The following is a 70,877-nucleotide window of genomic DNA, read 5'->3' on the forward strand; positions in this document are numbered from 1 at the left end:
ATGTAGAAGGCTGAGTAACAGACCTAGAATCAGAAGACGCGTAAGCCCAAACACCCTTTTCGATGCAACCTTTTCTAGTTTAAATTTTACCAACCTTGCGCTACGTGCTGCCGCCATTTTTCCGAATATTTCCCGCCGAGCGCGCGCTAAACTTTTTACAAGGATACTGCCGCGTTCATGCCTCCTACTTCGTCTCCCTTTCTAAGTCTCTATCATCCTTGGTTTCGGTATCGAATTGATTAGACGATTGTTTAAAGACTATTTCAGCGACATCGTGACGGACCGAATATTCAGCGTTCAGGTGTGGGAGAAATAGTCACTTCGCAAGTAGACTATTTTTACTTGTTGTGGATATATTCCCAACTGTCCGTCTTATTGAGTTATTAAAGACAGATTATATTTATGGTTTTTTCGACCTGTTGCTAAAATAGCCACTTATAAGAATTTTTAGAAGTTTTCTAAACTTTTCATCTTTAAGGTTTCATCCATTGAGGTTAGAATATATAGAGGTACAACTAAATCTAGCTGGCGCGGGACCAATTTCTTTCAATAAGGAAACTTTATCAACTTTATCGTTCTACCGTGGCGGCATCTGTCTCTGGTGGTGGCCACTATATGGCAATTGAATTTTTGCGCGAATCTGACGCGAAATTAAAATGTATGATTTATCGTAACAAACAAACCTTTGAAGTTGTTTAAAAATAATTTTATTCTGTCAACACGATCCTTTTTAACACAAGTTACGATGAGTTAGTAAATAATTATTTATTTTTAGCCATATAACTTTACAAAATATAGATGGCATTATAAAGATGAATTTCGTACAGTCTTCTCAGAACAGGTCCTGCGTAACCATGGCAACCGAAATCGTAATTGTAATTCTAGCAGTATTATTCCCAATTCAATGGTTTCATCCGTCTACTTTAAGGCATGCACGATTTTAGTAAGCTAGGCTCTAAGGAGTAAGAATTATATTAGTTGGGCGAGTTTCGTTATTCATTTAATCGAAATATAAAAATACTCCTGGTGTTTTTATTTTGTGTAATATTTTGCTAAATCTAACTAAAAAGGCTTAGTCTAATTAATTAATATAATACGTTTTTATAGGTTCATACCAGAATTATACGTCTAGAGACATCTTAATATTCCAAAGAGTTAATGTTGGGTATGATTCCGTAACGGGGTCGGGTATGAATCCGAAACGGGGTCGGGTATGTATCCGAAACGGGGTCGGGTGGGTATCCGAAACGGGGTCGGGTATGTATCCGAAACGGGGTCGGGTGGGTATCCGAAACGGGGTCGGGTGAGTATCCGAAACGGTGTCGGGTATGTATCCGAAACGGGGTCGGGTATGTATCCGAAACGGGGTCGGGTGGGTATCCGAAACGGGGTCTGGCATGAATCCGAAACGTGGTTGGGAGGGTATCCGAAACGGGGTCGGGTATGAATCCGAAACGGGGTTGGGAGGGTATCCGAAACGGGGTCGGGTATGAATCCGAAACAGGGTCGGGTATGTATCCGAAACGGGGTCGGGTATGAATCCGAAACGGGGTCGGGCATGTATCCGAAACGGGGTCAGGCTTGTATCCGAAACAGGGTTGGATAAGGATCCGAAATAGGGTCGGGTATTAATAAGTTATGGGGTCGGGTGTGTATCCAAAACGGGGTCGGTTATGAATCCGAAATGGAGTCGGATATCATTGCAATATTGAGTTGTAATACCTACCCATTGTTAGTCGGAAAGTAATTTCTTTGCGGTAAAAATAGTTTCCCCGACTGTAATTCGGGCGGACATAGTACCAGTCAAAAGAGTAGTTTCCCGACTGTATTTTGGCCGTCAGACAGTCGGCCCAACCGAAAATCGGCACCGTCGGGCAGGCGACAATTGCCACTGGGGGAGTTTGCAAGTTATATCCCTGTCTGTTAAAGGAGTCTTTAGAATACTTCGGTTTCCTCTTTACATAAAAACCTGCGATGGTTTTAAGGCAATAGTTAGTGTAGGGACGCTAGTGGTTAGCTAGCAGTGGCAGGGCTAACAACAACCCTCCCACGCGGTTTCAATTTCCTGTATCGCTTTTAAAAGAGCCTCAGGCCTGTTGCAATGAAAGTTATAAACATAGATATCTTCAAAAAAACTCGCCGGACATAACCAAGTTTACCTAGCTCCGGCGTAGAGCCCCGTTTTGGCGTTGTGAAGATGGTCTTCAGTACTTTAATGACACCAACAATTTTATGGATGAATTTCCCTGTGTTAAGTCGTAGCTTCCCGTAGCCCAGGGTGCCCTCGATATTCACCACGTGTCAAAACTCGCTCTTCTTGTTTTGTTGTTGTTGCAGTCCAGACTTCATATCTATCTCTGGCGACCAGATTTATCATCTTCGGATTACCGGTGGTATCAAAGACGGGAACTAGGGGCTTCCCGCCGCGGGGTCTGCGGGGCGCTATTTACGCCACTGGGCTAGCCAAAGAAGACATCTACAATCAAGTCAAACCAAGTCAACTAGATTGTACATTCACTTTAAAAAGGTCATTTTTCCTCAATTTTAATTTTTTTCATATGCAAACGACACAATTTGCGAGCATTGATGCAAAAACCTCGGTTAGGCCCTAAGATTTTTTTTCTCCTTGACGCCAAAATATTCCGTTAGGCTTAAGACGAGTTGTTCCCATCAACGCTCACCATCAATTCTACAATTAATTGCTAAATTCGTTTCATTAAAACGTCTATTCGCAACCGAAAACTATCGCTACGCCTCGTTTTGTTGAAACCTAGATAGGTAGCGGGTAAAGCAGACGCTAGTATAGCTTTCTTCATCGTTATTGGTAAATTTGACTTTATAAATAACTAGCTGCGGTACCCGGTATTTCCAGGGGAAATATATGGCTATTTGTATAACAAAGGAAAAAGCGCCAGTGACGGAACTCCGAATTAAGGAACTCGGTTTTTGAGTTAAGATTAAAGTGTAGTATCTTGTATATAGCAGGTATACCTAATTATTATATATATTATGTTATATATATAGAATATATTATATTATATATATATATTATATATTATGTTATATATATACTATATATTATATATATATTATATATTATGTTATATATATATTATATATTATATTATATATATTTGTATACGTATATATATATATATATATATATATATATATATTTGTCAGTGACGAAACTCCGACACATTCAACACGAAAATAGAACACTGCAATTAACTGTTTCCACGCATGGCACCGTACCCAATATAACCAACTGGTTAATGACAATATTAACCAATTATACGACATAGTGTCTATCGGCTTTTAAAAATAAATGCAATAATTTAAGCTTTTTTCGTGTGTATTCCTAAATAATTAAAAATCTCTGTCTTTTGGCTAAGACCAAAGTGTAGTATCTTGTATATAGCAGATATACCTAATTATTAAATTAATTCAATTAATTAAAGTTGTTTTGGCGACCGTAACCGTTGAAAACCACAATCAGGGTACCATGAGACAGGATACCAAATGTGGTCGACCTAAGTTGAAAACTGTGGATTCCTATAGCGGACAAACATATATATATTAGATGATACTTGCATTTTAATATCATTTTTACATTGATTGGTTATATTTTGATTAGTTCATTTAAGAAAAAAGACGGTCTTATGACTGTAGCAGATGCTAGATCGTAGGCGCTACCTCGGAGAAGCTAGCGCAGTTACACCACCTAGCTTCGTTTCGGTGGCAAATTTTTATGTTTATTTTCACATATGATTCGTATTCTAGTGATCATTTTGTACTCTATTTAACACCCCAAGCGTTGAGTATTCTACGACCTAATAGTCAAATCCTTTTCATTTGGTCCTTCTTCAAAAGCTCAAAAGTTCAGTACACTAGTACAGATTAGAGACATCATTTTAATTTTGTACTTTATTTAACAACCCAAGCGTTCAGTATTCTACGACATAATAGTCAAATCCTTTTAATTTGGTCCTTCTTCAAAAGTTCAAACGTTCAATACACTATTACAGAATAAAGACATCATTTTCATTTTTACTTAATTTAAAACCGCAAGCGATCAGTACTTAGACAGAATAGACACATTATTTTCATTTTGTACTTTTTTTTAAAAAACCCAAGTATTAATAACATAATAATATTTATTTCGCAAAGAAACAAACTTTGCAGGCAACCACAGAGGCAAAGCCTATACGTGGTGGTTACTTAGTATATACTTAGACCGAATGAACATTTAATTTAAAAGATTGAGAGGAGCCCTAGAAGATATAAAAGGTGTGAAAGTCGTACTAAATAAAAGCCCGGTTTTCACTGGCCCATATTTCGACGACTTCGTTTTTCAAAGACGCAAAACTAAGTCTGCATCATAGACACAACACAAACCATAAAGATTTCTATCTTACCTTCAAAATAGGTTATTTTAGTAGGCTTGAAAGTTATAAACGTATTTTGAAAGTATAAAACAGGTGGTACGCTAAATTTTTTTATATTAAATTTATAGCTCTTATTAGAATGAAAGTCAAGCTTATAGACGGTCCTCCATTATATTAAAATTGACTGTTATAGTGTATGCTTAATCCCTATAGAGAAACGGACATAATAACCTCAGTGGCGCCTCTACCGGTAACCTGGTAACTCTATACCTTCAATGGGAGAAAAAAATTCAATGTCAATGCCAGGACGCCGTTGGAAGCTTTATCCCCGCAATACGATCTAAAGGGGTAATTTGGGAAATGACTGCCAGGCGTGACGGATATTCCATTTTTCTCTGTATCATTTAAAAGTATTGGCTACTTTATTCGTGGCAGATATATTAGCTTGCTCAGGCCTCACCAGCGGTAGTGAGGGCTCTGTGGTTGTTCGGAGGCTTAACAATAGAGGAAGGGGTTTAAGATTTAAAGTATTTGAAGAGGGCTTGGACAGTTAGGGGACGCGACTCTATTCGGGGCACTATTTTTTATTAGGGACGAAGTACATTAAAGAGGCCCGTACGCGATTTATAGGTCTTGTTTTTTACCAAGTAACTTTTTCATATTAACGACCAAAATTATCCTATTTCTGTTTTCATATTTCATGGTTTATTTTTTTAAAGTATGTCTTACGTAAACACTTAGATAATAGTTTATATTTGAGGTCAAACAATTTTAAAACGTTTATTTGAGCATCTGGTGTAATTGGGGAATTAAAAGTAGTTAACAAAGTTGTAATTTATCTCCTTAGATAACGAGGTAAAATATAGAATCAGTATTGAAACTGCAATTCTATTGTTCGAGGCAACTCTTCAAACAACAGGATACGTTACATTATTTTCGGGAAAACAATCGTGTTTTCGTTTGATTCTTGGTAAGTTACGATATCACTTTTAATGGTTGAATAATGGTAACAATTGCTCCAGAATTAATTCACTGCTTGTATCTTCAGGAATAACTTCGTAAATATAATGTTTAGCGGCTTGAATTGGTCGGAGAAGAAGGTTTGTAAGGGCTTTATTAGCTCCAAGCTTTCCGCTTTGGCAATATAACTAGGCTTACAGATCACATAAATACAATATATTAACAGAATTTATAATACATTAACTTGAATTTAAATTAAAAAACAATTAAATTAATTTATTTGAGACACCTTTACCGTAAAATTTTTGCTTTTTCGTACAGACGACTGATGAAATATTTTTTGGGTATTTCGTTAATTAAATATTTAAGCTTAATGATAAAACATGGGAAAAGATAGAAATGTCCATAATGTAAGGGGTCAAAAAAAGCTAAACATTTAAAGAAATTACAAAAGTTACGAGTTACTCAGACCAATAGACCTACGAGGAATAAATAGAAAAACTCTGACATAATAGTTCTTCGAGTGAAAAATCAATTAAAAAGTATAGAACTGCCAACGATAGGCCAGTTTTGCCCTATTTGGGGCTTATCAGTGCGGTCTAGGGCAGCGGTTCCCAAAAGGTGTTCCGAGAATTTGCAGCGCGGCCATCTTTGTTTGTGTCAAGAGTCTTTTAAGATAAGTAAAAAAAATAGTTGGGGTTCCGCCAGAATTAGGTGGATAATTTAGGGTTCCATAGCAAAAAAAAATGAAACCGCTGGTCTAGGGAATCAAGCAACTAACAAATTAAGCGTAATGTTTAGTTTTCCAAAGATTTTATATTAAAATATTTTGGGGATTTTTCAATGATTTACAAAACTAATCAAAAGAACTTAAATAAGATGCAAATAGATCAATGACGAAAGTTAGTAGGTGAAAATTTAATTTCCCTTACTTTGTAAAGAGTCACTTCCCCACTGTGGCGTCTAGGGGGGCAAACTATGTAATCGACCTATTGTAAGGTGCAAAATAAATTAGGGCGTCGCGAGACTTGATAATTCCATACTGACTACTTTTAGGGCCCGGTGATGACCATATTGGGAAGGCGAATATATATTAGGCTCTCTGAATTTTAAAATGGGACTAAATTCCAGTCCTTTTTGTAAAAGTCTTTATTCGCTACTGCTGAATTTTTAAATTTGTGTAACCTTTCAATTTAAGGACTGACAACGGAAGCTCGCACGGAATAGTATCCATATTTATTAACCTAGAAGCGTTTTAGGCCTAATTTAGAGTAAGTTAGTAGCCTTAAGATTGTGCATCAACGTTGTTCAGGAAAAATGTTTTGTACTTATTAAACCCGTTATACATATTTTTAAGCCGTTCTTTTTACAATTCTTTACAATCTTTATCAAAGATAACTTTAGACAACAAACGTTTTCTCGCCGAACTAGATGGTGATTGGTTTTCCAATTTTAGTTCTGGAAGAGTCTACATTCTAATTCGTTTTCATTTTTCATGACATTTGTACGGTTTTGGAAATTCTAATATCCTACTCGCTTTGAATCAGTTCAGAGATAGCCTTTTTGATTTTGGTTAAAACGTTAAAAGAAAACGCGCAATTGAAACTTCCAAGAATATTCAAATATTTCAAAAATTAATGACTGTACCACAAATTCAGGGTCAATATTTAACAAAATATTTCGAACGGGTTGCCGTTCCTGCACTTGATTTTTTGGAGTTAAAAATGTAGAATACAAAACAGACGTAACTACAGATTCTCTGTCTGGAGACTGTTTCAGACAATGAACTTTGTAATACAACTAATTTAGGTACCTAAGAACATGGAAATGCAGATATTCTAAACCTAATCCTAGCATACTTTGTAGAAAAAGTTCGTCTGATTTCGCTTTCTTCGTGACACTCTTTCTCACAGATGATGGCCACCTATACATTGTGTTTCAAAAGGTTATGCAAAACTTTAAAGGAGCTGTAGGGCTTGAGTTGAGAGCAGCAGGAAAATGCGAACATTAGGGTTTGGGTTCGTGTGATAGGTGAAAAAGGACTTTGTAAACAAATCGAGGTAACCAGCCTAAACTTAAACAGTATTTAAAATCCCTGCTGCTTGGTTTTGCGCTTGTTGCAAACTACTTCCAGGGGCTAGTAGTCCACACTTTGAAGCTCTCTGGCGCTCTTTTAACTCATCGTAGGAAAATGGGTAAAAACAGGCATACTTCTCAACTCAACCCCTACAACTCCATAAATTTTTTGCATAACCTTTTGAAACACCCTGCCATGCTACAAAAACCTTACCAGACGCTGTAGCCTATTTGTCCATATTCGTAGCTGTACCGGTATTCATTCTTACCTTCATTCTAGTTCAATCTTGGAGTAGATAAACATGGAGGGGAAAATTCCGTATCTCTAACGTTGAGTGTCTTCCCCCATCATTACTACCAAAGGACTACCATAATTCCTAGCAGTTTTGGTAGGGTCCTACGTTTCGGCGACACCTATATTCGAAAAAACGTATACTTATCGTCTGCTCGTATTCAAACTTGACAACAATAAAAGTTTGCTGCTTGAATTAAATTTTATGAATTATTATAGTTTTAATTAATTGCTGCTATTATAACAAAAGTTAGTTGTCTTTGCAATGAAAAAATACTGTGGTTTTCAAAACTGTAAAAGTGATTCAAGCTATTTTTCTCAGGTAATCCATATTTTCACGAAAAAAAGTACCCTTTGAAGGCTTTAATGCTCCTTTTATTTGTTTAGATAAAATACTATACGTATGATCTCCAAAGTTAAATCTTTTAAACGACATTTTAAAAAACAATCGCGAAAAAAATTCTATTATCACAGGCTTAACAGCTGATACTCATCCGAGCTACTCCAAGGCGACACGTACGCGCCCCTACCAAAACCGCAAGGGCTTCTGGGTACCGTACAGCCGTATAGATGACGCGCTCTAATTTCCTCTCCATGTTTAGCTACTCCAAGGTTCAATGTTATTGCGAACGTTAACGAGACAACGCCAAAACCTGCCAATAGGCGCAATCGCGTCAGACATTTCAAGCATGACACATAAATGTAAACCAACTGTTCTTTTATTTACATCAACAAAATCCATAAATAAAGTTACGCAAGACTACCGGCTCTCACGCCTTTCTGCTCAAAATAGGCGACACTGAAGAATTAAGAGGGGGGGGGGGTCGTATCCCGTACCCCCCCCCCCCCTTAACCCTGGAAAATTAGGCGAACTCGAGTATCCCATTAGCTTATGAAGGCTGGAAGCGCTTCGTCAAATTCATTAGTGCCGCATCAGTTGGGCCCGCTATTATTAAAAGCGAATCTAAGCGGGCTATAGAGGGCCCTGGTCCCCGGCTTTCTTCTTACACCGATATATTATTTAGAGTGGACGTGAGGCCATAATTTTAGACCCTTGTCGAATCGAACCTCACCTGACGATTGTAACGGAGTTATTTAATAGCGCGTATCTGCCTTACCAGCAACTATCCGGTGGTCGCGGAACTTAACGTAAGTGGGCTCATCCTGACAACAGCAATCGAGTTACTTATACTCACTAATAAAAGAAGAGGGGTTCCTTTTTTCTAGGCACTCCTGTTATAACAAGAGTGTAAGAGCGGATTAATGATAAATTAAGGATTGATTGCTGGCTATTTCCGCAGTGTCGTAAGGGACCTCGAGGCCTTATTATTCAGGGAGCAATTTAGGTAATTGCTCCGCTGCAAAGTTCATTATAATAATTTTGAACGGAACATTAAACCTTCGCGGGCTGAGGCCGAGGGTCCCTCCGAGGTTGAGAGGAACCCTGATTTCATGTTGAAGTATTAATTGTCCGACGGAAATTATGCGGTAAAAGTGTTCTTTTTTCATCGCTGATTTATCGAAGGTGCACGAGCGATCCACCGAAGTTGCTCGTGCGCGCTCAAGAACGTCCTCATTAATAGAAAAACAGCCTGGAACCCCTCTAATCGTTTCTGACAGATATTTTTAAGTTCAACGCGGTTTCTTTAATAGTTTTCGCGCGCTGTTACAATGTTGTAAGTTAATTGACCAAATTAGACGTTTTCGGGTTAATTTGGAAGTACGGAAATGGCTAATTTTACGCGTCTAATGAAGTGGACTGTCATTTTCGGTTTCAAAGTATATTAAGAAATGGGGTAGCCCGAATTGATCGAAAATGAAATGATCGACACAATTTTTCGATCAGACTTTGAATTTTTGTAGAATGGATCGAACGTATATTTGATCGAATACTGCTTTGGTCGATATTTTAGTAGCAATTTTGTACTACGAAATGTTGTTTAATCAGATTGAATGATCAAATGATCGAATCTTCATTAGGTTTGGTTAGGTTAGTTTTCGGTTTCCCTGTTTTTAATTTCGGTTTGACAGTATTGGTTTTTTAAGATTATAGGTGCCATTTATCCATTTTTTTTTCCGAATTTAGTATTTTCCGTAGTTTTCGTTATAATAGTAGTTTCGATCAATTGCACCAAAGGCACCATACGTCATCAAGCGACCTTTAAAGCCATTAATTCAGGTGGCCGGGTTACAATGCGTAGGAGGGTGGTGTCAAGCCCTTCATGCCACGCGAACCAACAGCTCTCCACACTCAAACCAAGAAAAATAATCAAATATCTTATTTATGTTGAAATTTGTAGCTAGAGTTTATTATTATTATTAACAATTTTATGATGCATCTTCGAATAATATAATTTAGGTCCTACTATAACACTACTACCAATAATGGCTGATTCTATATATATATTATACATCTCACTATCGAATAGATTTACATAATAATCCAAATACTGTGATATTAAGCGTTCTTTCTTCACGTTTTGATGTACGTGCTTAGTTTCCCTAATACTAATATTTAGTTGAATCTATGATAGAACTATTAAACTGAGAGAGAATCCAATTTTATTTGTGAACTAACGCGAAAAATTGCTACACTTTTATCTTAACCAAACGATGAAAAAGCTCATTAATTTAAAAAAAAAATTCAATTTTGTACAAAAAAATATTTTATAGGTGTGTATGTTTTATATTCCTTTTAAAAAATGTATGATATATAATTATACCAAAAAACTGCAGAGTAAAAAAAATGTACATTAATTAACGTGTCTGAAATTTCAAACTTTTTTGGATAAATCTAGCCTTAGCTATTGCGTCAGGACAAAACAGCCAAACAGACTAAAAGATTTTTAGTCTTCAAGTAGTCGTGTGTGTGCGAATTATACAAATTTTCTAGATAATAGTAAAACTCTGTAGCATTAGTCATGATCTCCATATTGAGGAAAAAAAAGTTTACACGTAGGGAAAATCATACTTATTATTTCTAAATTTAATTTTTTAATTACACTTAAAAATACGTGTATCGATGAGCAATTGAATTTATTAAGAAATCTCTATTTCACTTTTAAAAACATAATTTACCAATTTGCGTATTTTGACTATAAATAAAAATTAAATCATTTTTAACAAAAGTGTGCTAAATATCACTTCGAAAATTTAGTCTCAAATAATTAGTCAATTTTTATACCTTTTTTAAAATATGGAATGGGCTGGCGTTGTACGCGTGTCCTTAAGTACGTGATGTTTTTTTTTATTTGTAAATGAATCCAGGTGAGCTAATTGGTTCTGCAATCTTCCGTAGAAACTCCGCCATTCCCTTGTCGCCCCGTAAATAATTATTGTCGCTAATTGTGACCAATTAATCACGAAGGTGTAGCTCCCCTGTTGTCAGAATCTCCAATCACGTAACTGGCCCGGGCAGGTCCGCTCGGGGACAACCCTTTGTTACGAACTGAGGATTGCGAGAACCCCGTGATATGCTTCGAATGATATTTCAAACAATCGTCGAAGTACGGGCCATTCGCGCTCGTCCCCTCGCCGATGCGTCGCGTCTTTGACCACGTAGACTTGACCACCACTCTCACCTTTGATAGAACTATCCGTTTGGTCGCCGATCCTTTTGGAGTAATTCCAGCTTTGGACTAATTACTTAATATTACGCGAAAATTCTTTTTTCTTTAATTCTAGTTGGCGAAAAAACCTTTTGTTGGCGACTAGGCACTCTCGTCTATTAGGCTTGATATTTTTTGCGGGGTGTGGAATGTTAAATGTTTTTAGGGCGCTGTGTAATTTAATGGATGATGCGTAGGCCTAATATGATTTTGACTGATTTTTAACAACTAATTTTTTTTCGTTGCGTTTACGCCTGAGGATAAATGGGGCGTATTTGTCAGAGCGTGATTTAGACCTTGTCACTAATTGTGACAGGTGAAATGTGAATTTGTGGGATGTCTATTATTCAATTTTTCACAAGCGATTAGTTAACACATTCGCGGCAGATTTACTGACTTTCAAAATCACGGTAGACTTAATTGTTCTTTAATTCTTTAGTTCTTTTATTGCTCAACAAGAGGTCTAAGACCCATCACGTTAAGACAGTGGACAATACAAATTATACATATACAGAGGAGATATTATATACAGTTTGTATGTACAGGAAAACAGTACAATGTGAGGGAGATACAAGGGAAATAAAACAAAATAAAGGAGTTACATTATTACATGTAAACGTGTTAAATATAAAGTCCTAGGAACTCAGTTAGCTCCTTGCGAAACTGTTTGGGGTTGGGAATGGCTTTCAGGAAGTCCGGGAGAGAGTTCCAGTCACGGATCGAAGAGGGGAGGAAGGAGTGCCTGCTTACGAAGTGTGTCACTATGCGTATGATAATCTGTATGTTTTCGTGATTATTTTTTGTAATTATTTGAACTGTTTCTTAAAATTATGAAGGTAACGAAATCATAAGAAACAAAGAAACCTAATCCAAGACTGGTTTCCCATAAGCCGTGCACTAGGAATGCAAAATACAAGTTTTATATTGACAAACTTTTTAAGAACTCTAAATCTAGTGTCCGCATTAAAGGCGCCTCCCCATGGAACAATTTGCTTATTACTTATAAATCTATCCCAAACCTCCACAGTTTTAACAAAGAAATTATACATTATTATGAAAATAACCTAAATTTGTAGTCTGTTCTCCCAACGTTGCTTCATTTGTTTTCCTTGGTATTTAAATTATTAAATCAATTTGTATATGTCGGACTCTTTTGTAAACAAGTATTTATACTTAAAAGATGCTCCAATTAAAGCTTTATTTATTTATTAATTTATTATTTATTTATTGAGTATTGCCCTAATGTAAAATTTAATATATATATTTGCTCCACATAATCTGACTTTGCGATGTAGTGACTCAATAGCCTTTACTAACTAATAATATAAGTAAAATAAAATTTATAATAAGTAAAATAAAATTTATAATAAGTAAAATAAAATTTATAATAAGTAAAATAAAATTTATAATAAGTAAAATAAAATTTATAATAAGTAAAATAAAATTTATAATAAGTAAAATAAAATTTATAATAAGTAAAATAAAATTTATAATAAGTAAAATAAAATTTATAATAAGTAAAATAAAATTTATAATAAGTAAAATAAAATTTATAATAAGTAAAATAAAATTTATAATAAGTAAAATAAAATTTATAATAAGTAAAATAAAATTTATAATAAGTAAAATAAAATTTATAATAAGTAAAATAAAATTTATAATAAGTAAAATAAAATTTATAATAAGTAAAATAAAATTTATAATAAGTAAAATAAAATTTATAATAAGTAAAATAAAATTTATAATAAGTAAAATAAAATTTATAATAAGTAAAATAAAATTTATAATAAGTAAAATAAAATTTATAATAAGTAAAATAAAATTTATAATAAGTAAAATAAAATTTATAATAAGTAAAATAAAATTTATAATAAGTAAAATAAAATTTATAATAAGTAAAATAAAATTTATAATAAGTAAAATAAAATTTATAATAAGTAAAATAAAATTTATAATAAGTAAAATAAAATTTATAATAAGTAAAATAAAATTTATAATAAGTAAAATAAAATTTATAATGAGTAAAATAAAATTTATAATGAGTAAAATAAAATTTATAATAAGTAAAATAAAATTTATAATAAGTAAAATAAAATTTATAATAAGTAAAATAAAATTTATAATAAGTAAAATAAAATTTATAATAAGTAAAATAAAATTTATAATAAGTAAAATAAAATTTATAATAAGTAAAATAAAATTTATAATTTTGACTTAAAAAGATTAAAAAACATTAAACGTCTCTCCTAACTTTCTACGTTATATAATTCATATTCATGATTTCATCAACTAGCGGATGTATTTTTATTCCTTCTAAAATTATACGGTACGAACGTGGTTGAACTCTTTACAAGCCTCAAATCATTTTTAATATTGACACAAAATTTCATATAATGAAGTATAAATCAACGCTACGTCACGAGGTAAGCTCCTCCCCGGCCTTTTTTATTTGATTATAGCCACGTGTCGGTATAAATCTCTCCCCCCACTGACTATCTTCCCCGCCATACCGTGGTAATTCGCCCCCCTGCGAAGGGGGCCATTCAATGGAGAGGGTCCGAGTCGTTCATCAAACGCAACTTTACACAATCCTGGTCCCACCTTTAACAATCGCTGGGACCCTCAAACCTCCACCTCCAGGCGCTGCCCCCTTCTGCCCCGATGAAGAATCACCATAAGCGCGCACACCTCAAAGACTCAATAGATATATTATGGCCCGGCGTAGATGGTCGCCCAAAATAAATTCTTCTATCCTTTCACATCGGCTTCCGAGTTCGCTTCACCTGGGCGGTATTGTCACGATCGTCACGAAGGAGCTGGACGCGAAAACAATCGTTACTGCTTTTGCGATATGAAATTACGTTGTATAATTAATAAAATACTTTTTTAACGGTTATTAATTTCGTATCGATTGAACGGGCGACAATGTCGCGCTCTTTTTACGTGGATTCGCTTTTGAAAACTTCGTCACCGGGCAACGGGTCCAGTTTTTCCGATGAGAAAGACGCGAAGGAACCGTGGCTTCAACCCGTTCTCGATTTCGCGCATTTGTCCCGACTTCACGAAATTCATCACTGGAACGGTCACCAGTTTCACGCCAATAAGAACAACTTTCCGTTTTTGTCCAACATATCTTTGAGAACTTTGATCGGCGATAAGACGTACGCGTCCTCAGTGGCCAACAATCTTCTCACTTCGAACAGCCATCACCACACGTCCAAATCGGAATGCCCTAAAAGAGAAGACACTGAAACCAACAGGGTTTCGACTAGTAAAGGTACGTTTAATTGACCTTATTTTTTATAGTACATAGAATGGGGGAAAATAGCTCTAAAGATTGTCCATTATAGTACATAAATTGGGGGAAATAGCTCTAAAGTTTGTCCATTAAAGTTATTACGTAGTTAGCGTTGAAGGCTTAATTATATTATATTTAATTTAATATTTTCAATTCGTATTTTAAGCGATTGAAATAGCTTTGTGGTTTCGCGATTAACAGTTTAGATATTTGCCGTATCTTTAGTTTGAAGAGGATTGGTGGTCAGTGAAAATTATTGGATAAAGGGTTTCTAGTATTACAACAACGTATATAGTGTCTTTGAAATATGGAAATTAGTTTTTTCACTTGAAGAAAAATGCTCAAACGCTTCAATCTTTTAGAACTTGACTTGTCCTTCGATCACTTTAGAATCTCTTTAATGGAATCACTGTCGGTTGTCTCGGAAATGGTTCTCATTAATTTTAACTTCGACGCGAGCTTTCTGATAAGGCTACTCTGGGTTATTTAAATTAATTAAATCGTTTTTGTGCGTAAATAACGTATATTTATATTATTGGACGTAAATATTTGTTCTAGTATTAAAAACCCCGACAAGTATATCTACGTATTATTTTTTTCTTAGCGTTAATCTTTTTTAATATATACTACAAGATCTTTTTTATATTGAAGTATTTTTCTGTTTTCCAGATCCAAAGAAATCAGTCGAACAAGCCAGTGCGGGGCAGAATTTCAATAAGAGAGCTCGAACTGCGTTCACCAGCACTCAGTTGCTGGAATTGGAACGGGAGTTTAACTCGAATATGTACTTGTCGCGCCTTCGTCGAATTGAAATAGCGACGTACCTCAAACTTTCGGAGAAACAAGTTAAAATTTGGTTCCAAAATAGACGTGTCAAGCACAAGAAGGAAAGCAGCACCCAAATGAAGTGCCGTTGCCTTAGAAACTGCCTCAAGAAAACCGTCTACCGCAGTCACGGTGCCAAAATCGACAACGAACGTTTGGCCGACCAGGAAGAAGGGCAATCATGTCACGACAGTCCGTCCTACTTCTCAGCTCCAAATTCTGACGAATCAGATTGAATTTTATGTCAATATTAATTCGGTTTGGACTAAATTTAATATAAGACGTAAAGCAAGCGAGTGGCGGCTCCAAATAACACCTTGGATGTGTTCCCGTATTGCACCAAACATTCCTGGACCACTATCGTAGCGGCAGCGCCAAATATTTTAAATTTACCACAAGACAATGAAGTCCGGCAAATAATATTACTTCAAAAACTTTTTAAAAAAACATAATTTACAACGATATATGTTTATAAATATAATGAATGTTCGTAAGTATTGTTCAATAGGAAATATGCTTATATCAAATTACTAAATAAATAAGAAATATAACTTTAAAGCAACACCTCTTGCCCTGTTTAAAATATACTGCAGTTATTCAGTCCCCTTAGCAGGCTTTGGAAATCACAACCAATCGGACGATATACAGTAGGTCAGACTCACGGCTGACAACGACATCTATTGAACCATCGAAGTACCACATTAGAGCCGCCACTTGCTTTAAGATTGTGTTTTGTTTTATTGGAATGAAAAAAAAGCACAAGCAATTCTAGAGATTTCTTGCATATATGTACAGATAACTGATAAATTAATAGTAAATGTTGAAATCCGATATGTTTCTTTATAACTTATCAATTTTATAATTATATTTTTCCATCAACACTGGCTACAATTTTCCCCTGAACTGAAAATGAATTAACCAGTGCTAGACAGTGTTTCAAATGCTAGAAATTTAGGCTCAAAATAATTCCAACTATATACGTTGCTTACATTAAAATGTTCCTAAAGCTCCTTTAGATGCGTTTGACGTTTCGAATTAAGCGCAGTTCACACTATACAAATAATTGGGCGACTTAATTGTATCCAATTAATTGTAAGCAAGAAAATTGCATAGTGTGAACAGAAATATTGTAACAATGGTACCAACTATTTCTGTTCACACTACGCAATTTTCTTGATTACAATTAGTTGGATACATTTAACTGGCCCAATTAATTGTATAGTGTGAACTGGGCTTTAATGTGCCCGTAGAATTTAGATTTTAACTTTCTTAATTACGAATGGATCTGGATTTCGTTGGGAATTTAACCAATATATAATTATCAGTAAAACAGAACCAACGACGTAATATGTAAGGGATAAATGAATATTTATTCCTAATTTAATTAAAGACATACATCGGGGGCACCAAATACAAATTTTGAACCGGGCGCCACAACCACTCGGTACGCCACTGGCTACAAGTTGCAAAGAATATTTATAACAAGAAAGCAATGAAGAGTGACGTAGCACAAAGGTACGTATTCAATTTGTAACCCCCAACGGAAATGTTAGATTCCCCTGGAGGAATACAGGGTTTTCTTTGGTGGCATTCGATAGCACTTATCTTGTTAAGCACGTGGAAAAAATTCACAGTACTTTATTAGTTTTTTCAAACACCATTTACAATTAGTTAAATTGGGTAATTTTGACATGAAACAAAGCATTCATATTTCCAACGTTTATTCGTAAATATTCCCATAATTGCATTACATACATTTTCCCTTGAAGAAAGTTGAGTTTTGAGTTTATTAGTACAATAAACCCATTCCATGGAAAACGTTGAGTTTTAAAATTTGGAAATGTTAGGGCTATAATATATGTATATGTAAAAATATATTTAACTAAAGTTTTATTAATTTATGGTTTTTTGAACAATATTATTTTTTTTTCATCGTAAACAGCTTCAGCGTGGCTCAGAGTGTACATCTTTTAAAGGCCATTCTGTTTGGCCATCAAGTTAATCCAACTAAATAGGAATGAAATAGGCAATGTGAATGGAAAACGTTGATTCACTTTTTGGGGACTAACACGCAGCTGTTTTAGGCTAGGTAACCGATTTTCTGTGATGTTTTTGAGATCTATTTCAAATATAACAAAAGAAAATAAACACCTGAGAACGTGAACCCGTCTATTGAGTTATTCAATGACATCACTGACCCATCGCCTGCTTAGCTTATTGAAATAGCGGTTTGTTTTAATGTTATACATAATTTTCTCCGATAAGATTGCAGTCTGAATGTTATTTTACTTCGACAATACTTTTAAAATTTCTGACATTTCTTCAGGAAATATAATGCAATTTTACTATACTACAAAAATAAACTTGACTTACGTCGATAGTAACTTAAAAACCTAGGGAAAAGCTAAAATAGTAGCTTTTAATATTACACAACACACTTTTAGCGTCTTTCTCTGTCGCAGGGCCCCCATTCAAACCTATAACGTTTTTGGAGTAAAAATAGGATTATATTTCTTAAAATATAGGACTTTTTAGGACTATTTTTTCAAAATTATAGGATTTTAAACAACTATATATACGCTTTTTCATTTACTAACTTTAGGCATTTAAAAACTCAATCAGAATCTATATTGAGTGAAATAAATCTTTGATGGTCACTTTAAAAATATAAACTATTTAACCATTTGATCACAAAAATAAACTAGTAGCTAACAATGTTAACAATAACAAAAGTATTGAATAGAATTAATTGGTATAAGAATTTATCCTATAGCTAAATCGAGCAATTTAACTGAAAAGGAGACATCCCGAAGTGTAACGCACCGATTTTGTTCAAACTCGGGGGATTGATAGACCTTCATGCAGTGTTGGGCATTTTCGTCAAAAAGCCGCTTAGCTCAATCACCGCTCGCACTCGCTAGCATAATATCCGCTCAGGCTCACGCATTTTTCAGCGATAAGATAAGCGCTCCTCTCTTTCCGCTCTTTTTTGAGCGTTGAAATTAGCGCTCCTCTCATTTAAAAAAAAACACACATTTTGCCGCTCAATTTCGCTCATAACAAAAACGCTCACAATGAAAGGAGCGGTGCCCATCACTGCCTTCGTGTAACTTGAAAAATCCTAAAGGGAATTTATTCAATGGGCAACCGTTTTGCCATGGCAACGAAAAATGTTTTTGACAACAAAAAATAAAATTTTCCCATTGAAAATAAGGGGCTGTTCACAAATTACATAACGTGGTAGGGGGGAGGGGGTTTTTTTGCAAGCGTTACGAATTGTTACGTGGGGGGGGGGGAGGGGGGGTTCACTAAAATGTTACGTAACACATCTTATTTTTAATATCGTAGAATAAAATTTTCATCACTTTCAGAAACAGCCGCAATTATTAAAAACATTAGAATTTTCATTGGTTTACTCACGTTTAAAAGAATTTCATACCCATGGGTATAAAGTGTTGCGTAAAAATACAGTTGTAATTTCAAATGTAAATTACAAACAATAAAATTTAGTACCTGATCTTATAGTACTTTATTACCAGCATATTAGTTGTTACGTACTATAATAATTTAAGGGGGGGCGATATTTGTTACGTAATTTAAGAATAGGGGTCTTTCCATTTGTTACTCTTTGTTACGAAGGGGAGGGGGGGGGGTCCAAAAAGTGGTTTTTCTGCGTTACGTAATTTGTGAACAGCCCCTAACATGGGATTCTGAACGATTCCTAACCCCACCCCCCCATGTGAAAAATTTGAAAAAAAATTTAAAATGCCAAAAATAGGAAAATAGATAAAAAAAAGTCAAAATTTATCAACTTTTGGTCAATTTGGACAAAATGGGTGAAAATGAAGCCAAATGGGAGAGACAATTGAAAGAAGTATAAACATTGAAAAATATTTCGAAATTGTTTAAAATAAATTATTTTTTTAAAAATTGAACAAATTTATAAATTTTATTTTTTTTTATCAAAAGCAGTAACTTTGATCAAAAATGATTGTAATTGATAGGAATTAATTGAAATAGATTAGTTGTGAAATATTGGAATAATATATAGATAAATTGGTTTATTTAAAAAAAAATATTTTTGTCAATTTGGCCAAGAATGATCCAAATTCTAATTCAAAATGGCAAAAAAATTATTTTAAAAATAGATAAAATTTTACAAAATTTTACAAAAAATCACAAAATAGGTTTTTCAAAATTGATAAAATTGAATAAATTTGTACCAGTTTGATCAAAAGCAGTAGTTTCGATCAAAATTGAAAGAAATTAATTGAAATTTATAAGTTTTGTGAAATTGGATTAATATACAGATCAATTTTGTTTTTTGAAAAAAATTATTTATTTTGATCAAACTTGACCAAAATTGGGGGAGTGGGGGAATTAGCAAAATTAAAAAAAAATTGCCATTTTGATCTATAATTTCGAATTTTGATCATTGTTGACCAAATTGACAAAAATTATTTTCTATTTCGAATACACCAATGTATCTATTTATTATTCCGATACTTCACAAATAATCTATTTCAATCAATTATAATTGTTTTTGATAAAAAAAATTAAATTGATTTTATTTCAATTTTGAAAAATAATTTATTTCAAACTATTTATAAATATTTTTTCAATGTTTGTACTATTTTAAATTTTCTTTCACATTTTGCCAATTTTAGCCATTTTGGTTCATTTTCACCCATTGTGTTCAAATTGATCAAAAGTTGATAAATTTTTTTCGTCAATTATTTTTTATTTTGTCTATTTTTGGAATTTTAAAAATTTTGAATCAGTCAGAATTTCATGTTATTTTCAATGGGAAAATTTTAATTTTTTGTTGTCAAAAACATTTTTCGTTGCCACGGAAGAACGGTTGCCCACTGAATAAATATCGTTTAGGATTTTTAAAGTTACATGAAGGTCTACTAATCCCCCGAGTTTGAACAAAATCGATGGGTTACACTTCGGGAAGTCTCCTTGTGAATGGCGGCGGGATTTGAAATGGGCAAAATATCAAAATAAATAGGATATAATAGTACTTTTTGAGGATTTTGCTTAAAATATAGGATGTTATAGAACATTTTTGAAAATATAGGATTTTATAGGAATTATAGGACCTCGGGGGGGGGGGGGGGGGGGGCAGGTCCTTGCTGTTGAAACCTTTTTCAAAGCTCAGAAAATACAATGCGACTACATATTTAAACCTTTTTTCTTCAAAAAGGTTACGTGGTTTTGCAAGACGTTATTTACTTTCTTTCTTCATCACTCTTAATATTTTTCAATATAATTGTAAATATATAATTATAAATTTGACAAAATTTAGCCAGTAGGTAAGCTGTGGTCTACCTGGAAATTTTAAAAGGAGTCCCAAAAAGTTTTAAAATTAAATACGATTTTTGAAAATTATTATAAATATATATTTTACTCAATCTTTAAATTCAAAAAGGTTGAAACATAATTTTTTTATAATAGATTACAAAATATATAAAGTGAAGTATAACACTACAATGATAAAAATCTAAATGAGGACAGTCCCATTTTTTTGAAGCTGGCTTTTTCGGACCATATCTTTTCCCACGAACGTTTAAGGACATCTTCCATTAAGACACTGTTGCTTGTCACGAAAATGTTTCTCAATAATTTCAACTCCATCAAAGTACAGAACCAGGTTAGATTATCACCGGAAACAAACACAGTCCCCTCTAAATTTAAAGACACAATAGGAACATCGGCGCTTTTGATTTGTTTTAAGAACAACTCTAGACAGTCGTCTTGTAGATCGGGATTATTGCTGAAATCTAAATGTTGCAACTGCGACATCCGCGATACGCACTGCGTTAAATGTCGCAGGTCGGTTTCGTTCAAAGTACAAGATTTCAATGAAAGAGTCTGAATCGTGTGATTTTCCGAGCTAAAAATAGTATTTAAAACCGAACCAATTCCGGGTTTGTTTTGCGTACATGACAAATCTAAATCCACCACATAGCCCTCATTAATAATATTTAGATAATCTCTAACACCGTCTGCTCCTATTAAATTTCCACCTACATTTAGACACCGTAACGACGGTAATTTTTTTAAATTTATTTCTATATTGGCAAAGAAATTGGGTGACAAATCGCAATGCCGTAACGAAAGTGTTTCTAGTCGATTTAGCTTTTCAAATATCTTTCCAAAACTATTTGGAATGAGGGTAGCGTCGCTTAGATCATTGTAGTCGAAACTCAATTCCTTGATTGTAAAATTATCTTCCAACGACTCGTCTAACGTTTTAAAAAAAGCGGAGTTCAATCCGCAACAGTCCAATTTCAATTGCGTTAGATTGGTGAATGTGGCGAGTGCTTGACACAGTAAAGAAACGCTCTTTTCGCTAGAAATATCCACCGACGATAAGACTAAAGATCGTAAAGCGAATTCGTGGTGCATGGCTTTGAAAACGGGCTCCAAGTAGAAATCGGAAGAAACGTTTTCCAATGAAAATATTCCGGATTCTCGCGATGTTTTTAATATCTCTAAAATGTCTTTGGAAGTGTGCGATTTGGAAGCTAGGCAGGCGTGGGAATAGCGTTCCTCGATTGGAGGTTGATTGTACGAATGGATGATTCCGTTTATTTGACTTCCATTTTGTAGCATAGTCCCAATCTTATCCAAGCAAGAAAACATAGCGCCGTCTAATTGTTGCAGAACTAAAATCGGTTTCATGCCGGTTTGGGTATTATAACGTAGAGCCGCTTCGTTCGCCAACCATTCGAAGGTTTCGTTCATGTCCTTTATTGGGATATTGATATTAATATTCTTAATTTTCACCTTAATGCAGGTACTAGGGGTAATGCTAGGCCTGTGGTTTCCGGTTGGTACGTTTTCCTGGTCGAAACTGAGGCTATCGTTGAAGTCGTCCAAGCTTATGATATCCGAAGAATGACTTGAAGGTTTCGCTTTATTCCTTAAGTGGTTTGAATTACCAGTAGCGGAGTTGGATCGTTTGGAAGTTGACGCACTCTGTCGCGGGGTTTTGGTGATGTTCATGGCTAACTTGGTTTGTCTTAACCGTTTGGGTTTTCGGTTATTCGGGGACGGTTCGATGTCGTCGATTAACCAGTTATCATCGACCAAGTGGTTTTCTTCAATCAGGGCTGGAATTGGTTCGAACGGAACGCCGGCTTCGGAAGTAGTTTTCGGCTTTTTTCGAACTTGCGAAATGGCTGACTGATATTCCCGTCTGGCCACGTCGGGGTCGTCTAAGTCCTGGTTTAATTCTCCAACGAATGGATTGTATACATTTTCCATTACATCATCATTAAGGGCTAGTTCCTCTTCGTCCATTACGATGTCTCCGTTCGAATTGGAGTTATCATCAACCCAAGCGCTAGCAGTGGGAGTATCTACAGCACTTCGTTTCCGCTTATTTCTACCGGAATAAGTAGGATCGACACCCGCTTCAAGCATTTTGCGTTTCAAAGTTTCCTCAATTTCGAAAAATTTTACTAATTCCTCCGGATCCAAATCGTTGTCTTCTTTATACGTGTTTAAATTATCCAAGGCTGTTAAACCCTCTTTAGTAGTTTGCGTGACAGAAGCCCCGCGCTCCAACAAGGACTCGATGACGTCGAAATGACCACATATGGCCGCGTCGTGTAAGGGGGTAATACCATCGCATAATTCACCCCCCGAATCGTTGACCCAGGCTCCGTTGTCCAACAGACATTCCACGATGTCCTTATGTCCTAGATTAGCGGCTTCGTGAATGGGTAGCCAGCCCGCGTTGTCGCGTACGTTTAAAGCATGACCTTTTTCAATTAGATTCTGTACCTGATTCAAATTGCCCTTAATACAGGCTGTATGGAGCGGCGTTTCGCCCTTGTCATTCTTTCGGACCACGTACGTATTTCGTTTGGGTCTTTTGGAGACCTGGGACGGTTCCTCGTCACTGGATTCGTCAATTTCAATATGATTAAAAGGTTCGCTCGAATCTTGTGACAGCTCCACAGAATCGGGCAAATGGGCGTCTCTTTGCAGGGTTTCCAGCTCCTCCGTGACATCTTCCAAACCACTATATTTATTATTTTCCATAAAGAATTTTAGCTCCTTCAGGACCTGCACTTGCAAGGCATCGTCGTTAATGTCCAGGCCGATCTGTTTCGCTTTACGGTACGTATTCAAAGCTTCCGAATTACATCCCATTTTCTCTTGTACATTCGCAACTCTCAGTAAAGTTTTAACCTGTTCCTTGGGCAAATACTTGTTAAGTTCTATTTCTTTGTTATAAAATTCTAGGGCAGGTTCGTATTGATTGTCATCCAGATACGTTTCGGCTAAAGAATAGTAAATAGATGCCAAGTTATCCGAAAGATCCAATTCTATTATTTCCTTGTATTTCTCAATAGCTTTTTTGTACAACCCGACGTAGGCCAATCCATCTGCTAATTTTTCCAGGGCCACAATATCGCTTTTATTAACAAGAATTTCGTCTTGCAAGTTCTTAAGTCCAATCACAGATTGATAGAACACTTTCGATTCTCCTTTCTTACCGTTTGGTGTGCATTTGTACGCTTTGCGAGCTAATTCTTTGGCATCGTTGTAATTGTTACCGTTGATAAGAAGTTTCGCTTTAAGGAAGAAGCAGTCGCTTAGTAAATTATCTGACTTTAAATCCGTGGCCGTTTTAATAGCGTCATTAATTAACTGCATTGACAACTCGGTCAATCCCCTATTTTGGTAAATCATCGCTAGTGAAAATTGGCATCTGTGCAAATCTTCAGTTAGTTTGAATTTGTTACACAGAAATATGGCTTCCTTCATACATTCTTGGCATTGCTTTAGGTTATCTTTTTGTTCGTATATTAAACCAATATTTAACATGATTCTGGCTTTCATTTCGGCATGTTCTTTATTACTGAGATCATTATCATTGTGTAGACTGTCAGCGAGTTCCGCTGCCTCAAAATAAGCGTTTTCAGCTTTAGAAAGCAGGTCAGTTTTAGAGTAATCCGTGTCTGTCTCATTAGCTGTGTATATGCTGTAGTACGTGCGACCCAGGGTTGCCCAAGCTCTTTGTTGTTCAATTTTGCTCTTGAGGGTATGAACTGCTAACTTTAAAAAAGATTTATGATGTTTTAACGCTTCCTTGTGTTTCCCAGTTTCCACCAAATTTTCCCCCAGTAAACGATGAGCCAATGCTATAGCTTCTTGATCGTCACATTTCTTAGCAGCGTCTAATTCCTCCTTGTGTTCTTCACAGGCATCTTCAAATAGGCCCTTTGATGTATAGTGAATTGCCAACTCGTTGCATATTTTAGTGACATTTTGCCAGTTAGCTTTCAGCGTGGCATTTCGTTTAGCTTTAGTCAGTTCTGTTACATTTCCATACATTGCCGACAGTGGTTGACTTAACTAAAATAACGTATTTCACTGTTGTAATAAAGCAATTCAAACTGGTTAGCAACCAAAGACATACCTATCTAGTTACGTAAATTCCATTCAGTTACATTTCCATCCCTTGGCTTACGGTGCTCGAGATCATTAAAATAAGTCATATCAGTGCTGTAATATAAAAAAAAAATTGCTACAAACCAAAGACATACTTAATTAGTTACACAAATTCTATTGAGTTACAATTTTTCCATTGATAACGTAGCTTGACTTAGGCTGTAAAAATTATCCTGTATGCTCTTAAGCCATTTATTTCCCGCTTAAACTGCTTACCAAATTCGTAACATATCTATTTAGATTCACAAATTATTAAGTATTACCTTATATTAACTAAACACAATCCAAGATAATCTTAAAGTTAATCCATAGAAGCCCGCCAAATCTTAAACGCAATTGACCTTTCTGATATTAAAGCACGAAAATATAAGCAGATGACAGACTGTAGATGGCAGCACTAGTACCTTTTTTTTTTTGAGATACATACATCGGTGTCGACCCAAGGCCTTAGACACCAGCACACAATAACTGATTAATCAGGGTGAGATAAGTGTAACGGCCACGCCAACGGGGGAAAACGTGGGGATACCCGTGGCGGAAGTATTCCGACCATCCTTTGGGGAATTGGTGGTAGCACTAGTACCATAGATCGGGCAAAATCAACAAAACCAATCATAAAAAGAGAAATCTGGAAATCCGTATGTTGTCGAAACTTATAGATGGCACCACAGTGTCTATAAAATGTATATTATTTTTTTGAATATTTCCTGTTCATAAGCGCGGTAAATTTGAAATTTGAAAAGCGAAATCTCATCAAACTAATTCAGTGTTTTGATTATTAAATCTAACAACACATAAATAAATAAATAGCAAATGATACTAACACATTTTAGGAGCTGTGCCGATATTCATATATGTATAATATTTATTTTATATTAGTATATTATTACTTATAACTAATTATTAATATAAACTTCTCAAACGCATTATTTATAAACGGAATTAAGATATTTCATTCAGTTAATAAACCATTTGGTAAATACTATAATATAATCGCATTCATGAGTTATTTTCATTGTAATACAGCACTATTTTTTGGCATGTTGCTAAGCACAATTTTGTGATTTAGTGAATTCCAGCCTAGCAAGATCGTTTGCTTAAATAATTACAAATAAATTCCCTTTTTATTTATTGGAAAATAATGCACTGTTTATTAGCAACGAAACTACTGCAAGCTTTACAATTTTTTGTTTCACAATAATATAATATATTTCATTTTCTCTCTATAACAGTTTTTATTGATTGTTTTAGAACATTATATCTTCCTAATTTAGTAAATTAATTCGTTAATTTATGTTTTAAATCATTAGTTATTAAACCTAGGCCTAATATATGATACTTTGTATTTAATCGGTGATAAATTTGGATTGTCCGTGCTCTTAGAACACAAATTCGGTGTTTGTCTTAATATTGACCAGTAAATATTGTAAGGCAGGGAGGTGGATAGGCAGTTCTTGTCTCCAATTATAACTTTTAATTAGGGGTTAATTAATTTAAAAAGAAACTGGTGTTTTAAATACTTTCGAAGGAAATAGATGCGTCATGAATTACTAATTTTAAAAATCCTCATATTGAAGAATCTAGCTTTTAACTAGGACATTTAAAAGCAGCGTTTTTTAATGTTACCCCAACAAGTTAAATATTTACAAAAATTCAACAATAACTCTTTTAAACATTGTAATACTTTTTTTCTTCGGCCATCGCAGTTTGATACTGATTTGCGGGGCCCGAGATTCGAGTACCATATTACTTTAAGTCACATTAAACTTCACTATACGCGCAATTAGTAAATGATATTTCTTAAACAGTTTTCAATTTAAAATAAATTAAAATAGCCCTACAACTTTAAGTATATGGTAATATATCATTCTATCAAAGTAAAATCAGTTTCTTTTCAATGTTTATCTTGTTTTTTTTTGTAAATTTTTCCAATCAGGAATTGGAATCAGGCTTTTTTTCTTTAGGTTAATTCCATTCAGACCTTACGTCAGACGTTACGGTCTTGAAAAGGACGCGTTTATTTTGCTTTGCATTCTTGATATTTGAAGTTTTTTCCTTCTTCCTAAAGTATGTAAAAACACCAATAGATGGCGTTGAATACGAGATACGAGACTGGAAAAATGATCCGTGAATATTTATCGATCTTGTTCACGTCTTTAATTCTGGGTATCGCGACTCTTAGAGCGTGCGCGCCCCGTTTCAGGCTCTGGAGGACCCTGGGTCTCTTGACGCTGTGCCCGTATTCGGCCGCCGATCTGGGTCTCCGGCCGTAATGTCCTTTTCCGGCCCCCGCGCCACTGTAAGGGGAGCGGTGCGCCACTGTGCTCATGCGGAATGAAGGGGGGAACTTGGAGTCACTCTCGGTGGTCGAGTTGGCCAGTGGCTTGTGACGGTTTCGCAGACACGGGATCGGCGACATACGTACGTCGTGCAGTTCGATGATTTCTTCGTTCTGCAACCGGAAAAGACATTGGGTTAAGTCTGAAGAATATCAAATACCTATTAACGGAGAAGAATTCATCCAAAGAATATAAAGCCCCAGGAATGGAAGGATTGATATTATTGGCCGCGTGTTTTGGCTGCGCTAGAAACTTCCGGCAAAGGAAATCAGAGTAACCGGAAACGGTTACCGCAACCCGGTCTCTCTTTAAAAACGAGAGCCGCCAAAGTTTCACTAGACGGGGCTACACCTTCCATTCCTGAGGCTTTATATTCTTTGATTCATCTCTCTTTACTGCTAACGTTATTAGCTCGAAACATGCACCTTCGCAAGGTACCGCCAGTAGATGTTTTTAGACATCTTGTCGCAATTGTCTTTAAACTTCAACAAATTTTCATACACATAAATTTAACATTAAAAAGTAGCTATTGGAGCATCCTTCAAGCCACTATTAAATGGACATAGGTTAAAACTAGTATATGTTTGGCTCTTAACGGGCCAAGGGATGTAATAGCTGGTGGTATTACCGGGGTGTTGGGGTCTGGTACTCGTTAGCCCAAGGGCGTAATTGTACTAGGAGATGTTACCCTTAGTCCAGTGGTCCTACCCAATCTCCGTCTTCGGTCAGGTATGGGCCGGACACTGGGTTTCAGATCGGGCTAACGGGGAAGATCCACACACTGTTGGTTTCCAGCTTCGCGGCCACGGGTTTCCATATAAGGCACGGTGGCCCTTAATTGCTTTGCAGCCTTTTGGGTTCCCACCGGAATATTCGGGGCATAGCATCTATCCTTATTCCCACGTCTGTACGCGAAGCGGATAGTGATCATCCCATTTCGCGCCTTTCGGAGGGTTGGTTGGCTTGCGACTGTCAGTAATAGGATAAAGTGGCTGTCGGTCACCATCCCGTCGGGGCTGTGGACGTTATCGTGGTGCATTATGTTGAGGCTACCGGTGATTATAGGGTGATTGATTTCTCAGGTGCACCAGTAAATAAGTTCTGACCCAGAAATTATATACACATACTAGTCAACCATATACTAGTTTTAGGTCAGAAAGTTTGAGCAAAAACTAGTATGTTTGAAATTTTGAATCGTTAAATACAGACTATAAATGTTTAGACGAGATGCGCTGTTTGTTGGGAAATTTTCCAACATACATAAACATCCCGTACACTCTAGAGAAAAATGATTTTAGAAATCTCGAAATCAATTCAGTTCCCACACCTCAAAATCAGTCTACAAAGACAGAAATCAACACGAAAATCGTACATTAAAATATCAAAATCCACTTATGATTTCTGAAATCAGTTAGATATTCAAAATCAGTCTAAAAAGACAGAAATCACTCAGTTTCTGATTTCTGAAATCAGTTTGAGATTCAAAATCCCGTACGCAAAATTTGCAAAGTGTCAGACCCCTCGGCCTCAACCTGGGACTGAACTTCTGTTGCTGCGAGGTGAAAGTGCTAGCAACTCCGCCATCCCTTAGCTGAAATCTTGGGGATACATTACCAGGTAAAGGTTTAGCAGGCAGCTAAAGTAACAGAAAATAAAGTGCGTACCAGTTCGGCCACTTTGGAAGATTCTTTGATTTTCTTGGCCTTCTTTTTGGCCCTGGCACCCCAGTATGAATAGTTGACGGCGGCGTACTCGAGGAGGGCGGCGAAGACAAAGACGAAACACATGACTAAGTAGATGTCGATGGCTTTTACGTACGAGATCCTCGGCAACGAAGAACGCACTCCGGTACTTATCGTGGTCATTGTCAGGACGGTTGTAATTCCTTTTGAGAAAGGCAGACAAAAGAACGTACATGAATAAAATTTCGAAATAAGCAGAAAAATTAAGAACAATGCATCCTTGGTTGCAGTACCTCTTAGCTCCGGTTGCGGGAAGATTATAGTGTGAAAGGTAGCTGAGAGGGGAACACGTACACTTGAAACTCAGAAAAAAAAAATGTCACTCAAAAGGGCTTGGTACGTATTTTTCGTAACGCCAGTAAACCTTTTTAATAGGACTACAGCAAGAATCACATTTTGTACTATCTCCTGGTCTATAGACGACCGTGGCGTAGACAGAGGGGTGTTTTCCCCCACCCGTTTCGGCGTAGCTTTGACTCTACCAAATTTTTACCCTCCTCCGCAAAAATTCTACAAAGGTGAAGACCCCTTAACGAGTTTCTGGCTACGCTTCTGATAGACGAATATATATTTCACAAGGAGGAAGATCTAGTCATGGGCCTTTAGACTAAAATTTTTAAGTACTAGAAGTTTAATCAGATGGAGCCACAACAGTCTGCAATGTTGAAATTTTGAATTTTGTTAACAAAGGGAAAGTAATTATATTTTATTAAATTTTTTCCGGAGGTTTCTTTTTGTTTAAGGTTTTTTTACATTAAGCATGACTTAAAATTGTCATATTGCTGTTTTTGCAGTGGTGGCGGGATAATGGAATACAAGGCTTCATTGATTCTCCTCAGATTTCACTCGATAGTAATGTTTATTAGACACTGAGTGGTTTTACTCTAATAAAGGGGTTTTCCCGAGTTATTCGGTTTCCCCTTTCCCATAAAAACTTATTGAGGTTAATAGTAATAGTTAGTGTAGGGTGCTGTTAGATCGGGTGGCATGAAAAGCTTGCCACCATCCTCTTACCCAATATAACCCAGCCAACTGATTTTAAGGCATTAAAAGTCGTTAGTTGACCATGGGTGTTGCAATGGGTATAAGGACCGAAGTCAAGGCCGAGGGTTTAAAATTTTTTGGCTTGGCACCAAGGCCGAGGGTCTTCGAAATGGCCGTCCCTCTATAATGGGCCCTTAAAGGATCGAACAAGGTTTAAAAATCTTCGGCTCGGCACCAAGGACTGGGTTATAAATGTATGAATTTTTTTGACCCACTTCCAACTCAGAATGTGAATTGCTTCTGAAGATTGTTTAGTTAGCTTTAAAATTGAACCTCGAAATCTTTGTTTTCCTGTATGCAATTAGAATATCATCTTCCAAACATAGGAAATTTGACGTCCGCGCTTAGAAGATACAACGCGTTCTTTTTTTGCCTCAGGGCCCGAAGTTACTCGATTGTAGCTTTTGATTGGACTGTCAAGAATTTTCCGCCATAAAAGTCACGATTCTTTCCTTTAGAGCTCTTTTCTTTAACTATCCTAGCTCGAAAACTTTGGTACATCGATTTCTAACCTTTTTCCAATCTTGGATGGATTTTTCTACTTCTTTTATAGTCAGTCTCTCTCGGAGGTTGTTACTGATGTGAGATCCGCGTTTAAATTTTTTTCCCATATAAATCGTTTTAGAGGGGAAAAAGAATGGTTTACGACTAAATAGGGAAATACTGGAGTTCTGTGAAGATCGTTTCACAGTTCAATATACGGAAATACTGGAGCTCTGTGAAGATCGGTTCATAGTTCAATATACGGAAATACTGGATCTCTTTGAAGATCGGTTCATAGTTCAATATACGGAAATACTAAAGCTCTGTGAAGATCGGTTCATAGTTCAATATACGGAAATACTGGATCTCTGTGAAGATCGGTTCATAGTTCAATATACGGAAATACTGAAGTCTTACGAATTTGGTTCATGGTTCAATGTAGGCCAATACTGGAGATTCCTAGAATTTGGGTTCATAGTTCAATATAGGGAAATACTGGAGTTCTATGATTTTTGGCTCATAGTTAAATATAGGGAAGTACTGGAGTCTTACGAATTTGTTTCATATTTCAATATAAGCAAAAACTGGAGTTTACGAATTTTGGGTTCATAGTTCAATAGAGGGAAATACCGCAGTTTTATGAATTTGGGTCCATACATGTAGCTCACTAGAGTTGAATACTGGAGTTCTATGAATTTTGGTTCGTATTTCAATATTGGGAAATACTAGATTTTAGGAATTTGGGTTCGTAGCTCAATAAAGGAAAATACTAGATTTTAGGAATTTGGGTTCTTAGCTTAATAAAAAGAAATACTGGAGTTTTATGAATTTGAGTTCATATATCGGCAAATACTAGATTCTATGAATTTGGGTTCGTATAGCTTATAAAGGTAAATACTAGATTTTAGGAATTTGGGTTCGTAACTCAATAAAGGGAAATACTATATTTTAGAAATTGGGGTTCGTAACCCAATAAAGGGAAATACCAGATTTTAGGAATTTGGGTTCGTAACTCAATAAAGGGAAATACTAGATTTTAGGAATTTGGGTTCGTAGCTCAATAAAGGAAAATACTAGATTTTAGGAATTTGGGTTCTTAGCTTAATAAAAAGAAATACTGGAGTTTTATGAATTTGAGTTCATATATCGGCAAATACTAGATTCTATGAATTTGGGTTCGTATAGCTTATAAAGGTAAATACTAGATTTTAGGAATTTGGGTTCGTAACTCAATAAAGGGAAATACTATATTTTAGAAATTGGGGTTCGTAACCCAATAAAGGGAAATACCAGATTTTAGGAATTTGGGTTCGTAACTCAATAAAGGGAAATACTAGATTTTAGGAATTTGGGTTCGTAACTCAATAAAGGGAAATACTAGATTTTAGGAATTTGGGTTCGTAACTCAATAAAGGGAAATACTAGATTTGAGGAATTTGGGTTCGTAACTCAATAAAGGGAAATACTAGATTTTAGGAATTTGGGTTCGTAACCCAATAAAGGGAAATACTAGATTTTAGGAATTTGGGTTCGTAACTCAATAAAGGGAAATACCAGATTTTAGGAATTTGGGTTCGTAACTCAATAAAGGGAAATACTAGATTTTAGGAATTTGGGTTCGTAACTCAATAAAGGGAAATACTATATTTTAGGAATTTGGGTTCGTAACTCAATAAAGGGAAATACTAGAGTTCTATGAATTTGGGTTCATTGTTTTTCTTTTAGTTCAATACAGGGAAAGATTCGAGTTCCCTTTTATTAGTCAGGAGGAATATCATATCGATCGCTTCCACACCGATTTTATTCACCGTACATATAAAGCCACGCTTAAGAGGAAACTACATAATAGAGTGATTTAGAGTACGTCGAAAATTTACTAGGGCTGTAATTTCGCTTCGAAAAATCTTTCTGCGAGACTAATATATTCCGAAAATATTTAAGGTGTGGTATTTCAATATGAACTCAAAATGTATATGTTACGGTAAAAACCGTCAATTTGACTCGCGTCGGAGTTTGCATTTTAAAATTTTAGTGAGTGCTAAAATAGTTCAATAAAAATAGATTACTTACAGAAAAATAAATAAATACTTAAAGACTTTTTCCACAATTTTTTGTATCTTTCTACGGTGATGTCTTCCAAAATAAACACACTAGTAGGTTGCCAGCAGTTTCAGAAGTAGAATGTTAATACTTAAAATGCCACTTCGTGACTTTTAACGGTTGTAAGCTAAACGTGTTTCGTCAAGTATAGCTAATGAACCCCATGCAGTCGAGATATACACTGTTTTTCGCGGTATTTTCCTGGGCGCGTCCATGTTTGGTTTTCCCCTTTCAGCTCCATCCTCCATTACGGGGAGTAAAATAAAGGCGCGAAAAAGAGTGTATATAAACGGAAAGATGGGGAAAAAACGAAGGCTTACCGAGGGCAACTCTGGCGGATGTGGCTTCGTGGTTGATCCAGAAAGATACCCAAGACAGCATGACGATAAGGATGGAGGGCAGGTACGTTTGGAAGATGAAATAGCCGATGTTTCGCTTCAGCTCGAAACTGAGGGACAAGCGTTGATAAGTTCCCGTGGCCAACTGCTCCTTGCGATCTTTCGTGTCGTAACGAATGATGGAAAACTGGGGAAGATCCGCGTCCTCGACGCCCACAACCGGCGTCGGCATCCAGTACATCACCACGTCTTTGACCGTATAGCCATCTACCGGGAAACATTCGGGGAATACGTTAGTGTCTTTCAGACGCCAGAGTTTGTCGGGGACTTACAGCTCTCAATTTCCACCGTGCAATTTTGAGAATCTAATGGGTAGTAGTGCAGATCCATCATACAAGCTAGCGTGGTCGTAAACCTTCAAATATAATTGCGTATTTTCAAATATTCTAGTGTATTACTACGTATTTTGCGTATTATCCAATATTATCAAGTATTACTAACAAGGAGACATCCCGAGGTGTTTCTCCCCGATTTTGTTCAAACTCGGGGGTTAAGTAGACCTTCATGTACCTTGAAAGCTCTAAAAGGGAAAAGTTTCAATGGCCATTCGTTTTGCCATGGCAACCAAAAATGTTTTTCACAACTCAAGTTTAAACTTTGTCTACATAAAATTGCATGTGAAAATCACGGATTGTGACATTTTCAAAAAATTAAAATTTTGGCATACATGTATAAAAAGTGTTATTTTTTGAGCTCGCGCTTCCTAATATTTCCGTGTAGAGGGTCTCGTGCGTTTTCGCACGAGCTCAACAAAAAAAATATGCACGCGCTCTCTAACTTTAATTGCACGATGAATCTAACGTAATCACGTGACTTCTCGTATTTTATATAAAGAGCTATAGAGTGCCAGCAGCTTGAAACCCTACGACGTCACCAATGTTAAACGTCTATTGAGAAAAAACGCGAGTTTTCATGACAACCATTACGGAAGCTACGGCTGTGACGTCACTAACTTTTAAAAACGCATCAACTGCTAGCACTCTATTGGGTAAAATTAAGAAAATTGGGTAAAACCAATAAAATTTCGGTAAAATCGTAAGGGTTTACATTCCGTGATTTTGCCATGCTATTTTACGCAGAAAACGTTTAAACTTGAGTTGTGAAAAACATTTTTGTTTGCCATGGTCAAACGAATGGCCATTGAAACTGTTCCCTTTGGGAGCTTTCAAGGTACATGGAGGTCTACTAACCCCCCGAGTTTGAACAAAATCGGGGAGAAACACCTTGAGATATTCCCTTGTTAGTACCATTTCTTTACATGATGGAAATATACAATTTCCATCGTGAACAAGTCACCAACCTCATGCCGTAAGCGATGCCACCGTCGGACTTGAGCCGGACCATTTTATTTTTTTCAGTCACTTCGTGGAGAAAAGAGTTCTTGTCATTGGCGAAAAATGTGTCCGGTACCCAGATCAATTCGGCGAAATCCCCCGATAGTGTCAATTCGTAAGTTTCCGTGCTGAATGCTAATCGCTCATCTCTCCAGTATTGATTCAAGTACAGTGTTAGAGTGTAGTCCTGTAATTCAGAAACGCAGATTTCATCTTCAGTATGTGCGATAAATCGCGCGACCGCAGTGAAAAATGTGCTTGAAATAAAGATAACTTGACTTTGGAGACGTTTGAGTTGAAACAAATTCGTAATAATAAAATATTTTCCTACACTACTCACACTATATAAAACGGTACTATCAATAATGCATTAACTGATAATATCTGGGCAGCATTGCCTTCGACTCATGATACCCGGTAGATAAACCACGCTATTTTGCTTTTCCCGTTTAATCTTTCCCCCTCTTTCTCCAGGAAGAGTGCGAGACACTCTGGTATGATCGCGAGACACTCTGGTATGATCGCAATCCTTGTAGGCGGAAGATACCTTCCGGGAATCATGAAAACAGAGACTATAGTTACATATTCTCCGCTACACTCTTTAAAATAGGGGTGTAACTAAGGAGTCGTAAGCTTGTAATTTTACAATCGCACCTTTTTAACTCCAGAAAAAACATTTTATGTAAAAACACCTTTCTGAATTTAACGTTTTCTCGTAAAGGTGTTAATATGGTGTGTAACAGTAAAACAATTTTTTTTAAATTATATATATGCCAAAATTAATTTGTGGTACTATACACTTTTAAAAAAGAAAACAATACTGTTATTTAAACCTTTAAAGGGAATATAACCTCAGGTATTTGGTGTGGAAAACCAACGGTTGCAGCTCCGGCCGCTCTTGCCTTTGGCTTTAAAAATGTTTGGCGCCACTGTACAGGGTAGTTGGAAAAATTGAAGGGGTCTTCCATAAAGATTGCTTTGCAGGTTATATTCCCTTTAATGTAGTAAAAAAGTGCTACTTAAGAAGGATAAATATACCAAAAAGGGGTTGAAAAAGGTATTAAAGATTACTTTTAATGAAACTTTTTTTCTTGAATTTTTGGGTAATAGTGTAAAAATGAAGTAATTTAACACCTTTAATGTTGTGAGTTAACACCTCTAAACAGAACAAATTTGGACCCAGAAAAACTTCTTAAAAAGGTGTTGAAATACACCTTATTTTTATAGTGTAACATTAATACGTTCTTGTTACTATTAAACAAGAAACAAAAATTTGTTTACAAGCCCTTTTAACAGTTTATATGCTTTGGAATACCATAACAGCCATCACCCTTTTGGAAGGATTAAAATATATTTATAGTCTTTGTAAAGAGTAGTAATTGTTGGAATTCCTGAGATACTTCCAAACATAGGATTACGATTCCGTGACCTTTAGGGATGGCAGGGTAACGCTTTAAAATATTTCGAACTTACCATGTTGACTTCCGAGATACTGTCGAAACTGGCTATGTACAGCTCCATACCGATGTGAAGAGGCTTGCCTGAAAAATAAAATTCAAACACTTCAATGAACCCTTTTAAACGCGGCCATTTTGAACGACGGGAGAATTCGGGACCTGTCTAGATATCTTTCTTCTGTTTCTGATTTTAGCGAGAGAATTCGGTACATTTGAATATTCTTTGAACGCGTGAAATTGACGGGCACTCTTAGTAAGCTTCTTTGACGGAACGGTTTGTCTTTTAGTTTACATAGCATTAGACGTTTTTTGGAGGGCCACTGTTTACGTAAAGTCTGGTTGCTACTGCCGAAGGCTCTGGTTGAATTTAGCTTCGAAGTTTGCCCTGCCACTTAAAAGTATCGGAATTTATCCAATAAATCTTCTTCTTGATCCATCTGATCTTCTCGCTTGGAGTGGGGAGTTTCTTTGATTGCCCACCCAGATTTGCCCGCGCAGTGCCTACTTGCCGGGATGAATAATTGATTTTACCCGCTTCGTCGAGGAACTAGGCTGTCCTTCTTTCGACGTTTTATTGGCGTTTCCAGCCGCTTATCCTCATATCAAATATTCAAAGGGTTTTACCCTTTCAGCTTTTTAGCTCTTCACCCGCGTCCGTGATCCTATAGTCCTCTCGCCCTCCATAAATGTCTCTCTTCGCTTATCTTCCATCGCGTCTTATCTCGCCCATTGTCTTCTCTTCTTCTTGCTTTTCGCCCACACGACAGCCCGTGCGGGACCTTTTGTTTTTATCGCTCTCGTATTTATGTTTATGCGCATACATATTGCTTAGTTGTACGTTGCGAAATAGAATCGTTATTTTTACGGACTCCGTTTATTTATTTCTCAAAATATTATCTAATTTTATTACGTTTTAAATCGAAAAATAAGTGGCTAACGTTACTAGAACCTGTTACTCAACAGCTGTAGCTAAACCGAGTGATAGACCCGTGAAATTTGGTGATACGTAACTTAATACTACCTTTAAAGGAATTTATATATTTATGGTGTATCGACGATAAGATGTAGACGATTTTCCGATTTAATTTTTCCTCAATTTAAAAACAACTAAAACGTTTATTAACATTAAATACTATGCATTCTTTATTTAATTTAATTTAAATTCAGTTCAGTGGTGGAAATTTTGGAGACGTTGAGTAAAATATCATATATTGTTTTTAATTTAAGTTATGATCAGCCAAAGTAATTTTAGAGATGTTGAATTCAATACGACACATCCTTTTATAATTTAGTTAGACAAATTTACATGATGCAAATGAATAGTACTTTAGTTTTAATATGGTCTTGGAACTAGTAGGTGTACAATCAGAAAACACACGAAATTTCCCTTTTACATTACTGAATTTAAGTAATTCAACATTGGAGTGTTTACGTTTTTCACACGATAAAACAAATTTATATAATATTTTATAATATAAGATATTAAAAAACAAATTTATATAATATTTTATAATATAAGATATTAAAAAACAAATTTATATAATATTTTATAATATAAGATATTAAAAAACCAATTTATATAATATTTTATAATATAAGATATTAAAAAACAAATTTATATAATATTTTATAATATAAGATATTAAAAAACAAATTTATATAATATTTTATAATATAAGATATTAAAAAACAAATTTATATAATATTTTATAATATAAGATATTAAAAAACAAATTTATATAATATTTTATAATATAAGATATTAAAAATTTAAAACATTTAAAAGTATTTAATTTTTTTTGAAAACTCTTGTTAACTATTCTTCTACTATTTTGCGTCTAACTGTTGTTCTAGAACTTCAGCAAGTTAGCCTATTTCGTTAATCTTTGAATCTCTTCACTTTCACGAAACGTGGATATAGCCACAATCAATATCTAAACATCAACAAAAGAACGTAGAAAATCCGAGCTCACCTCCAAAATTGGGCCTCAACCGAATATCGTAACCATCGAGAATCGTCTTCAGGATGTCCGTAACGTTGGCGAGTTGATCCGGTCCACGTGGCACTTGACATTTCCTGAAAACATAAGATATAAATATTCAAGGATTCTCTTTTCGAAATTTCGCCGTGAGAGGATCCAGAAGAGAAAGTTTGAAACCTAGTCGTCAAAACTACGACGGGGGCCCTTACAAAAAGGACTATGGTGATGAGATTATTCGCGTACGGGAAAACGCGCGGCTAGCCTTTGTAAAAATCAATAACCAGGGCCGAGACCCTAGACAGCAACAACGGACTCCGCAACTACGGTAAAGGCCGTTAGGTCTTCCGCCGTCGAAACCCAGGTTTTGAGGGAACAACTTTTAATTCGGAATCTCTCAGAAATCATGTAAAACGAATGAGCTTACCCAAGTAGGACGAAGGCGGCCAACGAGAGAACGAATAAAAGGCTGGATGTACGATTCATTTCGACCGTGGTCCAGCTAAACGGGAGACGACGGGCGGAGAATCCATTCCATGCCGGATTTCGTCAGACCTTTCCGCGTTGAAAAAATAAGCCCTTCTCCGTGGCTCTCAGCGTACGGATTCCGCTTTCCCCAACTTCGGACGAGGCCGACCTCAAAGCGCATGCTCCAGCTGTCTAAAGTTAGCCATAGAGGGAGCCTGAAGCCAAGGAAGCGACGGAGAAAGTAGAGAGAGGATGACGGAAAGATTTTTGGAGGCTGCTATAGCGAAGACGTCGCGTCTAACCTGCCAGTTCTCTAGACACTCAGTCCCGATATGGCGGTATAGTCGCCGTTATTATCAGGCACTACCCGTTCCCGGAAACTGCCAAGTTAGGTTCGTTTTAATTTCGTAAGGGGTCGCGACTATGGTTCGAGGTTGGGAGAGAAAGGGTGGTAGAGGAGGCCAACAGTGATCCGGCGGGTTCAGCGGGACTCTCGAGAATGAAATGCAAAGTGGACTAGACGTAGAACAAATTATACTATATGTACATATTGATCGAAAGCGTAATATTTTCGTGATTCGCGGAGAAACGGATTCCCGAGAATTGATTTGGAGATGAACTCCGATATTGGCTAGACGCAATTACGATTATGTTGATGTACCAACGCGCCGCTCCTAATTGGCAAGATATACGCCAGGGACGTAATGAATTTCGAACATATGCTTACTGGAATTTGTTTCATTACTCGTTTAAAAGAGCCGTGTAATTAAAAGGACAATTGTAAATGTAATTACCCTAATATTTTTATGATTTCCCGAGTAATAATATTATTTGAAAGGCCTAGGTACACCAACCAAATATCACCAGTTTTGATTTAAGATTTGATATTGATTATAACTAGTGCTTGGAATTGTTTATTCATTATCCACAAAATTTCCGATTTATTTAACAAAAGTTGGTAAAAATAATATAATTTTAACTTATTTAATTATGTTTTTTACGCAACCAAGCATTTATTTGAATTAAAATGGTATTTATTTAAATAATTGTTTGTTTTGTTTAAATAATAGGCTTATCAACTTTCGATTATTTAAACATTTTACAATTATTATTCAAATATTGGTTATTTAAATAAATATTATTTAAATATCGCCGAACTTATTTTATCCATGGATAAAAGTTAATCGAACGCCGACCTCTAATTATAACGCGATATTCAATAAATATTGTAGATGAAAAATAGGCCATACGCCTGTAGAAGTGTTCCACCCGTACCGCACTGCTGTTCATTAGTAAGATGACCACCAGGCGCGCTTTTTCATTTAGTCGAAAATAATTTGAATAAATTGTATTAAAATTAAAAATGTGAAATATGGTTTCCGATCTCGGTAGCGAAAAAAAAAGACAGTTATTTATGATTCATAACATAAACTAGACTTTTGAATGTAAAAATGTACAAACTCTATAATTCCTTAATCGTTAACCGAAAGTAGGTTAAACGAGGGCCTCTACCTAACCAAGACTCCCCGCAATCATTTACTCATCCAATTAATGGTCTAATTCCTCCGAACCCGACCGTATATTCTTAATGACTGTCGTGACGTGTTGTCCATTAATATACTCCCCATTGAGTTATTTCGTGAATATCAACTTGGTCATATATTCTATTCTCTTCGTTCTACTGGGACATACAGACCTAAAATGTGGTCCATGCACTTTTTATACAAAAGCCAAAGCGACTTCTTGGGTTTAAATGAAAAATTATGATTCCTCCCTCTCACTCCTCTAAAGTTAAATTTTCCTTTTTTTACACTTTTACTTTTTTTTTCTAGGCTTAGCAGTATTTTGATATTTGTGTCGAGAGGTAGAGATAGTTAGTTGCTTGGTTGGATGGTAGGAGGGAGAATGGTGCGTCTTCAGAAAGAGAGACACTTTTTTCTCCTTTTCACTCGCTACCCTAGTTTTTGGGTCTACCTTTTGACGTTCTCCTTTACTTTTGTTTTTTTGCTTAATCAACGTTTGGTTGTAGTATGAAGCTTATGATTTGCGTAATACGTAAGAGTAGTAGTAGTGATTTGTAGGAATAAATTACGAAGAATGCTTTTGACGTGTCACGTCCAGGATTGGACGTAAGAAATTTTTTTTTTAGTAGTCAGCCTGACTAGTGAGCCTCCTTCTTAATTTATTTTAGTAGTCAATGACTAGCGGGGGTAAAAAGGGGAGTATAAAACAAGAAGAGCAGCCAACATTTTGCTTTCCCCGTCAGAATTAAAATAGGATTTTATTATCATTTGAGTTACATGATTTTGATCGATTACAATTTAATAATAATAATAATAATAATAATATTTATTTATTTCTTAGATATATACAATGGGTTTTAGTCTTTGACTAGTTGAAAATATTTCCATTGATAATATCATCAAATGACGCATTAATTTCAGATAGAGATTCTGAATCAGAACTTGTATGAGGTGCAGTGGACTCTCGGGACGCTTGATTTTAAATAAAAAGGGATTGATGAATGATAATTTTATGATACGCCATATTCGCCATAATTTATGAATATTTCGGTAAATTTTTCACTAATCAAATTGACTAGTGAGCCCCCAGATTTCGATTAATTTTAGTAGTCAGAGCATTTATTTTATTAGTCAAATGCCGTGACTAGTGCCTTATGTCCAACCCTGGTCACGTCTGCGTATGAGATTCCGATTTTAAATATCATACCCAACTCGCCTTAAGCGTCTGGGGCTTCTGTCACTCAACTGAAACGTTTTTTGATGTTAAATGGTCAGGGCGCAAAGCTCCTACAATCTTTAAAAAGAGATGTGTTAGCCTCTCTCGAAGATGTTTTTTTACACAAAGTTTAGTTAACCATTGGAATGACCTGCCATCGATAGTAAAGGTCAACTCGTCTGTTCATGCGTTTAAGTCGCGTCTTGACAAGTTTCGTGGCTGGTACTAACACTTGAGTATTTTCTTTTCATTTGTTTTTATTTTACTTTATTTTTGTTTTCATTTTCTTTTGTTTGTTTTTTTTATTTCTGGTTTTTGGGTTTCCTGTTTTATTTGGATTTACTACAGTATACTCCTTGTGTATGTATTCGGGACTCAATAAGTGCATAGCACTTTCTCTCCTGATAAATAAAATTATTATTATTATATTGATCCGTTTTCAATAGAGCGTTCTATAAAATCGGCCCAACACCGGCCAAACTTTTCATACAAACTATTGAGCTAGTTCAGCAGGACTAACAACGTTTTTTTATTCTTTGGTTTAAGAGAATTCGGCTTTTGTCCTATCTTTATATGAATATATTAGAGACGTAACTTTTAGGAGTTGTAGGAGGGACCCTAGTTGTTGAAGTATGTTTGGGGTTAAGAATATTTTCATGATCTAAGTTTCTTTTGAAACCCGTGGATTTGGGACTAGTATTTTGCTTATTTGCCATCATACATTTATTACAAAAATCATTTAAAATAAGAAAAACTGCGTTTAAAGCCGGAAATTAGTGAAGCCTAGGCTAGCAACTACGCTACTCCTAAAAATCGACTGCTCTCAATTTCTTACGGGTTTGCAAGATAAATATATTTCTCTCACACGAAAAACCGGCCAAACATTCACCAGCTTCGAACTCAAAAGGGGAAAGCACACCACACCGATTTTATAGAACGCTCTATTAACGAATGAAGTATGTTTATGAAGTAATTACTTTATGCAAAACTGTTTGAGATTGAGGACAACTCAGATTTATTTAATTACTAATACATTTTTAAATCAAGTCGATGTGCTTCGTACTTATCGTCGCCTTTGACCGAGCTATCAATATAATACGTGTAAAGTTTCTAGTCATTCCGAAATCTTCAAATAAAATAGCTGAAAGTTTTAGCATTAAAGGGGAATGGTCAAAGTTTAACCAGTTAGATAGTCCTATAGCCCATTAAAAACTAAAATTTATGGCCAAAACCGCATAAAAATATTGAGTGTTTAATTTTTAATAAAATAAAGAAATTTCGGGAAATCGAAAAGCGCGTGTCCGCCGCGAGACGTGGTGAGAAGTCGGTGAGGCAGAAAAACAACGTAAAAGCGCGCGCTGCTGAAGACGCGAAAAATATGTTTCGCACGCGCGGCGCATTCCAGTTATAAGAGACTTAAGCCTAAATTTTAAAAGTTAGGAAAGTTCCCAAATCGCTCATACGGGGTTAGGGGCGCTGACGGCAGCCCCTAAGATGGCGTCGAAAATTCAAATCCAAACACCTGGCGTTATTTTCCGTTTCAACTTTTTTGATACGGAAATAAGTCCATATTTGGAAAAGCTTGGCCGTTCCCCTTTAAACATCAAAATACCAAAGTTGCCTACAATCCCCCACACTGCTATTAGTTTCAAAGTATTAAAACAGATGACAATGTTATTTTCCACGCTTGAAAAATGTTCGAGGAGGCAATAATGGAGGGTGAAGTTTTATTGAAGGACTATTTGGAGAATGCGCCTTTACGATGGACGATACTTTTTAGAACGGCGCTTTTGGGTGAATGTTATTTCGTTGGGTGTGCGTTTTTTTCATGATTTGTTCTACGACAATAACGGTAGATGACGTTTCGATGTAAGTTGATCTACCACCAGTTCCTTAAATAGCACACTGTAAAATAAACACACCCAATCCTTATTCAACCACACTCTAAGAAATTGGGGTGTTGATTGAACTTGATTCAAACCGTTTTAACACTATTTGTACACTTTTTCATGAGTCGAAATTTGACACTGCTAGGGGCGTTTTATTACACAAATCAACCCCGTATTAAAAAATGAGATTTAAAACTCCTTTTCCACACTATTTAAACACTTTTTTATCATTCTTTGTTTGTGACACAAAATATTTCCAATAACCGTGTAATAACACACCTTTAAATAGTCATTTTGCAACTTGTAAGCTTTAAATCACACCTTTAAGGTTCAAGAGTAAAATCACACCCGTGAAGGAGTTAAAAGTAACCTTTAGAGGTGTAAATAAGCCATTTTAAAGAATAAAATAACACTCTTAAAGGTGTAAATTCGCACTTTAAATATAAAAATTGTACCTGATGAGAGTTGAATCACACCTCTATAGGTGTAAATAAGTTCGTATAAAGAGTAAAATCACACATTTAAAGGTGTAAAATCAGTTTTTTAAAGGTGTAAAATCAGACTTTCAAAGGTGTAAATTCACTTGGTAAGAGATAAATAACACCTATAAAGGTGTTAAAATGCCTTTTTGAAAGGTACATTCCACCTACAAGAGCCCAATAACAATTTTAATGGTGTTACTATGTCATTTTTGTAGTGTTCTAAAAACCTTTAATTAGTTAAAAAACCATAGAAAAAAGTGTTGCAGTTTACAGCACGACAAACCGGGCGCAGCGGTAAAATTATGCAGACAATTTACAAAAACGTTAAGTATAACTAAAGCAACGCCACAACGAACATGCTTTGCCTAAGACGTAATTTTAACTGCGACAAAGAGCAATAATGCCCGGGTGTTCACAATCGATGAAAATATTAATTAAGGCGTAATGGCTGATCGTCTCGGACCAGGTCTGTTGTATAGAATTCACGGATGTTGATATGCTTTGCGCGATGGTGAAATTTGGGGTTATAGATCATTTCATTGGCCCAGGCGTTGTAGATTTAATATTGTTATTTAACTATTAAAAATGGCGTATTAACACTTTTAAAGGTGTGATTTCACTCTTAATAAAGGGCTTATTAACACTTTTAAAAGAGTGATTTAACTCTAACAAAAAGGCGTATTATCACTTTTAAAGGTGTGATTTCACTCTTAATAAAGGGCTTATTAACACTTTTAAAGGTATGATTTAACTCTAACAAAAGGGCGTATTAACACTTTTAAAGGTGTGATTTCACTCTAACAAAAGGGCGTATTAACACTTTTAAAGGTGTGATTTCACTCTAACAAAAGGGCGTATTAACACTTTTTAAGGGAGTGATTTCACTCTTAATAAAGGGCTTATTAACACTTTTAAAGGTGTGATTTCACTCTAACAAAAGGGCGTATTAACACTTTTAAAGGTGTGATTTCACTCTTAATAAAGGGCTTATTAACACTTTTAAAGGTATGATTTAACTCTAACAAAAGGGCGTATAAACACTTTTAAAGGTGTGATTTAACTCTTACAAAAGGGCGTATTAACACTTTTAAAGGTGTGATTTCACTCTTACAAAAGGGCGTATTAACACTTTTAAAGGTGTGATTTCACTCTTAATAAAGGGCTTATTAACACTTTTAAAGGTATGATTTAACTCTAACAAAAGGGCGTATTAACACTTTTAAAGGTGTGATTTCACTCTAACAAAAGGGCGTATAAACACTTTTAAAGGTGTGATTTAACTCTTACAAAAGGGCGTATTAACACTTTTAAAGGTGTGATTTCACTCTAACAAAAGGGCGTATTAACACTTTTAAAGGTGTGATTTCACTCTAACAAAAGGGCGTATTAACACTTTTAAAGGTGTGATTTCACTCTTACAAAAGGGCGTATTAACACTTTTAAAGGTGTGATTTCACTCTTACAAAAGGGCGTATTAACACTTTTAAAGGTGTGATTTCACTCTAACAAAAGGGCGTATTAACACTTTTAAAGGTGTGATTTAACTCTTACAAAAGGGCGTATTAACACTTTTAAAGGTGTGATTTCACTCTAACAAAAGGGCGTATTAACACTTTTAAAGGTGTGATTTCACTCTTACAAAAGGGCGTATTAACACTTTTAAAGGTGTGATTCCACTCTAACAAAAGGGCGTATAAACACTTTTAAAGGTGTGATTTAACTCTTACAAAAGGGCGTATTAACACTTTTAAAGGTGTGATTTCACTCTAACAAAAGGGCATATTAACACTTTTAAAGGTGTGATTTCACTCTTACAAAAGGGCGTATTAACACTTTTAAAGGTGTGATTTCACTCTAACAAAAGGGCGTATTAACACTTTTAAAGGTGTGATTTCACTCTAACAAAAGGGCGTATTAACACTTTTTAAGGGAGTGATTTCACTCTTAATAAAGGGCTTATTAACACTTTTAAAGGTGTGATTTCACTCTAACAAAAGGGCGTATTAACACTTTTAAAGGTGTGATTTCACTCTTAATAAAGGGCTTATTAACACTTTTAAAGGTATGATTTAACTCTAACAAAAGGGCGTATTAACACTTTTAAAGGTGTGATTTCACTCTTACAAAAGGGCGTATTAACACTTTTAAAGGTGTGATTTCACTCTTACAAAAGGGCGTATTAACACTTTTAAAGGTGTGATTTCACTCTTACAAAAGGGCGTATTAACACTTTTAAAGGTGTGATTTCACTCTAACAAAAGGGCGTATTAACACTTTTAAAGGTGTGATTTAACTCTTACAAAAGGGCGTATTAACACTTTTAAAGGTGTGATTTCACTCTAACAAAAGGGCGTATTAACACTTTTAAAGGTGTGATTTCACTCTTACAAAAGGGCGTATTAACACTTTTAAAGGTGTGATTCCACTCTAACAAAAGGGCGTATAAACACTTTTAAAGGTGTGATTTAACTCTTACAAAAGGGCGTATTAACACTTTTAAAGGTGTGATTTCACTCTAACAAAAGGGCGTATTAACACTTTTAAAGGTGTGATTTCACTCTTACAAAAGGGCGTATTAACACTTTTAAAGGTGTGATTTCACTCTAACAAAAGGGCGTATTAACACTTTTAAAGGTGTGATTTCACTCTAACAAAAGGGCGTATTAACACTTTTTAAGGGAGTGATTTCACTCTTAATAAAGGGCTTATTAACACTTTTAAAGGTGTGATTTCACTCTAACAAAAGGGCGTATTAACACTTTTAAAAGAGTGATTTAACTCTAACAAAAAGGCGTATTATCACTTTTAAAGGTGTGATTTCACTCTTAATAAAGGGCTTATTAACACTTTTAAAGGTGTGATTTCACTCTTACAAAAGGGCGTATTAACACTTTTAAAGGTGTGATTTCACTCTTACAAAAGGGCGTATTAACACTTTTAAAGGTGTGATTTAACTCTTACAAAAGGGCGTATTAACACTTTTTAAGGGAGTGATTTCACTCTTAATAAAGGGCTTATTAACACTTTTAAAGGTGTGATTTCACTCTAACAAAAGGGCGTATTAACACTTTTAAAGGTGTGATTTCACTCTTAATAAAGGGCTTATTAACACTTTTAAAGGTATGATTTAACTCTAACAAAAGGGCGTATAAACACTTTTAAAGGTGTGATTTAACTCTTACAAAAGGGCGTATTAACACTTTTAAAGGTGTGATTTCACTCTTACAAAAGGGCGTATTAACACTTTTAAAGGTGTGATTTCACTCTTAATAAAGGGCTTATTAACACTTTTAAAGGTATGATTTAACTCTAACAAAAGGGCGTATTAACACTTTTAAAGGTGTGATTTCACTCTAACAAAAGGGCGTATAAACACTTTTAAAGGTGTGATTTAACTCTTACAAAAGGGCGTATTAACACTTTTAAAGGTGTGATTTCACTCTAACAAAAGGGCGTATTAACACTTTTAAAGGTGTGATTTCACTCTAACAAAAGGGCGTATTAACACTTTTAAAGGTGTGATTTCACTCTTACAAAAGGGCGTATTAACACTTTTAAAGGTGTGATTTCACTCTTACAAAAGGGCGTATTAACACTTTTAAAGGTGTGATTTAACTCTTACAAAAGGGCGTATTAACACTTTTAAAGGTGTGATTTCACTCTAACAAAAGGGCGTATTAACACTTTTAAAGGTGTGATTTCACTCTTACAAAAGGGCGTATTAACACTTTTAAAGGTGTGATTCCACTCTAACAAAAGGGCGTATAAACACTTTTAAAGGTGTGATTTAACTCTTACAAAAGGGCGTATTAACACTTTTAAAGGTGTGATTTCACTCTAACAAAAGGGCATATTAACACTTTTAAAGGTGTGATTTCACTCTTACAAAAGGGCGTATTAACACTTTTAAAGGTGTGATTTCACTCTAACAAAAGGGCGTATTAACACTTTTAAAGGTGTGATTTCACTCTAACAAAAGGGCGTATTAACACTTTTAAAGGTGTGATTTCACTCTAACAAAAGGGCGTATTAACACTTTTTAAGGGAGTGATTTCACTCTTAATAAAGGGCTTATTAACACTTTTAAAGGTGTGATTTCACTCTAACAAAAGGGCGTATTAACACTTTTAAAGGTGTGATTTCACTCTTAATAAAGGGCTTATTAACACTTTTAAAGGTATGATTTAACTCTAACAAAAGGGCGTATTAACACTTTTAAAGGTGTGATTTCACTCTTACAAAAGGGCGTATTAACACTTTTAAAGGTGTGATTTCACTCTTACAAAAGGGCGTATTAACACTTTTAAAGGTGTGATTTCACTCTTACAAAAGGGCGTATTAACACTTTTAAAGGTGTGATTTCACTCTAACAAAAGGGCGTATTAACACTTTTAAAGGTGTGATTTAACTCTTACAAAAGGGCGTATTAACACTTTTAAAGGTGTGATTTCACTCTAACAAAAGGGCGTATTAACACTTTTAAAGGTGTGATTTCACTCTTACAAAAGGGCGTATTAACACTTTTAAAGGTGTGATTTCACTCTAACAAAAGGGCGTATTAACACTTTTAAAGGTGTGATTTCACTCTTAATAAAGGGCTTATTAACACTTTTAAAGGTATGATTTAACTCTAACAAAAGGGCGTATTAACACTTTTAAAGGTGTGATTTCACTCTTACAAAAGGGCGTATTAACACTTTTAAAGGTGTGATTTCACTCTTACAAAAGGGCGTATTAACACTTTTAAAGGTGTGATTTAACTCTTACAAAAGGGCGTATTAACACTTTTAAAGGTGTGATTTCACTCTAACAAAAGGGCGTATTAACACTTTTAAAGGTGTGATTTCACTCTTACAAAAGGGCGTATTAACACTTTTAAAGGTGTGATTTCACTCTAACAAAAGGGCGTATAAACACTTTTAAAGGTGTGATTTAACTCTTACAAAAGGGCGTATTAACACTTTTAAAGGTGTGATTTCACTCTAACAAAAGGGCGTATTAACACTTTTAAAGGTGTGATTTCACTTTTACAAAAGGGCGTATTAACACTTTTAAAGGTGTGATTCCACTCTAACAAAAGGGCGTATAAACACTTTTAAAGGTGTGATTTAACTCTTACAAAAGGGCGTATTAACACTTTTAAAGGTGTGATTTCACTCTAACAAAAGGGCGTATTAACACTTTTAAAGGTGTGATTTCACTCTTACAAAAGGGCGTATTAACACTTTTTAAGGGAGTGATTTCACTCTTAATAAAGGGCTTATTAACACTTTTAAAGGTGTGATTTCACTCTAACAAAAGGGCGTATTAACACTTTTAAAGGTGTGATTTCACTCTTAATAAAGGGCTTATTAACACTTTTAAAGGTATGATTTAACTCTTACAAAAGGGCGTATTAACACTTTTAAAGGTGTGATTTCACTCTAACAAAAGGGCGTATTAACACTTTTAAAGGTGTGATTTCACTCTTACAAAAGGGCGTATTAACACTTTTAAAGGTGTGATTTCACTCTAACAAAAGGGCGTATTAACACTTTTAAAAGTGTGATTTTACTCTTAATAAAGGGCTTATTAACACTTTTAAAGGTATGATTTAACTCTAACAAAAGGGCGTATTAACACTTTTAAAGGTGTGATTTCACTCTAACAAAAGGGCGTATTAACACTTTTAAAGGTGTGATTTCAACCTTATCAAATTGAGTGGAAATGGTGTTAGAACGGTGTGAAATGAATCCCAATTTCTTGGAATGTTTATCTTATTTAAACATTTGTATAGTGTTGTCACACTCTTTTTACACCTTTAAAAAGTTGCTCCGTTTTGGAAGTGTTAAAACGGTGTGAACGAGTTGTAACAATTTCTTAACACCTTTTTAACACCCCTATTTCTTAGAGTGCACAAGATGTAACCTAAATATACGGTTCACGTATATTTCGATCACCTAAAAGCGTTGAAACAGACATTCACTAGGCCTAAGGTGGTGCTTTGGGTATTAGCCTAGCTGATTAACTATATAATCTTCGTCTACCGTAAAATCCGACACTACTAAAGATTGGTAAAAAATTGTACTAGAGATTCAACCTACTGTAACTTCCTGTCATAGTTGAAGAAATTTTGTGATTACACTACCTGTATCTCCAAATTCGTTGCAGAATCACTATATATAACAGACAGTTTCTAGAATCCATTAAATTTAATAGTTCAACAATGAATTTCGCGATGGCGCCACGCTCGCGATTGGCGCGCGTGAAGTGACACGTCATAGATGGATCGGCTTATTATCTAGTACCCAGACAAACTGGACAATGCATAGTTCTCCGAATATTCTAGGGGGTTCCTCTAATGTTCTAAAACAGCCTGACACGTGTCTTAGACCAAAAAATAAGGTGCTGCACACTCAATGTTAAACCCGCGTTTCCAAAAGGCAACGCGTCGCGAGCGTACACACTCAAAACTTACTGTTGAAAAAACAGCAAATACGGTTTATAATTTACAGCAAGGTGCAGTTGAAGTGGGCTAACAGCAGTTTGTCGTAAAATTTACATTTAAAATGACAGTTATATTAAAATTAACAATATGAAACCGTGGTTGACGTTTTACTTCAAAAATGTGTAAAATTTACAACACGTTGCTGTTTTTTCTGTTATAAACGGCAAGCGCTAGTATATAAATTAACTAATTATTATTTAGTTGTCAAAGCATTTTTTAAAATCGCGCAAGTTTCATTTTAGTTTTAAATATAATAATATCCGATAAAAATATTTTTATATACTTTTCTGTATAAGTAGCACCCCACGCAAAATGCTATAATAATTACAACCCTTGTTCATCGTGTGCTTAATCATTTGAAACCAAGTTAATAGTTTACTTTTCTTTGGTTTTCCGTATAGCACTAAAGTACAAAGGCTCGAGTTACACATGATCAAAAAGAGTTATAATCATTTTTGATAGTTACGATTATATTATTCTATTGGAATATGAAAAATTTTCGTCAAAGTTTTTGTTATAATAATTTTAATAATTGATAAAAAAAATTATATATTTCTATCATGAATTGATTAATAAAATATTTAAAGAATTTTATTAGACCAATGTGATAATGGTTTGATCCGTAAAATTTTTTAAGACATTTTAAGGTTGTGAATAGGTTCTGTACTAAATACGTTTGATTACTAAAACTACGGCAAACACTGGAATTTTACAAACATTGGATTTTACTGTAAAAACTGCATGTATTTACCGTATTATGGAATGAAGGTTAAATAAACAGCAATACTCTGTAAATATAACTTTATCTTGCTGTATTTTTAAACAGCAGAGTGTCCAGTAGATTTAACAGGAAGCATGACAATAAAAAAAAACAGTCAGAGTTGGTTGTGAAATTAACAGCATTCTGCTGGCATCTATGCTGACCGCAGCTTACTGTAAAATTTACAATAATATTTTTCTGTGTGTACTCTGGTGGCAGAGGTTTGAAATATATCTACCCTTAAGTCACTTGATCAGCTCTAAACTCTTGACGATTTATAGCGTAGTTTGGTTGGAGGAGATAAGTTGGCGGAAGTCGCCAAAACAGTGCTGGCGTCGAGGGATACTCTAACCAGAAGACATCCCGAGGTGTTTAAACTTGAGTTGTGAAAAACCTTTTTGATTGCCATGGCCTTTGAAACTTTTCCCTTTAGGAGCTTTCAAGGTACATGAAGATCTACTTAACCCCCGAGTTTGAAACAAATCGGGGAGAAACACCTCGGGATGTCTCCTATAAGTTGACATCGCTCTCTGACAAGGAGAGTACCCAAGGTGTTTATGGCCGATTTGGTTCAAAGTCGGGCGTAATGTTGACCTATATGAGATTTGAAATTTCCCAAAAGGAGACGTTGCACTATCGGTTCGATTTGCCATGGCAACCGAAAATGTTTTTGACCACCTAAAACAAAAATAAGATTTTTTCTTTATTTTATCCAAAAATTTTCCAATTTACATAAACTTGATGAAATTTACCTGACTAGTGACTGTGGTCCAAATTACCCATTTCATGATTTTCAATTTTGTTTTTAAATTTTCGTAGGTAAGTACCCTGTGAAACCGAGAAAATCCCATGCTTTTTAAATGGAGATTTTTTTTAAGTGGTCAAAAACATTTTCGGTTACCATAGCAAATCGATTGGGTAGTGCAACGTCTCCTTTTGGGAAATTTCATATTTCATATCGGCCATAAACACCTCGGGTACTCTCCTTGTGAGAGTCTAAGCTTGGACGCACAAACTAATAAACCCGAATATAGATTTCCGGTTTGGTTCTTTTAGAGCAGCGCCGTTTGTGGCGCCACGGTGACCGATAATGGAACGAATTCCACCCAATTATTAAAAATGTGTTCCAAATAAAACAAAGCCATTAAGCCTAATATCTTTACCTCCTCAACTAACGTTGTTATTTTCTGTTTCATTATGAACTCGCTAGAAACGCTAGCGGCGATGCCATTTTGAAAACTGAGTTTTTCCTTATGATTCTGGTTCTAAACGTTAACGGAACAAAACTGATATTGAATGTTTTAATCATTAAAACAATGTATAATGACACGAATTTATTCATACAACCTACGTATATAGAACGTACATACATCTTCTTTAAAACGATGTGGCTGTTGTAGGGGCAGGACTAACAAGGAGACTACCCAGGTGTAAGACACCGATTTTGATCAAACTCGGATGTTTGGTAGACCTTCATGTAACTTGAAAAACCCTGAAGGGAAATGTCTCCATAGGCAACCGTTTTTCCATGGCAACCAAAAATGTTTTTGACAACACAAAATGAAAATTTTCCCATTGAAAATAACATGTGAATCTGATAAATTTTAAAAAAATAAATTTTTTGAAAATGCTAAAAATAGAAAATATAAATATAAAAATAATGAAAAAGTTCGAATTTGATTAAAATTTTTACAGGGGGTACCCTTCGAAATTGGTTATATTCAGTAGGAAAATTTCCATTTTGTGTTGTTAAAAACACATTTCCCTTCAGGGTTTTTCAAGTTACATGAAGGTCTACCAAACATCCGAGTTTGATCAAAATCGGTGTAAGTTGAACAATTCTTATGACGCTCTGAATGGCTCTGTCTAATTGGTCCTAAAATACCCAATGATGAATCGGTATTACTTGTGATTTTGATTTAATTATCTTTTCTTTAGTCTTTTTTGCATTTATAGTTAAATTGCCTGCTTACATAGTTTATCTGAGGTTGTGGGGTAGGTACATTTGTTCAATTTTCAATCGTCCGAACGGTGGAACAAATGTTCGAATTTCATTCGTCCGAACCGCCGAAATAACAAATTTTTCAATTGTTCGAATTGGACAACTTGTTTGTTTCATTCGTCCGAATCGGTAGCATCACTTGTCCGAATTCTGTCGCTAAATTAGTATTTCTTATTGCTGTTTTTTGTGGGAATTGCGTTGAATGTTGTGGATATTTTAGGTTAGGTTAAAAAAACAACCAATTCCTAATGTTCGAAAAAACGGACAAACGATTATTCGAAAAAATGAAATTCGCCAGTAAAGTTAACATAAATTGAACGACTGAATCACCAACAAAAGTTGTGATAAATGTTTCGGGCAAATGAAATACGTTTTCGGACATACGATCCTGTTTTCCGGCATTCGGACAAATGATCATTCGGACCTTTGTACCACCGTTCGGACGAATGAAATTCGAACAAATGTACCCAAATCGTGGTTGCTTAGGGCTCATGTAGAAGCTCCAGTTTTTGGCTTTATTCGGTTTTTAACCTTTTTCGTGCTGGCAGGAATCCATACCTCTACTTGGAATGTTTATCCTTTCGTATCGCGTATGGTAAATTCACTCTGACGGCTTTGGCCCCGCCTACGATAAAAAAAATCCCTTTGCGCGCGCTCCCCTCTCACGTTGTTTGTTTGTTAAGTTAAAATAGTGACGTCAAAAAAACCGTCAGCCACACCGAGACGAAAATTTGCCGTGATAAGCATTCCAAGTAGAGGTATGGATTCCTGGTGCTGGCTAAAAGGTTGATTAGATTTAGTAATAAGTTTTTCTATAGTTGGGGGTGTATTAGTGAGAATAGTGTGTCTCTCACAAGGGGATTTAAAAATATCTTGTTGCTTATTCTTCTGTGGGGCATATAATGATATTTTTATAGTGTTGATAATTTTCCGGAAAAATTAATTGCGGAAAAATTTCCAGAAAATTTTCCGCAAATCAGAAAAAAAAAATGAAACATAAATTACTTTTTAAAGGTTTTTAATTTTTTAACTTTTTATCGATATAAAATGTCTAATAACAGTAAACATACTACAAAACATTAATAGTGTTACATTGTTAATCAGTTTAAAGCTAGTCTAGGGGTTTAGATTAAAAAATTAGTCTAATTTGCCGCTTTATTTAAATTTTGAAACAATATTAGACTAATCATGGAATGAAAACTTTTTTTTATTTTTTTCGGAAAAATACGGAAAATTTGATTCGAGGTGTGTAGTATTATGTCTGAGCGTCCCTCTTGTTGGTTTTTGATCTTTTTGGGGTTCTCGTCGCGCGACAAATTTTTTTCCCGTGAGTGTTGTTGGATGCTGGCTTGGCGGATTCTGCAGCCCTCTCTTCCGTTGCCAACTCGCTTCCAGTTTGCTATTTTGGACTGAGCCGAGCGTCGGAGATTTTTCTCCCAACCGCGGATATTTACGGAACGATTCATAAAAGTTTTTTGTCACTTGTCTCAGGAGGGGGGAACCCTCAATGAAGGGGCCGAAACGCGGGGTTTAATGGACTAATTTCTTAGTTACATTGGAACAGTCTCCCGGTTTGTTTCGATTCCAAGAAAAAAAACTCAACTGATATTCTTTATTATTATTTACTTATATTTTAAGAACTTCTGGGAAATTATTCTTGATGCTACGTATAGGACTTATTAAAAATGAATCAGCGCTTTATCTAAGAATGTACCACTAATTCTAGAAATTAATTAAGAACAAGATGTCACGGATATTTAAGTACACACAATACTTTATTATTTTTAATATTCAATTTAAATTTGAACTAATTTTCCATCATTTTGTACATTAACTTAATAAACCCAAGAGGAATTTTATCTAATTTGAATTTTTAATTTAAATTATTTTTTAGATGAAACGAATTTTTCGAGAGCCTGCTTTTGGAAATAAGGTGTGAAAGGCGAACGAGTTAGATGGCGCCTGTATCAATTGGCACGAAATTCAAATATGACAATAGTGCGTAGGTGGGTTCGTGGGGTTCCGCGAATTGGCCAGAAATTAAAATTAAAATTTCTTAATGCAACAGAAAATATAGTTCAGAAATGATCAGTACTGACTAAAAATATAATATTCAACCAAGTCGGACTTAATTAAAAAAATTATGTACATTTAAATTAAAAAATCGGAAACCATTTTTTTTAAATAGAAACCAAACTGGAGCCAATGTAAAGCAGTGACTTAGTTTTTAATTATGACATCCCAAAAATTGACTTAGTTTTATTTATTGGAAAGGAATTTTGACTTAGTTTTTAATTATCGGAATAGGAAAATTGACTTAGTAAACCTAGTAAATTCAAGATTTTTTTGAGTTTTGATTATACATTTTTTCTAAAGGTAATGTAAGTACATCTCAGCAAGTGCCAATATTTTTGAAGTACGCAATTTCTACAGTATGTGTACAATTTTCATTTATACTTGAATTTAATCCCAACTCGAAATTTAAAAACTGGCGTTTTCTAGGTTTTGTTTTGATACAGCCGATTTATTGCTATTGTCCTTGAACCTAGATTTAAAAATATTTTATGGTTCTTTTCCCCAGATTTATTGAAAATGGGGTACTTTTGTGACCAAATCCTGATTTAATAATAATAAAAATCAGCTAGGCTAATACCCAAGGCACCACCGTAGGCCTAAGTCATCGATCGACTTTTAAAGCCATTAGCTCAGGTGGCTGGTTTACAATGCGCAGGAGGGTGGTGGCCAGCCCTTCATGCTACGCGAGTGAACAGCTCCCTACACTAACTAATAACCTCAACAAGTTTTTATGGAAGGGGAAACCTAAGAACTCGGGGGAAAACCCCTTAAACCAGTGAGGAGAGAACTTGCAAACTCTACGCAGAGAGAGTTATTCCGAGTTTTCACCCAGTGCCACAAGCTGGGATCGAACCCGGCTCGTCTTGCTGCGAGGCGAAAGTGCTAACCCGCCTTTAGGGTAGCTTAGGGACGTTGAAGAAAAATAGGAACTTTTAGGTATTATAGAGACCTGGTTGGAGACTTGTACTTAAGTAGCATGGTGTAGATAAAATGGTAGACACACTAAAAATAAAAATAAAAAAATGCACGTAAAAAAATACAAAAAGAAAAATCCATTTTGTAATAAAAGCAGAGAAAACAAAACAGTCTAAAAATCGAAAAAAAACGTAAACAGGGTGGCCACAGTTTTTTCACAATCAAATTCCCTGACTTTTCCAGGTTTTCCCTGACCATCTCTGGAGATTTTCCCTGACTTATTATGTCCCAAGATTTTGTATTTTTTAACCTAAATTTTAGTCAAAGTTTTGCAACCGAAATTAAATTCCCTGACATTTCCCTGACTTAAAGACTAATTTTTAAAATTCCCTGACTTTTCCAGGAATTCCAGTTTTTCCAGGTACAGTGGCAACCCTAGTAAAATTAATAAAATAAATAGGTTCACTATTTCTTACAGTCCAGTCTAAAAATCCAAAAAAGCGTAAAATTAATAAAATAAATAGGTTGGACAAACGGAGGACCTAAGTTCGTTTTTCGAACGTGTTTGGAACACCAAAACAACAAAACACAGAACCAAAAATGAAATTAATTTGAAAAATTCTAGACGCCATCTGCCGATAATAATGCAAAATAATTATTTCAGTCTTTGTCCATTTTGGTGTTCTGGAATTACCGGTAAATGCTAAACTCCTCTCTTTGCCGGGAGTAGTGGCTCACTCCTGTAATCCCAGGCGTCCGGGAGGCAGAGTTTGTGGATGGCCGTGTGAGGACGACCACCAATCCCCTAACGGGTGGTCGGAATACTTCCGCCACGGGTGTCCCCACCCCTGTCCCCACGTATCCCCCCGTTGGCGTGACCGTTACACATATCTCGCCCTGATTAATCAGTTATTGTGTGTGTGCTGGTGTCTAAGGCCTCGGGTCGACACCGATGTGTGTGTATCTCAAAAAAAAACTCCTCTCTTTGGGTCTACCTTAGTATACTTTTACTTTTCAAATTTTAATATTTAAATTCCTCAATAATACCGAGAACTAACAAATGCTACATTAAGAGGTTTATTTCATTCCATTAGTCTATCAAATTTTCATAAAAGCGTAATTGGCATCCGATTACACGCGTGAGCCAATGAGATAAAAGAGTGATTCGATTTTGTCTTGAGAAAAGAAGCGCGAGGTGGATTGGGAGCAAAGCTAAAAATGGTATCATTCTCCCTAAGTTGAAATAAAGACATTTTTGACATTGGAATAACCAAAAATCTCTAAAGAAAATCAATATATTAAATGAAATATTTTCTAAAACAAAAAAAAACTGAGCAAAATCTAATCTCCCAAAATTTAAATTTCAACCGAGGGGCAGATCACTTTGTTACGGGGTGTCCTAGCGTACGTTCAGAAACAGTCAACGGAAAAAACGCGATGGATTTATATTTTCCATCGATGAGCTTTTTCGTCATAATGACATTGCAAGTTGCTGAACGCTTTTATTTAGTCATCGGTGTTTTTTAAAATAGAGTAGCATTCATAGTAGTTTTACGTCAGTCATCGGAAAAACCGACTATCTCTTTCGGTCACTTCGGTGTCTCACCGATGACTATCGTGACGTCAATACCCGAAATTAAAATGCCGTTCAGTAAAACACCGGTGTCAGCGGTGACTCAGCGCACTCACCGGTGAGCGTTTCTGAACGCAGCCCTAATAATCATGATTGGAAATTTAATCACAACTTAATCATTTTTAATCTTGGTACAGCCAATTTTAATCTAATCTATTATGATTTAATCATACGAGGGGGTCCTAATAATCATGGGAGTGAGCTGCCCCTCGATTTCAACACACAAAAAATACTAAGACTAAGTAGAAATAAAAACAATTCTTGCAAATTCTAATAGATATAGCTTGTTTAAGAGGTTCTAAGTTAACTCATCTTTTTAAACTCAGTTTGATGGCTCGTGTATATTTTATTCTTAAAAGATTGAATACCCTACAGCTATACGATCGGCACTAGACATTTAAAGTCGAATGCAGTAAAAACAACAATCACTTCGAACAATTGAACCATGTTTCGCACTCCACCAAAAAAGTCAGTAAAATGTGACACTAAACTGCGAAAGGCGGGAGCCTTTAACCGCGCTTTCCCCGGAGGACCGTCGACTGCTACTACTCGGAATCCAACACGCTTGTTTCGTTTCTTCTTTGGGAGCTGAATTGGCTGGCGATACCGTTTGCCGAATTACATTTCTACGTTTACTACTACGTTCTTTTTTGTCCTTTCTTTCTCGGCTTGGCAAAGGCACCTCGACTCAACTCGGCCAAGGCACCTCGACTCGACTCATCCGCGAGTAACAGTGCTTTCTTTGTTTGCCACTGCAGCTCTCCCGAGTTCTCAGTCGCTCTTCCTAAGATACCCCCTTTTTTCTTTCGATATATTTTATCTTTGTTTTTCTCTTCCTTCTTCTCCGTGACGAAGTGGATTCGTAGCACACTTGGCTTCCCTTCGCTTACACTCCAGCCATCCTATATTCCCCGCCTCTTAAAAAAAGTATCAGCGGCCGAGTGGGACTTTGTCATCGGCTCGAAATTTCCAAAGCGATTAAGATATACCGAAAACCTGCTACTGGAGGGTTTCTTCCGCGCCGATTGGCGATGTATAATTCAAACGATTCCCAGATACACTCCACCGATTCGTTTCTCTATTTCTTCTTCCGTTCCGTGTGGGATTTTAACCACGAACCTTCCATTACCGGGATGAGAAACTAAAGGGATTTTTGAGAATAACGCTTCCGGGCTACGTTTCGGAGCATCAAGGATACAATATAATCAAACCGTTTATTAATTGTACGGTTCGTTACGAGTTTTCTCGTTATAAAAATTTAAAATAAATTGAATTTAATTAAGAAAGAAAGAGTTAGTTCAAAAGCGGCTCAAATTCAAATTTACACAAACCCAAGGGAAATAGTCTAATTAATTGAGAAACGAAGTGAAATTAATTAAGGTTTGCGAAAATTTGATGTTTTTAGCAGTATGAAACTGTAGGTTTGGAGGTCCGTCATTTGATTGATCGAACCAATGCAAAGGAAAAAATATTAAAATTTAATTAAATTGAGAATTATTAGACAAAAATAGAATAGTTTCGATTTTCTTCCCGCGTGTAGATTTTGTTTCACGACAAAAACTGGATTCTGACATTGCATTATGTTTTGCCGACATTACATGATGCCTATCAACATTAAATGTTATACTTACTATATTTCTCGCGATGCGGATCGTATCACGAGGATATCTTTTACCTGTTGGACTATAATAATAATAATAAACAGCTAGGAACCACTTTATGCCCAAGCCATTCATTTAGGTGGTCGGGCTTTCATCTTCTAAGGTTTGTTACTTTACTTTAAGCCTGCGCACATTTCTAAGCGCAGATTAAGTTATATTTCTTTACCTTAGTTTAAAGACGTCGTAAATCTATCTCAAATATAACGCGAGTTACGACGTTTTTAAATACCATATATAATATAATTAATTAAAAAAATATTGTAATTTTATGTACATTTAGTATCAACAGTGTTAAATTGTTACTAGTAAGAATAAGCTAAAGCCTTGTAGAAATGTTAATTTCCGAATGCTTTAACGAACTGATAGATAATATTACCTATTTTCTTTTAAACACTTTAAATGTATTACATTGTTTTATTCGAATAGTTAGATATCACGTTTATGTGTTGATAAGATAGTATTTTGAATCTTACAGGTACAAGGTAAAATGGTTTTGGAATATATTTGCCTGATAGAAAAACTATAAATCATTACTAAACGGGACTATAGATAAACTCTTTTTAAAAATATCCCAATTCTCATCATGAAGAAGATTTGAAGAAATGAGTGTCAATATGACAATGGTAAAAAGTCCGTAGCACTTCAGTCCACGCTTACTATTTCGCCGTCGGGTACCCTGCTCTACCCAAAAAATAGTTGATGTTCATCCTGACAAATAGTTTTTGTTTAAGGTTCGTGTGAGCTATTTTGTATATTCTAACATTGAAATTGTTTCCAATAGCTAGATTGAAACTCAGTATTGAACCGATTTAAGGCTAGTTCCCACTTGGCGAAATTTTCGAGACGAATAAAATTTTCCCGCAATGAAAAAAGACGCGTTTTTTTCGGTCGCTGGGGAAGCGGTTCTCACTTTAGCGCGAAAATTTAAAAACGCTGAAAACAACTCTTGCGGGTTTTTAGTAATGTTTTAAGCCTAACATAAAACATCAGTTCAAAATGAACCAAATGGATGTTCCTGTTGATAATTTCAATAAATAAACGATTCTATTCGTGAGATAATTACCTTTACTTCAGTATCTTGGTCAAGTTGGCTGAGCCGCTTTTCTAAAGACCTAGGCTTAATAAGTGACGGACGGGAGCGGAATAGATCGAGGGAACGCGTTTTCTGATTGGCTGAAGCTTTTTATCGCCAAGGTGTGTACGTCCAAAAATAGAATATTCGCTAGATACCGCGGAGACGCGACTTTAGCGGCGAATTTGAAAAAAATCGCAAATTTTATTCGCGAGCGTCAATTTTCAGCGCGAAAATTGTTTTTTTCGCTAAGTGGGAACTAGGCTTTAGCCAGTCATGTGACCGTGGCTTAAGTCTATTTGCGACCGAATCGACTTTAGAATAATCAGCGGCATCAATTCTTTCGTTGTCCGATAAGGTGTGTAGATTAACATGACTAAATAGCTTAAACGATTAAGTCTGCCTATAGTCAGTGGTGGGTTAGGCCGATTAGAGGCCATTGGCGGTAAATCTTTCGGGTCCCTTGGTTTTTTTTCGTTTACATGTAGAAGACGCATCTTTAGCTTTTTCTGTTGTCACAGTTTTAAATTAGGAATCTCTCCAGCTAACGGCTGCCTGGTCCGCCAGTCACTTAATCGGCCCCTACTTATAGTCTAGAAAAATGCGGAAAGGGTATTTTAATTCGGGTTAAACAGAGGTACAGGTAACGAAAGTTAAACGGGGGTATCCAATAGGTTTTATAAATCTGCAGGAGGATTCTTTTCGGTCGGCTCATCTCACAAAGGATGCGACTTATATGCCGTCCCAGACCTCTTGGAAAGCCGAGGTCCCCTACCAGGGTTTGGAAGCTAGGACCAATTCATGTAACTTTCACTATTAGGGTTAACGAGTTGGTGTTTTCTAGGGGTTGGTTTTAATCTTCTCATTAAGAAACTGGACTACCATAATGTTCCAAAATAGAGATAAAAAGGCTCTGCAGATTTTAAACTACAAAAACAATAAACAATATGTACTTAACAAAGCAATCAGGTCATACTAACACATTAATACCAACAATACGGTTCTTGGCAACGGGAAACTGGATTACATGTATCTCCTTAAAATGGAATAATTTATACCAATTAGTGTCCTTAGCTAATAAAGGCGCTCATGGACTCGAAACGGTTCTACGTACACTGTTGGCGCGCACGAACTCACAAGTTAACACACTTTTTGCTTGGTTGGAGCGGCGGTTGTCGTTTTCACGATTATTTGTATCACTGGACTCGGGGCCATCGCGATATCGGATAGCCGGACTTCACCGACCGCTGTTCTTCCGAAAACCGACGTTCAAGAATTTCGGCTTCAGCTTTCAGTTATTCTTCCTGGGATATTTCCTCGAAAACTTTGTGTTTTTCGTTTTTATATTTTCCCATCCCGGGTACCCTAAGTCCCCAACCAATCATTAGCATAACGCTAAGAGTCACAGGCTGGACCCAGCCGATTACTTGGCGTTGGAGCCACGCGCACTTTTAATTGGGATGACTCTTTGATTCTGAGAAACCAAAGGGCCACAGCCATACCCGTTATAAACACTAATAGTGTGTTTTCAAGCTTGGAAAAGCGATTTCACAAAAATACTTTCCATTTGCGCCCGCTATAAAAGCGAACAGACAGAAACTTCCTTTACACTCTGTTGAAGTAATTGCTCAACGGTTAACAGCAAAGCTCCCAAAAGGATGACGATGAGGATGAAATTACGAGAACTGGTTTATTTACATATATATACTGAGTTACAAGATAACGTTAAAGTTAGAACTGTACTACCGAAATGAGCGAAGCTAATGAGACAAATTACAATAATAAAGCAGTTATTATATACGCATTAATAAAAAACATGATTATGGGGTTATTTAGTAAAAAAGGCGTTTCCCGATAATCTATCAGGGTAAATGCATGGCGGATCAAGAGTCCTCATCGCATTATCTCCAACACACTCGTTTCCAAATATGAAGCCTCGCCTTTACGATTATCAACATGTGCAATGATTTTAGGAATTCATCTCTGGCAAACGCCGAAGTCTTACAAACATAAAAATACAAATATATCCTATACTAAAGTATAAAACTAAAAAGCTACCCCGTCAGTCCAACTGCGTAATTAGTGGTTCGAAATATGTGTGGGAGATCTAACGGGAAGATGGGAACAAGTGGGATACGAAAGGATAGAAGAATGATTTGCTTAAACCATTAGTATCGTCACAGAGACCAATAATTGCAAAGCGGCCTGGTAGCTTTTGGCCATAATTATCCTAGAAAGATGAGGACTACGCATCCTGAAATAGAAAATTGTATTCCCCCAATACGGGCTTCCCAATCTCTCTAAGGCGAATCAAACCTTTGGACATACGATTTTTAGCGCCATCCCATGACAGCCAGAGCAACTACTTTTTTTTTGGAATTTCGTCTGCTAGTTGTTCTAATCTTTGTAATTTTGAATTTTTCAGGCAGTAACGGATTTTAGTCGCAAAAAACCTACGGAAACTAATTCAATATGCGTTATTATGGAAGTTAAATAATGAGGAAATACCGCTGCTTTGATAATTGCCGTAGTGATTATAAGAATATAACTTTTTACCCAGTTTCTGAACCTGGTAGGAATAAGAAACATTTAAGTGTAACCAAATAATGGCTTGAAATTATTAAGCCATCATTAGGTTTGCAATTTGCATTTCGTAGACCAACTACGGAAAATTCCTTTTCCTTCCCGACTGTATTATAAAGAGCCAAATAACGAAAACCATTTTCCTTCGCGACTGTATTATAAAGAGCCAAATAACGAAAACCATTTTCCTTCGCGACTGTATTATAAAGAGCCAAATAACGAAAACCATTTTCCTTCGCGACTGTATTATAAAGAGCCAAATAACGAAAACCATTTTCCTTCGCGACTGTATAATAAAGAGCCAAATAACGAAAACCATTTTCCTTCCCGACTGTATAATAAAGAGCCAAATAACGAAAACCATTTTCCTTCGCGACTGCCCAATGAAGTAGTGCGGGAGATATTATTTCCATTAAACGTTAATCAGATGCGTAGCCAAACTATTAAAAGCAGCAACTATAGTTGTGTTCTTTTAGTAACTGTTCCAATAATATTTTATAAATAAAACCGAGCACCTCGTTCAAATTAATAATCCATTAAAAACAAATAAACATTCCCACGTGTTCCAGACTAACTGCCAAATTAAAAGAACCGAACCAGAAAATTTGAAAAATTTTAAAACTTTCAACGTTAGATGTCAGTTTTTAACTTATGTCCAAGAGTTTGAGGTTGGCATTCATGCAGCACACCGATTTCCACTCCAGAAGTCCACTTTGATCATCCTAGAAGAAACCACCATGGCTAGCAAAGTGGCTATCAGAATTGCCCGAAGCCTCGCTGGTTCACGCAGTCCAACACCACACTCGGCGGCCAGCGCCAAAGGAATGGAGATTACAAAAGGGAAAAAGTAGTGTTGTAAGTCGGAAAATTTTCCGGAAAATGACCGAGACATTTTTTCAGTAAAATTTTCCGTTTTTTTCCGAAAAAATTAAAAATATGTTTTCATTCCATGATTAGTCTACTATTGTTTGCAAATTTAAATAAAGCGGCATTTTCGCCTCATTTTTTCGAAACTAAAAGTAAAACTAAACCTTGAGACTAGTTTAAACTGATTAACAATGTAACTCTATTAATGTTTGTAGAATTTTTACTGTTATTAGACATTGTATATCGATAAAAAGTAAAAAAAAAATAAAAAACCCTTAAAAAGTAATCTATGTTAAAAAAAAATATTTTTCCGATTTGCCGAAAATTTCTGGAAATTTTTCCGCCTTTTATTTATCTGGAAAATTAATAACACTAGGAAAAACTTTCAGAGGAACCATATAAAAGAAACCACCGAAATAGAATATTAAGAAAACTAGAAGCACTTACAATCAACAATAAATATTTAAAACTGATATTAATGGTTGATCAAATGGCCTCCTCCTCTATTCAATTATATGCCTTGAAAATAGTCGTCACAATTCGTTGGCCTAAAACAAACTGTACCCGGCATATTTCAGGAAACTAACCATTTTCTTTCTGTGAGGAATTTACTAATGAATATTTATTACATTTTAAATTTAACGCTATTTTTTGTCTATTGTAATAGCGCATCATTTTCCTTAATAACTGTTAGTCCTCCCTGGTTTGTTTTTGACTTTTACCTGGACCATGATCCAAGAATCTGAGATGACTCACGCTTTAATAAGGGAAATAGAAAAAAAACGGTAAATTTTATTATATTTCTCACCACAACGTGTTGCAATATAGTTGAACGAATTTCATAAAGAGCTTTTTGACTTCATTTGAATCCGTTAACACGCAGTTCAATAGGCACTTAAATAAATTATTGTCCCAGGAAATCGCCAAGAAGTAATATTTCCGAGAGCCAGGACCCGCAAGGTATTGTTTGATAGTACTTGTGGAAATAATGGAAACTTTTCACCTGTTAACAGAACTTCGTGTTTTTGCCAAGCCTTAATACGTCAAAAAAGCTACCTGGTTAAAAGGGAACACCATGGGAACGCTTGTTGCTGCCATAAAGGTGAAAAATTTCCATTATTTTAACAAGCACTCGGAAATATTACTTCTTGGAGATTTCGTGGGAGGGTGATTTATTTAAGCGTCTATTAGATTCGTGGTCCTAGCTGTGTCATCATAGGTTTATAATAAACGTCTATATTTTGATTTGATGACATTTGTCCGAATTTCATAAGTTCGAATTTGCGAATTCAGTGTTTGACAAACTCTAAAAATATATTAGAATGGTATATTAATATTGAAACCAAACCTAACCCAAGCTTACCTAATCCAGCTTAACCCAACCTAACCTAATCCAGCTTAACCCAACCTAACTTAATTCAGCTTAACCCAACCTAACCTAATCCAGCTTGACCCAACCTAAGCTAAGCCAGCCTAACCCAACAATTCAAACGAATTTTTAGGAAAATAATTAATATTAAATACTTATTTGGCCAAACAACAATAAATAAACAAATAAATTTGGGACATTTGCAACACCATCTCCTATTTTTCTATTGCAATGAAATATCGTTAACTAGAAATAAGTACATTAAAATATTTAAAAGGCATCTCTCAATTATCGGATTTTGGGCTTCCAGATTTTTGTGCGATTTTATCGGTAATTGAATTCTTTGGTGTTTCTTACTAATGAGTAGTATTTCCGTTTAGAACCGGAACCGAATCGGGAATTTCGGTTCAGTTCCGGTTGCAAGAAATGGGAACCGAAGTCACTTCGGTTCGGTTCCGGTTCAATGTATACCCGAACCGAAAGAACCGAATACTTTTCGAATACTATTACTTTGGAAAAGCCGCGTATAAGAATAAATAAACCACTGACAACAGTGACAAGTGACAAGGACTATTATGTCTATTGTCTCAATTGGAAGGAAAAACCGTTGTATTTAGAAATAACTTAATTTCGTTTTGTCCAAACTATTGGTTTTTATTTCGCCGCGTGTTCTATGTTACTTCCAAATAGGTGGAAATAAGCGAAAGTAGCTTTACAGTTTTCTCCCCAATTTTTGTTTCGGTTCTTGAAGGAACCGGAACCGAACCAAACCGCGGTAACCCTACTAATGACTGGTATTTTTTCCTTCGGCCTTTTAACATAATTTAAATATGGACAGTATAATTTTTTTAATTAATTATCGTTTTTTTATTTTTAAGTGGTTTGATATTATCATAAGTAACATATTAAGATAATGTATCTTCTTATTGTTTTTATGCAATTTTTTTTACCGAACCTTTTTCGGACACAGACTTGGACTTATAATCGAAATGAATAACGTATTATAGTTCTTGGTAGTAGTATATTTCGTCTTGGTAATATTTAGACCCCAGGGGGCTCTGTGTTACGCTAAAGTTTGATTGCGCATTAACACTAATTTCGGTCACAATCGTTATAATTATTTATATTTGGGTACTAATTATTTTATACTTGTCTTAAAAAAAATAAGGAGTGTAGGGGGTGAGTTGAGAAGTATGCCTGTTTTTCCCATTTTCCTACGATGAGTTAAAAGAGCGCCAGAGAGATTCAAAGTGTGGTCAACTAGCCACTGGAAGTAGGCTGCAACAAGCGCAAAACCAAGCAGCAGGGACTTTAAATACTTTTTAAGTTTACTTTTTAACGCTGGTTACCTCGATTTGTTTACATAGTCCTTTTTTACCTATCACACAAACCCAAACCTTAATGTTCGCATTTCCGTGCTGCTTGATTTGGTACTTGTTGCAGCCTACTTCCAGGGGCTAGTAGGCCACACTTTGAAGCTCTATGTTGCTCTTTTAGTTCATCGTAGGAAAATGGGAAAAAGCAACTCACCCCCTACAACTCCTTCAAATTTTTGCATAGTCTTTGAAACACCCTGTATGTTCTAAAAATATTCTAACAGGTAATTTTTCGAATATTTCAACTTCAAGGTACAGTCCGTTTTCCCAATCCAAATTCAACAGCGAACCTGTAATCGAGCCAATTGGTCAGTTCCCTACCGACGTGATTGTCTACCGAAATTTTGGATTTCACCTTTTCTGTAAATATTCGAAATCCAATTTTCGATCGAAAACTACATTTCGAACTTCGAGATCTCGACGAATGGTATTCTGTAAAGATTTCGAATAAGCATAAATCAATGCAAATTGTCGAAGTCGATTTCGACATGGTATAGTATAGGGTATCGAGATCGAATTCCCATTCGATTTTTTATAGAATCACCCCACAGAGTCGAACCGTGATTCGATTTCGGCTAATAAGCATTACGGTTGCCGAACTTGTTTTAATGTATCGCTTTCGTCACGAGATACGTAAGAGTTCAGTTCAGTTTCTGCTCAAACGCCGCGGCGGCTCGTTGAATTTTAATTCATGTATTGTTCAAATTGTTAAAATGTTCCACGCGCTCTTTAATATTTTAGCGTAAAAGCTCGCGCATTTTTTGCATTTCAGGGGAGCACGCGCGAAATAGCTCGAGCCCATTTACTCTAAAATATCAAGACGCCTGTGGAACGTTTTAACAAGTTGAATAAGACATAAATAAAGCTTATGCTAGCGTCTATTGGCTATCATAGTGAAACGTCACTTCTACGTCACGAGTGACGCGCCCGATACATCTAAACAGGAAAGCCAATGTTACTTTATAGAAAGGCCTCTTGACTTGCTCGAGATATTTTCGATTTGAAATAAACAGCCAGCGATTATTAACCGAGACTGTCCATGGAGAGTTTACAATTTCAATAAAAATTGGATTAGTTTTCCGTTTTCAAAGTCCGTATCAATTTTATTCAAGTGTATCGTAGTTATAGAAAATCCGAGAAAGAAAGCTGGAGAAATTACGAATCAGGAGGTAAGGATAACCCCCCCCCGCAAGCTAATTATAATATTCATTGTAAAAACTCATTTACGATATCTGGGTATTCTTAGCGCGCGTGATTAAGTGGTGGATCACTTATTGTCAATTACGTCCTTGCTGATTTGACCTAATTAACTGATTAACTTACTTATCTTCGTCTCACGATAACAAACGAAATGTTGCAGATATTTGAATATACGAAATTACACCTGCCTGGATGTGTCTTCGAGTGCCCAATATTGATAAAGTGACCGCTAGGGTTTGATATCATCTTTCGATTGATATATCATTTCTATTTTTATCCCTGGTGATGTCCAATTTCTGGGGCCTAAATGGATACAGGGTGTTATCTAAAACGATACAGATCCAATTACTCAAAATGTGTTTTATGTAAGAATTGGAAATTTGCAAGTTACATAGAGGGTGCGGGTGGACAAATGTCAATGAAAATTTCAATGACCTTGAACCAGGTCTTCAAGGTCATTCAAATTTTATCTCGAGAACCATTAGGATTAGAAGATAGGTTCCAATTAGAAATGTGTTCTACGTTTAATTTTAAGTCTAAATGGTTTTGACCCGATCTAATGTGACCAATGGGAAGCCGAGATATGTTAGACCAAAAGCCATAAGGTCGTGTGTGGTATTCTAATAAAGACACGACATTTAAGGGCTTATAAATCGAAAACTGTATCGTTTTTTAGTTAACACCCTGTATAGCCACCGTGATTATTGCTTATTTATTATCAATTGGCGTAAGATTTACATTGTATTTTAAATTCCAGGTTAAAGTAATACGTCATCGATTGTTGTAAACCTAGCCGTTTTATCCAATGGGCACTGTGCCCAGGGCCTACGAAGGTTTGAAGGGGCCTCCGAAGGTTCAAAAGTACTACGAAAGTTTAAAAGTTTAAAAAAATAAATAAAAAAAATCTTCTTAGAAATAGGGCCTACAAAGGTCTTAGTGCCCAGGGATTACGAAGGTTTTAAAACGGCAATGATTGTAGATATCATGGTTACACCTTTCAAGGTCGGAGGCCAAATATTCGGAGATATAACACCTAACTTCACCCTGGACTTATGGAAGTAATTATAAACTCACGAAGCCAACGGAACCGACCAAGTTTAAAAATTCACCTTTCTCGTACTAACTTACCCGCCATTTTCTGTTAATTCTTTGTGGACATTTTTGGATAAAAATACGTAGACCATAGGTAGATCAATTGGTTCTTGGTTACAGCAGTACCGTCTTAAGAAATGGGCACGACGGGGTGCAAAACCAGGGCCTCATTCCAAAGAGTTTTAGTTGCAAAGAGCAATGAGAAGATTGCAGAGCTGTTTACAGTTTCGATTATTGGCAACTAGCGTTTGCTCTTTAAACTAGATGATTTAAAAATATATTTTTCACTTTTCTTCTCTAGTGTTTCGCAAACATATTCTCTCATTTCTAGCTCAAAAAACTACTTATATATCAATAAACATGGTGTTGTGAATTTCATGACCAGAATTATAAATTTGTGTCCAATTAATGTGACTTACAAATTGTGCCCTGGGACTAAAGAATTACTGACAAAATTACTGATGCACACTCTAACATTCGCAACGGTTTGCGTTAGAGCCAATTTCGAATTATTTTTGCTGTTGTGGATTGGGTGATTAGGCGGTTTAGCGATTGTTATCAAGTGCGTCTTCGTTGATAATCAGTAATACGTGTAAACCTGGAATCACATCCTTCAAGAGAAGGCGGCAATTTGAAATCATTTTATGTCAATAACTGTACCCGAGAACATGGGGTGGCCACTTTGAGAAAAATTGTACACTAGTTTCTGATTTCAAAATATTTTCGTTTATTTCTCTAGATTTAAAATATTTCTTTCGATTTCTCGAGCTTTCTAATATTTCTTGGGATTTTTCGAGATTTCTAATATTTCTCCTATATTAGTAGTTTTCTAGATTTCCAGAAATATCGAAATATTTTCGTTTATTTCTAGATTTCCAGAAATATCGAAAATATTTCCGTTTATTTCTATAGATTTCCAATATTTCTTTCGATTTCTCGACATTTCTATTATTTCTCTGGATTTCTTGATTTCTAGAAATATCAAAAGTATTTCCGACTATTACTAGATTTCTAGAAATATCAAAAGTATTTCCGACTATTACTAGATTTCTAGAAATATCAAAAGTATTTCCGACTATTACTAGATTTCTAGAAATATCAAAAGTATTTCCGACTATTACTAGATTTCTAGAAATATCAAAAGTATTTCCGACTATTACTAGATTTCTAGAAATATCAAAAGTATTTCCGACTATTACTAGATTTCTAGAAATATCAAAAGTATTTCCGACTATTACTAGATTTCTAGAAATATCAAAAGTATTTCCGACGATTACTAGATTTCTAGAAATATCAAAAGTATTTCCGACTATTACTAGATTTCTAGAAATGTCAAAAGTATTTCCGACTATTACTAGATTTCTAGAAATATCAAAAGTATTTCCGACTATTACTAGATTTCTAGAAATATCAAAAGTATTTCCGACTATTACTAGATTTCTAGAAATATCAAAAGTATTTCCGACTATTACTAGATTTCTAGAAATATCAAAAGTATTTCCGACTATTACTAGATTTCTAGAAATATCAAAAGTATTTCCGACTATTACTAGATTTCTAGAAATATCAAAAGTATTTCCGACTATTACTAGATTTCTAGAAATATCAAAAGTATTTCCGACTATTACTAGATTTCTAGAAATATCAAAAGTATTTCCGACTATTACTAGATTTCTAGAAATATCAAAAGTATTTCCGACTATTACTAGATTTCTAGAAATATCAAAAGTATTTCCGACTATTACTAGATTTCTAGAAATATCAAAAGTATTTCCGACTATTACTAGATTTCTAGAAATATCAAAAGTATTTCCGACTATTACTAGATTTCTAGAAATATCAAAAGTATTTCCGACTATTACTAGATTTCTAGAAATATCAAAAGTATTTCCGACTATTACTAGATTTCTAGAAATATCAAAAGTATTTCCGACTATTACTAGATTTCTAGAAATGTCAAAAGTATTTCCGACTATTACTAGATTTCTAGAAATGTCAAAAGTATTTCCGACTATTACTAGATTTCTAGAAATATCAAAAGTATTTCCGACTATTACTAGATTTCTAGAAATATCAAAAGTATTTCCGACTATTACTAGATTTCTAGAAATATCAAAAGTATTTCCGACTATTACTAGATTTCTAGAAATATCAAAAGTATTTCCGACTATTACTAGATTTCTAGAAATGTCAAAAGTATTTCCGACTATTACTAGATTTCTAGAAATATCAAAAGTATTTCCGACTATTACTAGATTTCTAGAAATGTCAAAAGTATTTCCGACTATTACTAGATTTCTAGAAATATCAAAAGTATTTCCGACTATTACTAGATTTCTAGAAATATCAAAAGTATTTCCGACTATTACTAGATTTCTAGAAATATCAAAAGTATTTCCGACTATTACT

The 70,877-nt window shown here is 35.4% G+C and overlaps 3 protein-coding genes across 3 annotated transcripts; 1 reads left to right on the top strand and 2 right to left on the bottom strand.

Moving 5' to 3' along the window:
* Positions 1 to 14,008: 14,008 nt before the first annotated feature.
* LOC149943498 (uncharacterized) lies at positions 14,009 to 16,215 on the top strand. Its single transcript, XM_090175404.1, has 2 exons — positions 14,009 to 14,601; positions 15,292 to 16,215. The coding sequence occupies exons 1-2, from the start codon at positions 14,250 to 14,252 to the stop codon at positions 15,681 to 15,683; spliced, it is 744 nt and encodes a 247-aa protein (XP_090031530.1). The 5' UTR covers positions 14,009 to 14,249; the 3' UTR covers positions 15,684 to 16,215.
* Positions 16,216 to 20,853: 4,638 nt separating this feature from the next.
* On the bottom strand, positions 20,854 to 25,071 carry LOC149943499 (tonsoku-like protein). The gene is made up of 3 exons (XM_090175268.1): positions 25,048 to 25,071; positions 24,890 to 24,975; positions 20,854 to 24,825 (listed from the first exon to the last, which is right to left on the bottom strand). Exon 3 carries the CDS (start codon positions 24,802 to 24,804, stop codon positions 20,938 to 20,940), a length of 3,867 nt encoding a protein of 1,288 aa, XP_090031394.1. The 5' UTR covers positions 24,805 to 24,825; positions 24,890 to 24,975; positions 25,048 to 25,071; the 3' UTR covers positions 20,854 to 20,937.
* Positions 25,072 to 26,070: 999 nt separating this feature from the next.
* On the bottom strand, positions 26,071 to 38,423 carry Lcch3 (Ligand-gated chloride channel homolog 3). Its single transcript, XM_090174400.1, has 8 exons — positions 38,225 to 38,423; positions 37,792 to 37,895; positions 35,835 to 35,902; positions 34,328 to 34,548; positions 33,300 to 33,382; positions 32,950 to 33,234; positions 28,925 to 29,145; positions 26,071 to 27,373 (listed from the first exon to the last, which is right to left on the bottom strand). Exons 1-8 carry the CDS (start codon positions 38,281 to 38,283, stop codon positions 26,984 to 26,986), a joined length of 1,431 nt encoding a protein of 476 aa, XP_090030526.1. The 5' UTR covers positions 38,284 to 38,423; the 3' UTR covers positions 26,071 to 26,983.
* Between the last annotated feature and the right edge of the window lie 32,454 nt (positions 38,424 to 70,877).

The sequence above is a fragment of the Leiobunum rupestre genome, chromosome 5, assembly GCF_980474605.1.
Source record: "Leiobunum rupestre chromosome 5, qqLeiRupe1.1.hap1, whole genome shotgun sequence".
Classification (NCBI taxonomy): Eukaryota; Metazoa; Arthropoda; class Arachnida; order Opiliones; family Sclerosomatidae; genus Leiobunum; species Leiobunum rupestre.

Coding starts and splice junctions, on each gene's coding strand:
- LOC149943498 (XM_090175404.1), top strand. CDS start 14,250: ATGTCGCGCTCTTTTTACGTGGATTCGCTTTTGAAAACTTCGTCACCG. Junction 14,602..15,291: donor CAGGGTTTCGACTAGTAAAG/GTACGTTTAATT, acceptor TCTGTTTTCCAG/ATCCAAAGAAATCAGTCGAA.
- LOC149943499 (XM_090175268.1), bottom strand. CDS start 24,804: ATGTATGGAAATGTAACAGAACTGACTAAAGCTAAACGAAATGCCACG.
- Lcch3 (XM_090174400.1), bottom strand. CDS start 38,283: ATGAATCGTACATCCAGCCTTTTATTCGTTCTCTCGTTGGCCGCCTTC. Junction 37,896..38,224: donor GCCGCCTTCGTCCTACTTGG/GTAAGCTCATTC, acceptor TTATGTTTTCAG/GAAATGTCAAGTGCCACGTG. Junction 27,374..28,924: donor CTTCCAAAGTGGCCGAACTG/GTACGCACTTTA, acceptor TTCCGGTTGCAG/AACGAAGAAATCATCGAACT.